This window comes from Arvicanthis niloticus, assembly GCF_011762505.2.
Source record: "Arvicanthis niloticus isolate mArvNil1 chromosome Y unlocalized genomic scaffold, mArvNil1.pat.X SUPER_Y_unloc_1, whole genome shotgun sequence".
NCBI classification, from domain to species: domain Eukaryota; kingdom Metazoa; phylum Chordata; class Mammalia; order Rodentia; family Muridae; genus Arvicanthis; species Arvicanthis niloticus.
In genome coordinates, this window is record NW_023044978.1 from 4,786,957 (window position 1) to 4,859,045 (window position 72,089).

The 72,089-nt window shown below is 39.3% G+C and overlaps 1 protein-coding gene across 1 annotated transcript; it reads right to left on the reverse strand.

The window, feature by feature from the left end:
• Nucleotides 1-17,688: 17,688 nt before the first annotated feature.
• LOC117695950 (uncharacterized) lies at nt 17,689-28,334 on the reverse strand. Its single transcript, XM_076706140.2, has 9 exons — nt 28,239-28,334; nt 27,092-27,241; nt 25,919-26,049; nt 24,292-24,365; nt 20,981-21,071; nt 20,092-20,272; nt 19,395-19,726; nt 18,237-18,389; nt 17,689-17,835 (listed from the first exon to the last, which is right to left on the reverse strand). Exons 2-9 carry the CDS (start codon nt 27,156-27,158, stop codon nt 17,689-17,691), a joined length of 1,176 nt encoding a protein of 391 aa, XP_076562255.2. The 5' UTR covers nt 27,159-27,241; nt 28,239-28,334.
• Nucleotides 28,335-72,089: the final 43,755 nt, after the last annotated feature.

Consider the following 72,089-nt stretch of genomic DNA (forward strand, 5'->3'; position numbering starts at 1 on the left):
ATATTAAGGAAAAATGAGTGTTGTTTCCTGTTATTTTTGTTATTGGCAATGGAGATATGTTTGTGTAGCTACCTTCTTTTACGGTTTTTGGAGGATTACTTTCCTGCTTTTTCCAGGTTGTAGTTTCCCTCCTTGTGATGGAGTTTTCCACCAATTATCCTTTGAAGTGCTGGGTTTGTGTTGAGATACTGTGTAAATTTGGATTTGTCATGGAATATTTTGGTTTCTCCATCAATAATGATTGAGAGTTTTGCTGGGTATAGTAGTCTGGGCTGACATTTATGTTCTTTTAGGGTCTGTATGATATCAGTCCAGGATCTTCTGGCTTTTATGGTCTCTGGTGAAAAGTCTGGTGTAATTCTTATAGGTCTGCCTTTATATGTTACTTTGCCTTTTTCCCTTACTGCTTTTAGTATTTTTTCTTTGTTTTGTACATTTGATGTTTTGACTATTATGTGGAGGGAAGTATTTCTTTTCTGGTCTAAACTATTTGGAGTTCTGTAGGCTTCTTGTATATTTATGGACATCTCTTTCTTTAGGTGAGGGAAGTTTTCCTCTATAATTTTGTTGAGAATATTTACTGGTCCTTTAAGTTGGGAGTCTTCCCCCTCATCTATTCCTATTATCCTTAGGTTTGGCCTTCTCATTGTGTCTTGGATTTCTTGTATATTTTGGGTTAGTAGCTTTTTGTATTTTGCATTTTCTTTGACAGTTGTGTCAATGTTTTCCATGGTATCTTCTGCACATGAGATTCTCTCTTCCATCTCTTGTATTCTGTTGGTAATACTTGTATCTATGACTCCTGATCGTTTTTTTAAGTTTTCTATCTCCAGGGTGTTCTCCCTTTGTGATTTCTTTATTGTTTCTACTTCCGTTTCTAGATCCTGCATGGTTTTGTTTAATTCCTTCTCCCGTTTGGTTGCATTTTCTTGTAATTCCTTAAGGGATTTTTGTGTTTCCTCTCTAAGGGTTTCTATCTGTTCTTTGAGAGTGTTATTTATGTCTTTCTTAAAGTCCTCTATCATCATCATGAGAAGTGATTTTAATTCTGATTCCTGCTTTTCTGGTGTGATGGGGTGTTCAGGGCTTGCTATGATGGGGGAACTTGGTTCTGATGATTCCATGTAACTTTGGTTTCTGTTGCTTACGTTCTTGCGCCTGCCTTTTGCCATCTGGTTAATTCTAGTGTTACCTGTACTTCTGTCTCTGATTGAAGCCTGTCTTTCCAGTTGTCTCGCTTTTGTTTGGTCTTCTAGGAGTCCAGATGCCTTTGTGATTTTTTTCCAGCTGCCCTGATTACAGTGGTATCTCTAGGATGCCTCAGGATATGGTGCCTCCAAGGTAGCAGTCCAGCTAGATGTCTGCTGTTCTGGGTGCAGTGTCTCCTCTTGGATATCTCAGGGTATGTTGTCTGACACTCTGAGTTCAGTTGTTCCTCTGTGGCTCTGGGTTGAGCGGACCTTCCAGTATGTTTCAGGTGGAATCCGGGGTCCACACAACTGCAGACCTGGTAGAGGTCTGGTCTGGGGCTCAGACCCTGCAGGCCTCAGGCCGGAGGGGGTGCGAGCAGCAGAAGGAGCGTGCTAGCACCGGCTATGGGTTCTATGGATCCCCCAGAATGTGTCTGGGGGGCTCCTGGGTGCACTTACCCGCAGGCCTCAGACTGCAGGAGGGGCGAGCGGCGGAAGGGACGTGCTAGCGCTGGCTATGGGTCTATGGATCCCCCAGAATGTGTCTGGGGGGCTCCTGGTTGCACTTACCCGCAGGCCTCAGACTGCAGGAGGGAAGTAACACAGTTTTAGAAATAGGGAATTAACCGATTTACTCTCAAGTGGGTTTGAGGTAATTTTTATATGATTTTATGATGTGTTCCTCATTTTTCCAAGACTTTTAACATGAAGGGTTGTTGAATTATGTCAAATTCTTTCTCAACATGTACTGAAATGACCACGTGGTTCATGTTTTTCCTCTGAGTTTGTTTATATAGTGGATTACATAGATGGCTTTCCAAATATTGAGCTACCCCTACATTCCTGGGATAAAGCCTACTTGATCCTGATAGATGATGGTTTTGTTGTGCTCTTGGGTACGATCTGTGAGAATTTTATTGAGTATTTTTGCATCGATATTCTTAAGAAAGATTGGTTTGAAGTTCTCTTCCTTTGTTGTGTCTTTGTGTGGTTTAGGTATGGGTGTGATTGTGGCAACATTGATCTAATTGGATAATGTTCCTTTTGTTTCTATTTTGTGGAATACTTTGAAGAGAATTGGTATTAGGTCTTCCTTTAAGGTCTGATAGAATTTTAAACTAAAACCATCTGGTCCTGGGCATTTTGGGCAGAAAGAATTTTAATGATTGCTGCTATTTCTTTAGGGGTTATAAGACTGTTTACATGGCTTATCTGCTCTTGATTTAACTTTCTAACCAGCCTTCAACTCCCCTCTGAAGAGATGGTAGCCTCTCACTTATGCCACAACCTGACCACCTTTCAGGAGCTCTGCTGTAACCAGGGACAAAGGAATCCTCCCCACCAAAGACAGCACTCTCTGCCTCATAAAAGGCCTGCTCCAACCCATGTCACAGAGCTCTACCTGGATACCAAGAGTGTCAGACTCCAGTCAGAGACACCCATGCACATTGACACCAGAGATAACCAGATGGTGAGAGGGAAGCACAAGAACACAAGCAACAGAAACCAATGTAATTTGATATCATCAGAACCCAGATCTCCCAACACAGCAAGCCTTGGAGACCCTAATACACCTGAAAAGCAAGATTCTGATCTACCATACCATTTCATGAAGATGTTAAAGGCCTTTAGGAAGGACGTAACAACTCACTGAAAGAAATACAGGAAAGGGTCTTTTATTTATTAAACAAAGCTCAAGTTTTTATATTCCTGGCAATGATGATGTTTCCTACTCTTTGTGATAAGAGAGAGCAGAGATGACTACTTTGTCTCACTTCATATGTGACAAAATATGGAAATTGATTTTCTCATCTATTAACAATAATAACCTACATTGTCTGCTTAGAAATACAGCAAAATCACAGTGGGAAGAGAAAATCTCTGTTATCACAACTAATTGCAGTTTTTTCTTTTTATTTATTTATTTTTATGTTTTATTTATATTTCAGATGTCATCCCCTTTCTTATTTCCCCTCCCTAGAAAACCCTATCCCATGCCCCCTTTTCTTTTTGCTTTTATACACTTTTAAAATGTTAATCAAAGGCTTTAAATGTTTGTTAATGCTCAGTCAGAAGCGTAACCCAATACCCAACCTAGATGTATCAACTCTCTGACTGGTGGAGACACGTGAACATCTGCCTCCATGTCCACACTCTCTTTCTCTCTCTTTCTCTCTCTCATCACCTAGCTTCACACTTCCTGTTAAAATAAAACTTTTCTCTCAAATGCAATTAGAGCATACTTATTCCTAATTGTACCAGTGAGGTAGAAGATAGTTCTAATTCCCAGTCCATCATTTGGTTAACTAACCAGAACCTCTGTCATCTCTCCTAACTAAAGCACTTAGTTCTGAACCTGGCATCTTTCCTTGATATTCATTCCTTTTAGAATGAATATCAGCTGAAAACCATCCACTCATACCTTTTCTCTCAAAGTAAATAGCCAGGATTGGCTATGAGACTATAGGTCCTCAACTCCATCAGAAATCCAGAATGACTGAGTTAACTGAAATTATGGGAAGCACAAAGCATTGCTTTTCAGACTTTGCCAATTTATAGATACCGCTGAACACCTAGACAGTCCCTGTATTACAAAATATTGGAGCATCTGATCTTCAGCCTTCTGCCCCAGGATCATATGACAGATTTTATTGGTGGAGAATTATTAAGGGCTGATTACTCTGTTTAGGCAGATATAATCAGTTGACTATTCTGCAAGTGTGTCTTTTTCTGGACAGTAATTTTTCTGTAGATCGAAAGAGGCAATTCTTGCCTAGTGGTTCACATTGCACAACTGGAGTAATTTCAAGGATGCTCAATTTTTCCTAAGAATCCACAACAGAAAGCTTTCAGGAGCAGATGGATCTTTATTCAAAATGAACCTAACTATAGAAATGTTTGTAACGTCAATTCTATGGACTTCTGATGTTTTGAAAACCAACTATCAATGTAAGGTAGCCTGGACTGTTGACTGTTATCTCCTCTCAGCTTTTTCTAAGTAAAATATTGAAAACACTGTAACAATAAACTCAAAGCCATGAATTTGCTATAGTCCGTTAACTCATAGGCTAACCGTCCCAAATCATTTATAAAAGTTAAAGAAGAACTGGGTCTAAGCCTTGTATTCCTCAGTGTGTTATACAGGCACAATGCCCATGAGAGTATCAATATTCATCTCACATTTATATCAATAAGAAGCTCATACCAATAAAAACCTTAAATTTGAAATCAAAGTAAATTTTGTACCATTTAAGAAATTATAACTTCATCTTGATATTAATTATACAGATTTCTACCAATAGGTTATGGCCATGCAATAAGTTCTAGGTAATTCTTCCTGTTCCAACAAAACTACTACTTTTCCCTAGAAAGACAGACCAATATTAACCACCTTAGTCCCCATGCCCAGGGAATAGGGGCACTGACTCTTCTTTAACTTCTTCCAGCTGATTATGAGCATTGAGATATTAGAAGAGGGGTGGTGGGAAGAGTAAATTGAGAAGCCTCTGATGCTGTGTCTTCAATGCATCCAGATGGAATTCCAGGACATCAGAAGTTTGGGAAGGTCTGCTCAGTATGCTCAGTATGTATCAGTAGATACACCAAGGTTGTGAATTCTGCAGTATACAATTCTCAGAAAAAGTTTTAGTATCAAGAAAAATTTTTTTCCTAGAGGTTTGACATTTTTTAAAGATGTTGGTTTTAGCAACTTTTCTTTATTTTTCCCTTGTTAAAAATAGTTGTGATATTTTTAGTTCAAATTTTATCCCCTTATCCCATTTCCACCACCACCCAGGAACCCTTTATCCCATCCTCCCTCCCCCCTTGTGCTTCTATGAAGGTATGATTTTCCAGTTTCTATGATGCTGTTTCCATTTACATAAATTGCCTCCTAAATTTCTAAGTCCTTCCCTTTATGTTATCAAATCTCCTATTTTTTCTTTCCTTTTTTTCCTCATTTTTCCCTTTTTAGTCTCTTTTTTTTTTAAATTGGGTATTATATTTACATTTCAGATTTTATGCCCTTACCCCACTTCCTCCCAAGACCCAAAAACCTCCTATTCTATCCCCCTTTTCCATGCTTCTATGAGGCAGTGCCCACACTTATCCCCCCACTACCGCCTTTCCACCCTCAGGTCCCCCCCAGTCTGAGTTTGTTTTTTATGGTACAAAGAATCTCCTCTCCCACTTATGCCTGACAAGGACATCCTCCCCTACGTATACTGCTGGAGTCATGGGTCATTCCCTATGTTCTCCCAGGCTGGTGGTTTAGAACCTGGGGGGCTCTGGTTATTTAGTATTTTTGCTTTCCTCCTGCTCCTGGGGTCACAAACCCTTTCTGCTCTTTCAGTCTTCTGTCTAAGTTCTCCATTGGAAGACCCTTGATCATATCAGTGGTTAGCTGTGAGCATCGTCCTCTGAATGTGTTAGTCTTTGGCAGACCTCTAACTATATCATATTATATCAGCTATATCATATTCTTGACAGCATGCACCTCCAGTCATCCACATAAGTGTCTAGCTAAGGTGACAGTACATAGGATGAATTCCCAGGTGGAATTATCTCCTGATAGCCCCTCCTTCAGTTTTGATGGGGATTGCATTGCATCTATAGATGGTTTCTGGCAAGATGGCCATTTTTACTAAATTAATCCTGTCAATCCAGGAGTATGGGAGATCTTTCCATCTTCTGAGATCTTCTTCTATTTCTTTTTTCAGAGACTTGAAGTTCTTGTCATACAGATCTTTCACTTGCTTGGTTATATTCACTCCAAGATATTTTATATCATTTGTAACTATTGTAAAGGATGTCATTTCCCTAATTTAATTATCAGCCTGTTTACCTTTTGAGTATAGAAAGGCTACTAATATATTTGAGTTGACCACACCCTTAACACTATTAATGATATTCTGCTATACTTGAAGACAGAAACCTAGCATAACTGTTATCACAGAGGCTTCACCCAGAAACTGATGCAAACACATGCAGTGACTCACAGTCAAACATGAGGTGGAGCCCAGGCAGTCCTGTGTAAGAAGGGAAAGAAGTATTGAGGAGCAAGAGTGATCAAGGACAGCAAAAGAAAACCTACAGAATCAACTAACCTGGGCCATAAGGTCTCATAGGGTCTGCACTGGAATTCAGAAAGAATGCATGGGAGGAATAAATTAGGGCCTCTGCACATATGTAATAGTTGTGCAGCTGGGTCTTCATGTGGGACTCCAAACAGCAGGAGCAGGTGTTGTCTCTGATTACATTGGCTGCCTTTGGATGCCTTTTCCTCAACTGGGCTGCCTTGTCTAGCTTCAAAAGAAAATATGCCTAGTCTCACTGCAACTTGATAGGCCATGGCTGGTTGATATTTACAAAAAGGCCCCCTATTTTCGGGTGAGAAAGGAGGAATATGGGGAAGGAAAGTAGAGAGAGGAAGCTGCCATTGGATGTGAAGGAAATATAACACACACATAAACATATATACACACATACTCATATATATACATACATATATACACACATACTCATATATATATATATGTGTATATATATAGATATATATATGTGTGTGTGTGTATATATATGTATATATATATATATATATATATATATATATATATATATATATATATACATATATATACACACACACCCTGGAAACATGTTTTGTAAGAGCTATTTAATTATTAAGAACAAATCCATATAGCCACCAAATTTTCCCATGTGATGTTGTTATTTTTTCAAGAACTACAATTCTCAGCATTCCAAAAGTTACCTGGTCCTTTGGTGAATGGAGCTTACAGGTTAACTTAGAGTTTTACCCAATATGTCTGGTAAGATCTTAAATGAATCTTGAAATTCAATGTATACAAAGCAAGAGGAATTTCTGGGAACAATCAGTGCATACATATATCATCACTATACAAAGAACAGTAACAAAATCGGTACATTTATGTTCTCTTTTCCAAAGCTAAATGAATACTAACTTAACTCAGTAATATGTAGTGTGCCTTATGACTAAGCTGACCGCCCTCAGCTCTCTGTCTTCTCAGAGGTACAAATTCTGTGTGTAAATATGGAAGACATTTATTGCCAGTCATGAGCACTAAAATCAAAGAGCATCCTATTACTTAAACAGTGGACTTAATTATTAGAATCTGAAGAGGAACTCATTAACCTGCTCACATCCTCCTCTTTAGGGACATTACGGAAAGTCAAGTCAGAAGACACACACTCCACAAATGCATAGCAAGTAACAGGAACACTGTTCTGCTTCTTGTAATTAGCATGAGTCAATTTAATATTTATATTCTACTTAGGAAAAGCCATGCAGAAACTTTAAGTTCTTGATCACAAAGGAAACCAACTGGGGGTTCAGGAATCCAGGCCAGCCTGGGCTGCAGAGAAAGAACACTGTCTTTACAAATGAAATCCCAGTGAGGCCTGGAGAGGTAGCTTCATGGCTAAGAGCTCTGATTGCTCTTGCACAAAAATCAGGATCTTTCTCAGTACCTATGACATGTTGTGCAATCATTGGGAACCCAAGTTCTAGAGGATTCAACACCCTCTTCTCCATGGATACCAGATGAATATGTGATACACATACATACATGCAGGCAGAACATGAATATATGCGAAATAAAATTAATCTGAAAGATTAAATAAGAATCTAAATCCTCACACTCTTTAATCTACTTTCTCTGCCATATGAAGGTTACTAAATCTAAAGTACAGAGCTCAGTGCAACACCGATTCTCACCTGTAAGAAGTCACATGGTGAGGATTGTTACCTTCACAGTTATTCCTGTAGGATAGTAAAGCATATGGACCCACAGGTACCATTAATTCTTTTTGACATAATTAAGGTGGCTACCTACTATTGATGGGATGGCTTGACTATATTGTAGCTAGAGGAATTTAATCTATCACATTATTTTATCTTCTTAAAAATAAATAATAAAATATCAATGGGGACTGGCAAGATGACTCAGTGAATAAAGATGTTCCTTTTTACTACTAAGCTTGAGGATCTGAGTTCCATCTTTTAAACATGTTTGGTGGAAGGAAAGAACTAACACCTGAAAATTTCCCTCTGACCTCTATGAGTATGTAGGCAGTCAAGTGAGCACACATAGGCAGAAACACTTAGGTAGTCAGACACACTTGTATGGACACACACACACACACACACACACACACACACACACAACCAAAAGAATAATAATAATAATAATACAAGCTTCTCCTAATTCAGTAATGAAAATTACTCCTGTGGTTCCTTCCTCAACTTGAACAAAAAATGGTATGATTTCTCAGCAATTAGAAATAGGAAGCTTCTCACTCAGCATTTTAAACTAAAAGGAAAAATACAGCTATTTTACAGAGTTATTCACTATAATATTTTTTCTATCCTATTATTTACTTTTGTTGAAATGTAAAGTAAAAGAATTAGTAATGGGGACAGATGAGCTGGCTTAGTATTTAAAGGTACTTTCTGTCCATCCTGATAATCTGAAACCAATGCCAAGAACCACAAAGTAGGAGGAGAAAAGTCTCAAAAGCTGTCTTCTAAACATCATACATATGAATGGTCTGCACATGTGTGCACAAATGTTCTCTCTCTCTCTCTCTCTTTCTCTCTCTCTCTCTCTCTCTGTTTCTCTCTCTCTCTCTCTGTCTCTCTCTCACACACACACACACACCACTTACAAAATAAATAAAAAATATAATAATACAGACTTCTCCTATTTAAATAATGAAAGATATTTGTATGAATCCTAGTGTTGAATTAATTCTAGAGAAAAGAGCAGGCAGCATGACTTTCAAGGTCTCTGCCATTTGTAATCTTAACCATAACCTGGTCATGCCAGATTTCAAAGCTATTTCATTCAACCTGAGAAAAATGTAAATATTTATTCAGGTCTTTCAATTTTGAAAAAATAAAAGGGCTCAATTTCTTGAAACCTTACTTTTAACCGAGTCTAAGTCCAGGACTCCTTGTTCTGCAAGCTGCAAATGTCCTCCACTATGAGCACTCCCTTTGTCAAACCTGGAAGCCTACACAATCCAATGCTGTTTTGTTTCTTTAGTTAAATTACAAAGTCCTTGCACATGGCTTTATACAACTACCAACTGCATTACTACTTATAAGCAGTGTGAATTTACAGGGTAAGTTTAGGAACAGAAAATCAAGATAACGAATATCAAACATCAATTGATTTCTCTAGCTACAAAAATAGTTTATACAAGTGATATGAAATGAACACTTTTGTTTCTTCAACGCAGACTAGAAAGCCATTTGTGACAAGCCATTACCTTCAGCAAAAGTCTCTCCAATCAGGTCCAGACCATGAGGTTCCTTTATGCATTGATAAGAAATTCAAAACAGCACATGCACCTCTCTGGGACCTATATACAGAAGGATTGAGAGTGCAAGGGAATCCTCAATTATATAGCAAGTTCAAAGCCAACTGGGACTACATGAGACTCAATCTTAAATCATAAAACAAAACAAAAAATACCTGAAATATATTAATGTATGAAATGAACTTCTATCAAAAGTCTCCAAGTTTCACATATTGCTAGATAATGATATGCATTTTGAACAAATCTACTCCCTGTTGTCTGTTTTATTTAGTTTTGTCTTTGGTGAGTGGTATAGGAAACGAAATGCAGGACTTTACTCATGCTCAACAAACACTTTCAACTAAACTACATACTCAATCAAGTCTGTTTATGAGAGATAAACTCATAGAGGAAATAGTGTCATATTAATTAACTTTGAAATTTTACACATCAACTGATGAACCTTGAAAGTATACACCTTTATATCTATATGCCTTTCATATAAATCTATCAAGTCTATAGTGGCCTCAATTGCTAACCCAGGAGTACAGACATAACTAAAAATTCTAGATGCTGTGTGTGCCCTATATAGCTTGGTGAAAAAAATCTTAGAAAAAGGGTCTTATTTTGTAAGACTAACAATGACCATCAGGCACAATATGCTCTGTATCTCTCTCTCTCTCTCTCTCTCTCTCTCTCTCTCTCTCTCTCTCTCTCTCTCTCTCTCTCTTTGTCTCTCTCTTTCTCTCTTGCTCTCACTCTCTCTCTCTTTCCTTTTCCCTTCCCCATCTCTGTTTCTCTAGGTCTCCCTCCCCCTCCACTTTTCTTCTCCCCATCTCTTTTTCATTCTCTCTCTTCCCCTCCCTCCTCTCTACCCCTCCCCTCTTCCTCTCTTCTTCTCTCTCTCTTACTCTCTCTCTCTCTGATGTGATTGTGTGTGTGTGTGTGTGTGTGTGTGAGTGTGTACATATTCCCATGGTTAGAACCAACTCAAAACAGCTCTCTTTCTCAAGATTTTACTTAGCATTATTTGAAAGAGGTAATTTTTTTATAATCACTAAAGATAATATGATTAAAAAATGGATTTGATAACTAAAAGTGTTTGGGTTCAAAAAACCAAAACAACCTGAATAGTCACAAGAGTCAGGCAAAGCAAGATCTTCATTTGGATTAGGTAGCAAAAATTGACCAGTCAGGGATAACAGCACAGAGTCAGGTGCTGGGCCTTTGACATTTAATCATAATAAGTATACAGATGGCAAATTTTTATTGTACTCAGGCCCCTACTGATCCATAAGGGACACAGAACAGATTCAGTAGCTGACCTGTGACTCTGAAGGGAAATTGTACATTATTTTTAAAGGATGAGATCACAAAGCCAGGGGGAGTGGGTGGGCTGTAGCATTGTCCAATCATATTTTGACACACAGAGTTGAGCAAGGATGTAAGCATTGGTGACTAACCCTTATCTGCATCACATGCTTTTCAGATCCTTGATTAATAGTATTAGTGGTCCTTCTAGTGGACTTTTGGTCTTCTGGTGAACATTTAGTCCAGTAACAAAGGAATGGAATGACTACCTGTAGTCAATTAAGTCATAAGAGGCAATACATTTACAACTTGGGGGGTGTTAGTTTAGATAGAAGGACACTTCACTCTTCACATTCTTTACTAGTTGACAGCCAAACATGAAACACCTAAAGAAGCAGGATAGGAGTGAGTGCAAGAGCTTGGAAGCATGAACTCAGTTTTGACCCTGTCAGCAAGATGGAAATTGTTCCTGAGATGACTTGACTCAGGCACTTTTTCAGGAACAACCAAAAACATAGAAAGTCTTTTGGGATTGGGCTTAGGATGTAGGTCAGTTGGCAGAATGATTACCTAGTATGCACAAAGAAAGGGGTTCTATTTTTGGGACCACATAAACCAAAAGAGGCATACATGCCTATAATAATCCAAACACCTGGGCAACATAGGCAACAGGAAAAAGCTCAAGATTATCCTCAGAGCTATGGAGACAAGAAGAAACCCTGTCTCAAAAATGTCCTAATGTCAACACAATGACTCTGTGGGTAAAGGTACTTATAGCCAACACTAATCAGTTCAATCCCTGAAACCCACAGAGTGGATAAAGAGAATCAACTGTCAAATTATCCTGTGATCTCCCAAAGCACACCTTGATATGCATGTATGTGTTCATGTGCACACACATAAATACACACACATTAATACATACAAATTTTAAATTTCTTATGGCCTCTATATAAGAATCTACTAAAAGTAAAAATGGAAGACAATCATAGAGTATATAACCAATGCCCAGAAACCTGCTGTAGGCCTTTCTGTGGGAAGATTGCATTTTGTATTTGACTGTGGGGATTGCAGCAGGAGATAATAGAGAAGACAAAATTTTCTACATGCTTCTCCTTATCACCAGAAATGTTAAATTAAATCTCCCTTGAAGATGGGGAGATCCAAGGGTCTGGTTCATAATCCCTCCCCCCATTTGTGATTTTCCAGAGAGAAATCTATGGATTTTTTCAAAGACCTTCAACTCTTCCATGCATCCTAAGGATGTCTGGGAACAACAGTACAGGCAGAGAAATTTCTTATCAACAAATCTCTCACCTTAAGTATAAAAATTCACTGAAAAGACATGAGACAGCTGCCCATCCTTTATAAGAGTTCCCTTTTCAGGTTTCTCTATTTGTGTTTTGTTCTTCTATGTCCAATAGTGGTGCATAATTTAACTGCATGCTTTAATGATTTGCCAAAGTTCAAAAGTGCAAAATTTTATGTATGAATATTTACTGACACAGGGAAGCAGTCGTTATTTCAGAATAAACAGCCAGGAACTAATTGTGCTTCCAATTACTTAATTGAAAGTGTAGCAAATTCTGAATTTGTTTTATATTCAAAACAGATTTCATCCTTTTAAATTAAAAAATAATTTGAAATTTAAAAAAGTAAATGTAAGATTTTATAAGCCATGGGGAATAATACCTAATTAGAATGTCAGTGAACCATTTGGAGCAGATGAGATGGAGCATTGGATTTTTGTTACAGCTGACAGATTGTATAAGATTGAAAAAAACAGTGAAAGAAGACATGGGAATTTTTTTATTGTGTTTCCAGAAAACACTTCAAGGCCAACTTTGAGTTTCTCCTTTCTCATATCAAATCTTCTATTACTTCCATGTAAGAAGGCTGTATAAATACAGAAGCCTACTTCTGATATACTGGATCTGAGTACTTCACACAGAAATATTGTGAAGATACTATTAAACAATGACACCACATTTCTAGATAATGTCACCTGTAAGATGGCAGTTCTATTTGTAAAAACATGCGGGAAAATGGAGGGTTTTAAATTTTTCTTCAATGCATGTTACAGCTAAAAAGCCAGTCAGGTATCTGTATTTTAGGGTAAAAATAAGTAGCCATAAGTCATAGAATTATATATTAGGTAAAGAGGAAAGGAGAGAGAGACAGAGAGAGACAGAGAGAGACAGAGAGAGAGACAGAGACAGAGATAGAGAGAGACAGAGACAGAGACAGACAGAGAGAGAGAGTGAGACAGTGAGTGAGACAGAGAGAGACAGAGATAGAGAGAGAAAGAGACAGAGAGATCACCTATGGTATAAAGAATTTAGATAAAACTAAGTTCCAAGAACTAATCCATTTAATATAGAGAGGAATAGTCAGCAAGCAAGAGTAACAAGGAGAAGGTCCTTAGCCAGAGGAGGCAAAAGGGAAGTGGTTAGCAAATGAAACAACATTGCCATGAGCCAAAGAACATGGGAGTAAATGGGGGATTTGACAACATGCTGATTTTTATTTTCTTTGGTAAGAGCTGGTTCCATAAAGTGGTAGGCACGGAGGCTGCAGATGTGTGTGATAAAGATTATTGTGAGCAGGGAGAGAGAGAGAAATGAATGATGACAAGGGCTCATAAATTGAGTAGAGAACTGTCTTGCTAGACGAGAACACATGGATATCATCCAATATTGGATACTTGTCCCTCAACTGGAGCACAGGCAAGGAGGGCAAAAGACTGACTGTGGTAAGAGAACATAATGTCTGAAAAGGCTGAGAACAGAACACATGGGAAATATTAACTTGAAAGATCACAAGAAAGGCCACAATTCCTATGCTGTACACGCAGGGGCAAAAGATGACCAGAAATGAGTCTGACCACTTCCTATCTTGCTTGGGACTCTTGTGTCCAGAGTATCTTTGGCTCTACTGTCCCCTCTAAACACATCTTGAACTTCATGGTGCCTGGAGATACTTACTAAGCTGGAACCATTGCTCATACCCATCCAATGGCTGATATGTGGTGTGGTGTGGTGTGGTGTGGTGTGGTGTGGTGTGGTGTGGTGTGGTGTGGAATGGTGTTCTGTACTGTGCTGTGCTATGATGTGCTGTGCAGTGGTATGCTGTGGTAGCCTGTGTTGTTGTGTTAGTATGATGGTATGGTGTGGTTGGCAAGAACAGAAGAATCTGTGAGCATCAAGAAACAATGGAAACCTTCTTTATCTGTGCTTGTCTTGAGTTCCTGGTCCATGTGTAGGGCTTTGACAAGACGCCACCTTTAAAATAAGCACAGAAAGCAAACACTGTGTGTTCTTGGACACCCGAAGCTATGGGAAGTTGATGTGAAGATGAATCTTAATTTATATTCTGGTCTTAAAAGGCCATTATACCTTTGGCTTGAGCCTGAGACCATCCTATGTAGTATCACAGGCTGAACCTAAACCACAGCAATCCTGGAACCCAATGTGCAGAGCCTTTCCAATGGGTTCTTGCTGATGAAGGGAGCCACTAGCTAGTAAATCTTCCCTAATGTCTTGTTGTCAGGCCTAAGATGAACATGGGCTAATGAGGCAATATCAAATCTACTCATTTTTGCCTTTATCTCTCATTCATTTACTCTTTATTTTTTCCTTCTGCATGACAGGAGAAGAGACAAACAGGCATGTCCTAGGTCAGTGATTCTCAACCTTCTTAATATTGTAGTGACCCGCAACCATAAAATTATTTGTGTAGTTTTGCTAATGTCTCAGTATTTACCCAACAACCTCACAATGTGAGGGCAACTGTGCTCAGATGTCCCAGGGCTTCTTGAGGAGGTTATCACCAAGAACAGCCACACTCTAAACAGTGAAGTAACCCAGTTCTCTCCACAGGTGGCCTCTAATCTCCTGGGATTCCCATGTCTCTCCCTGAGACTTGCTCTTTCTGATTGCTGCATTCTGCAGTCCTGTGTTTGGGAGTAAAGTGTTCTGTTCTCCCATGTCCTATTCTGCAACAGAAGACAAAAGTACTAAAGTCCCTTTCAAAATCTAGAGCTATACCTGTGATTGAAAGAACTATAAGTGATATGTGGGAAGACAAAGGCAACTCCAAAGTCACTCTGCTACCAGGATGGTTGAGGAGCTATCATAAGCCATTTCCATACTCCTATCCTCAGAACCACAATCACCTCTCCAAGTCCTCATCTCCAAATCCATCACACTGGAGATTAAGGATCCCAGTGAATTTAGGGAGCACAGAAACTTTCATTTTCTAACCCTCGGGCATAATCCGTGAGCCTAGAGGCATGCCAGATTATTCTTGGTTTTATTTCATTGGTTTGTTTACTTTAAAAGTAAAGCTTAGACAACACACACATAAAGACAAACCAAAAAGAAAGGCTGCATTCAGGAGGACAGTGTCTATACTCATAGCCACATGCAAGAGTAGCAGCCAGTGACATTTGTAATTGTGGCAAAAAAAATGCTAAAACACTAGGAAAAGGTATTGCATGAGATGTTTAGCTCTAAATGTGGGCTCTTCATCAGGACATAAGCACAGTCTACCAAGTCAGTAATATTCCTAGGATATCACAGTCAACAACACAGACATAAGACTTGTAGTCGAGCATAGCGTTTATTAAGTAAATATGTATACTATTTTGAACAGATATTACTTGCTCACAATTGGGTAACCATTTAACATAGAATATCACATAGCACCGGGCTACAGAAAAGAGATAGAAATAAAAAAAAAATAAACAAGGCCTCAGAATTTGGGAAAACTACATGATAGAACAGGTTTCCCCCCTGTCTTGCAATTCTATGGTATTTTAAATTTCATCAAGAAAAATATGTAGGACCCTGACACACTGCTCATGCCACAACAAAAGCACATCTGGATATAAATATACACAAAGTGGTGTTAAAAAAGCAGGGGCCAGGGATCACCTGTTATCACCCACCAAGTAGGATGTAACAGTCAACTTCTGCAGCAATATTTACAATAAACTGACTATGCTTAAGAATAACTACAAACTTAATTTGCAAGTAAAGCAGTATGACCCACCCACCCTCTCCCATCAAGGGACTCTCCCATTTTGTATGGCCCTTTGCCATGCAGACAGTGGAGGTCTGTCTTCAGCCTCATCTTCTGCTCATGGGTGAGGATTAGTGTCCTATTCAGCCTGAATGGAACCAGAGTGATCTTGTCCAGGGGGCAGAAAGCGTGGAATTTTCTCTCTTCGGTGGTCAAAAGAAACATGCTGAGAAAATAAAGGGGGGGTGAGAGTGGTAAAATTAAATGCTTGTCTAGAGCTCTTTCATTACATAATCTGTGCTGAGGAAGACAGAAAGTAGGATTGTACCTGAGAAACATCAATCTAACCCAGTAATATACAGATCCTAGTAGACACTGGTTTTACAAACCAATGAGTTCTATATGTGTAACTTCCTCAACTTGATAATACTTCAAGTCGGCATTTCAAGTAGAGACTATATTTCTAGTGTGTTTCCCTCATGAAGAAGAGGCCCAGAATCCTATGAAATGCAAAATAATAAAAGCTATAGAATATATCAACTTTTAATACTGATTCTCTCTTTGCCTGTAAACCCAAGAGTGGATCTTTACTAAATGATAATGTTCTGTAATGGGACCCATGATATTATTCTAAAGCTCCATAAAATTTTCTGAGGATTCCAGGCCATGTATTTTTAAATCAAGGTTTCCAGATGATTGAGAATCACCTACAGGTGACATTGCTGATTGGTGATATGATTCTGCCAATACTTGTTGTGACACCACTGATGCTTGACGTGATGGTGCAGATGCTTGATGTGACACTGCCAATGATTGACATCGAGGTGCAGATACTTGATGTGTCACTACAGATGTTTGACATAACAGTCCAGATGCCTGACGTGAAGCTGCCAATGCTTGGCATAACTGTGCAGATGGTTGACATGTTGATGCATACGCTTGGATTATTGGTGCATATGCTACACTTATTGGTGCAGAAACTTGACATATTGGTACAGATTATTTATGTATCGGTACAGGTACTATACATGATGGTGCAGATGCTGAACATGATGGTAAAGATGCTGGACATGACACTAATGATGCTTGACATGACAGTAATGATGCTTGAAATGAGGCTGCCAATGTTTGATGTGATCCAGTCATTTCTTGGAATGATCTTGATGAATGATGCAGAGGCGGAGGGGCACAATCAATAGGATCCTCCCAACATCTGTAAGAGAAGAAGTTTGGAGCAGTGACATAAGTCAAAGAATGATGGCTCATGAGAAATTCTCCATGCTACACATAACCTGACCCACATTTATATATTATTAGCTCTTCACAGCATGTAACAGAAATCTTACATCTACATCCCTGGTTTTCATAGCCAGTGCCTTCATTCCAAAATGTTAAAGAACAGACATGAAACTGGGGAATTACTCAGCTATTGTCAATAAAGTCTCTCTACAAACACCCTATGCAGAGACTCTGAACTTGAGCAATGAAGCCAACTAATTTCAAGGCTTAGATTTGAAGTCTCTCACTTTGAGGCTGTCTTATCTAGGCTTTCTGTGTGAAAGATCCTCCATTCTATTAATAGGTACTCAGATAGGCACTACTAGGCAGGAAAAAGGGAAAAGGTGATGGCCTCCACCCTTCTTCCCAATCTATCTCTCACCTATGTGTCTCATTTCGTGAATGCTGAGAATTGTCATTTCCAAAAAATTCCATGGTGGGTGACCCCATGTCATCTATAACAGTCACCACCTGTAGAAACCAATAGGCTTATTGTAAAAAAAATACAGGTATACCATACAACTCCATCTTACATTTCAGGCTCAGACTATCCCTGTACCTGTTCTCCTGGATGACATACACGAGGTCCTTGTCCTTGCCCAGTATGTTGCTGCCCAGGCCGTTCATATTTTAAGTTTCGAAGCATTCCAGTACACTGGGAGAATTCATATTCACATTGTTCTTGTTCCCTATGCTACAGGTTTTGATGCATAAAAAAATAAACATAAAAGTAATTCAATGTCGGAAAAAGACACCGCCTCCCAAGAAATGAACTTAACATTCAAATGAATTCAAAAACAATAAAAGTCTGGTCTCTGTACATATGAGGCTATAGGAACTACTGACTGCTTTGCTAGCACAGTATTCAGGGACATGCCCCTGGGTTACAGACTTCTAAAAATCCAGAACACCCACACAAACATGTGTATATCATCTAGCCTATATTCAGGTCTACCTTGCACAGATACTTTTCACTTTCTGGGACCACTGAATTGCAACGTATGGAGTAGGCTAAGCCAAGTAAAGGAAGCAACCCAACATTTTTTTGAAAATGAAATGTTGTTTCAGTTATAAAAGTAAACTAACTTTCTATACCTCCTCTTCAATATCTGGGTAAGAAGGTTGTTCACCATGGAAGGATCTACTTATATTCAAATCATAGACCTCTGTCATCTTCACTTGTGGGCCACAGAGTTGGGCAAACTTTTCCCCAAAAAGTGGACAATGGTATTGATATGTTCTCTTTGGCTGCATTTGTAAGTACACAAAGTAACAAGGATCTGTTGTTAGTCTATGCTTTTCTTTAATGTACGAAACACAGTGGACATGGGGAGGGATTGCTTACCCAAGCCCTTAAGAAACCCCAGACATATAGATGTTACACTGGGCCCTGCTAAGACCTGCCTGGGCCATCACCTCCTGTACATAACCAGATTGCAGACCCATTACTCATTATTATAAGAATTAAAAAAATTATATCTACACTGAGAATTTAATTGTGTACTAATTCAAAAAGAAAAAAACCCAAAACATTTTTGTTTCAAAAACTTTTTAAAAAAGGATTAATGTATTCACATGGTTTTTCTTCTAAATAGTTCAATGAAATTTCATGGTACTCCAACAAAAAAAAAAAAAAAATCCCTGCAAGGCAAAAAGGCCTTTTCAAAAACAAAGATGCTAAGACTCAGGAATTTGCCATTGTCACATTGCTGGGGCTAAACTGAAACAACCATCTTTTAGGTTTTAGTCTATGAAGATTGCCTGGGGAATTGGCGGTGGAGTATCTGCCTTTTGGATCTGTAAGAGATACAAACAATTCTGCATAACTGATAAAAACTCACTTCCTTGCTTGATCATCCTGCATATTTAAGAATCCTGCCTTTTAGAAAATCATTATTTAAATACATGGTTATATCCACAATCACAGATAGAAGAAATGAAGGCAAGCAGAAGAAAAGAAACTAGCTTATGCTGCTGTTTGCTGAGGAGAAGGTTGGGATAAGTCTTCAAAAGAGCTGCCCTCTCTTGAGATTTGCCCACACATGAGGAAAATCTGGACCAGTAGAAATCCAGTATTTTCATAGCAGCTCAACTTACTTCAACTATTCTCTGAAGCACAAAACATTCTTGTATATTTGAAAAGCTATTAGATTAGAAACTATAAAGTTAACCTGGGCAAAGTGAATTGAAGCTAGCTTCTGGGTGCACAGCTTGTAATGGTGTGGTTGGACAAGATGGGGCAGCCTCAGATACCTTCTGATGTCCTTGTTCTTGACCCACAACGACTTCTTGAAACTTAGGGTCTTTCTTGTGTTCAGTATCTTCTGTTATTATACAGAAATCATCATCTGAAGAAGCATCATGACATGCAGAATATTCATCAATTACATGTTCCTTAGGATTGGATAGCTTTGCCTCTACCAAGGGTTTCTTCACATCCTCTTCAGTGCATTCTCCTTGTTCTGGAGTGGCCTCTGTGTCTTGGCTGTCATTTAGGAGGAACTCTGGACCTACTTCAAATTCTCTGTCTTGGGGCTCTAGCATATATTTTGGATCTATCTCATACCCCTGTCTAGATGTAGGGGCTAAGGAAGAAAGCACAGAGAAGATTGTGACAAAACAGTAAAATGTGCCAAAAAAGGAAAAAGCAAGTGAATAATAAGAATTCTATTGAATTCTTCCTATTGGAAGAGGGAGAATCTGCACATTTCTAATTGGGATTTCTAGAAGGTACAAGACTAGGGATTGATTGAATCTGTGAAGAGATATTTACCTTTATTGCTCTGAAATCATCATCTCCAAAATTTTACAGAAAACAGGCAAAGTTAGACTTGACATTTGTGATTTCACACCATTATAAACTGAGCACGGTTTTTATTTTAAAGCTTGCTATGCCCTTGAAGGTCATCCCATTTCTTTAGACCACATCCAAATAGCTAATTGTACCTACTTGATACTGGTGTTGTTGATGAAATATTTGTAGATGAAGAACTTGTGCTTGTCCTCATGCCAGTGCTTATGCTTGTAGCTGCACTTAATTCTGGGTTTATGCTTGAGTGAGAGGGTGTCCGGACCTGAATTAAGTCAAATGGCATTCGCTGAGTGGCTGCTTGAACTTCTACAATCTCAACCTGAATTTCCAACAGAAGATAACACATTTCACTTACAAGATAGAATAAGATAGGCATACTAGGAAAAACAGGCAGACCTGTCCCAAACCTTAGACATACCTCACAATATACTTCAGTAATTGAAGAAAGACCCAAAATCTTCACACACACACACACACACACACACACACACCTACACATCCTTAAAAATATTGTTGGGGTACTAAGCCTCAAAGAGGAAGTGGCCACTGATGGGTTTTCTCAGAGTTCCTACACATGTAAGGTAGGCTTCAAACACAATAAATGCCAAGTATGACATAATGTTTCAGGCAGATTAAATGGAAAATATCAGTACGAGTATTTTGGCTGTAAGAAAAAAATGAATTGTAGGACACTAGAATTTCTAAGGTTAAGGTTATAGAGCAAGTTAGGAGAATAAAAGAATAAAAGGAACAAAAGATGTCAGTTTTCCTTAAGCATGCTTATGTTTTAGTCAAATGTTATTTTAAACCATTTGTAGATGATCAACTTAGGGTCAGGATAAGCACAAGGACTATTCTAAGCATGGCAGTTACTTACAGTAAGGAAAAAAATAACAGAAACTGTCATGCTCATAAGACATTTACTGAAATGAAAGTCTTTCTATATTGATAACACACATTAACTAAATAATGATATAACAAGAATAAAGGCCCCAATGGTTCTCTGGGTGACTGCCAATGTACATACTTCTGTGCCTGCTTCAGGACACTCCTCCACATTCACAGCTTCAGCCTGAGCATCTGTTTGCATTTTGTTCCTACGGTGGCGTTTTCGAAGCCTTAATAAAGCCATAAAGAAATCATTATTAATATGTCTTTTGTGTATTGGTCAGGAAGCTTCCTCATTGCTGGATAACTTTCATAGTACTGGAAGGGGATTGAGGAAAGAAATTCATCAACAGGCTTACTAGCTGTGAACACTGTGATCAAGGATAATGCCTAGCATGACAAGACATGCTCATGTTTACAATCATGGCATTACAATGTTATAGGTGCAACCAACCAATTTCTGACTGGATTGATGGCCACACCACAGGAGAAAATACATAGGAACTGATCTGTGAAGCGTTAGGAAGAGAAGTTGGAGATTATATGACCTAAATACATTGTGTGAAATTCTTAAAGAATGAATAAAATCATATTGAAAATAACATTGTATAATGATATGTATGCATGGAAATACCATAAGTAAACCCACTACTTAAAATTAGGGGTTTTTAAAGTTAAAGTATGTCTAACTTTAAAATGTGCTGTGTCATAGGATTAGAGGTTTGATTCTGTGGAAAAACACTTAGCCAACATAGTTTATGTTCTGGTTCTAAATCATATTCTAGTCTTGCAAAGACAAGAACACAAAAACAAGATATTATATTTATATTTGGGAGGTCAAGCAAGAAGAAATCCACCATCAGTACAAAATATGAGAAGTTGAGATATAGTAATATGTCTGACTGTAAAAAAATAAACAGCCAGGCAGTGGTGGTGCACGCCTTTAGTCCCAGCACTTGGGAGGCAGAGGCAGGCGGATTTCTGAGTTCAAGGCCAGCCTCGTCTACAGAATAAGTTTCAGGACAGCCAGGGCTATACAGAGAAACGCTGTCTCGAAAAAAAAAAAAAAAAAAAAAAAAAAAAAAAAAAAAAAGAAAGAAAGAAAGAAAGAAAGAAAGAAAATAAACCAAACAAGATAATCTAACAGTAAATGTGCTAAGTGATATTTATGAGATTCTGATGGCATTAAGAAGAGTTAAAACAGGAAAAGCCAGTTAATGAGTTATTGCAGCCATCTGCATATATTATCTGTGCATGAAATGTACAATTTTTACTCTTACTGGTTTGATTTTCAGTGTGAAATAATTTAAACACAAGCATATTATTTACAATAGTTAACACTTAGAGAAAATTCTAACACAACACACACACATGTGTATGGGTGTACATATATACAACACACATGTTGATTTCTTCTTGAAGGTAGGATCTCACATATCCCTGGCTAGGCTTAAACTCAGTATGTTGTCAAGGAAGACATTAGACTTTTTATTTTGGGGCTGGAGGAATGACTCAGCAGTTAAGAATACTGACTTCTCTTTCAGAGGCCCTAGTTTCAATTCCCAGCTCCCTCAATGGAAGCCTACACCTCTCTGTAACTCCAGTTACAGAGTATCTCACACCCCTCTACAACTGCTGTTTTTCACTGGAGATATGTGGCTCACAGACATACATGTAGGCAAAATACACAGATAATGATTGTCTTTAAATTGCTCTATGTGCCCCCACCTCTCAACTCAGATATCACAGGCATATGCTGCTAGGTTTATGCTAGGCAAGCCCTCTGTCAACTGACCTACATTCCCTGCCAGTGGAGAAACCTTTTTTTTTTTTTAAAAAAAAAAACAAACGTGACAAAACACACATTTCAAACACTTCAATTAAAGCTTTCAATTCAAGGATTTCTGGTCGATTCAGATCATAAGATGATTACAATGATTTTAGTTCCTCTCTGTCCCCATCCACTCTGCACACAATACCTGGCCAGAGGCAACCTCTAATCCACCTTCTGTTGAGTTCTGTGTTGTGAATTTACAGATGAGCAAAATTCAGTTTGTCTAGGCAGGCTTCACAGCAGGTAGGCTTGGTGGCCAGCAGGCTTTGAACAGAGCCTTCACAGGCTTCTGATTGTAAGCCCTGGGTCTTAACAGACAACCATACAATACTCAGATTCCCCCTTGTTTTCAATTGAAACCAGTCACTGAAGTTTAAACACTTCACATCATCCTGGACTTTTTGTAAGCCCTGAGCCTTGGCTGCAAAATATTGTTACTTTTTATCCATCTGTTCCCAATCCTCATTCTTTTAAGGTAGTAAGTAACCTGGGACCCGTAGCTCTCCCATGTACTTCAGACATTAATCTATCTTTCACCTTAAATTTACTTGGCTTTGCAGAACTGTCTTAAAGCCAAGCTTGCATTTCCTTTGAAAGCATAAGGCAATTTTTTGCCTTTGAATTGTCTTGCAGGCTGTGCATGGTGGCCCACTCATGAAACCCTGGAACATGGGAGGCAGAGGCATGAGGATCTCTGTGAGTTGGAGGCCAGCCTGCTTTACATAGTGAGTTCCTGGAAAGCCAGAAAATCTCTCTCTCTCTCTTCTCTCTCTCTCTCTCACTAACTCTTTCTCTCTAACTCTCTCTCTCACTATCTCTCTCTCTCTCTCTTTCTCTCTCTCTCTTTCTGTATCACTCTTTCTCACTTTCTCTTGCACTCAGGCTTTCTCTCTCCTCGAGCCTCTCTCCCCATTCTCCCTCTCCCTTTCCTTTTCCCTTTCCTTTTTTCTCCCTCTTGTCCCTCCCCTTTCCCCTCCTCTCTCCCACAAACAAACTGACAAATAATGTGACCTGCAGTAGACATCTTTACACCTGACAGCAAGTGAATGTTTTGCTCCATTGTCCTGTGTGGATGGAACAGGATATAAGCCACTGCTGCATCATTAGGGAACAACCTCAGATGTATATTATGTGCTCTTTTCTGTCACTTTTTTTCTAGGTCCATTATTGGATTAATCTACGAAATGATGTAACAGACAGTAGTTAAACGATTCCTTCCATACATTAAAATGTACAGATCTGGAAACTGGAAGAGGTATTGGTGGTGGGCTACTCAAATACACATACAGATGTATGTAGGTAGGTAGGTAGGTAGGTAGGTAGGTAGGTAGGTAGGTAGGTAGGCAGGAAGGTAAATGAGAGAAAAATAGACAGAAAGGCAAGGAAAATTCTGTAGTTTTAAACATAATTTGACTATGTTAAAAATTAAAAATAAAAAACCATTTATCAATGTTCATTCTGTTGGAAGACAATAAATTATATTAAATGATATGGTAGGTTCAGAACAGCTAATTGGTCATTTTAAAACTCTTAATCTTTCTTATTTTGGCTTTATTTAGCAAAAAAAAAAAAACTTGTTTCAGCTCTGCATTATTTACAACCATGATACCTCTTACCTATGGTGTTGTAAAGTACTGTCATCATCAGAATCATCATCTACAGCATTTGTTTGAATGTTAACTGGTTGTGCCTGCAAAAAATTAGCATCATCAGTTGTCACCATTTTAGCATCTCTGAGAATCAAATCTACAGCTTTGTACAGAGAAGAGTTACACCTTCTTCTAACCCCCTAATTGGCATTAAATGTACCTATGTACTAGAAAAACTTGACATTTCTAACATGCATTATATATTCAAGTTAATCCAAGTGTCACGTCGGTGTGAAAAAATTGCTAGGTTTACAGGTACAAAAACATCTTATGCACATACAGTGGCTTAGTCCAACACTAGTAGATCAAGGAATTTCACTTTGATTCAAGTTCACTGCTTGCTACTTTACACCCTCACACTATAAAGACTCCTCTGACTGCTATCTCTGTTCTCTTTAATTTGTTTTCCAAAATATCAACTGGTATAGAAACAATATCCTTTAGGCACAGAGAGAAAAACTGGAGGAAATCACAAATAGACTTTCTGGTGCCATGATGGAGACTAGTGAAATATGGGTGGGACAAAAAAAATTTGTTTTCTCTTTCTCAGAATAGGAAACAGATCTTGGGGCTGAGTCATCCTGTATATTAGAAGTCTACATTCTTGTGGCAGAAGATGAAACTCAGATCCCAGAGGGTTGGTATGAAGGAAGAGTGAATGAGGCAATCAAATCAGACAACATCCTTCAGTCTTCTCCTCTATACAACTTTCCACACTCTCTTCAATATGGAAAAGTGGTTTGTTCTGAAATTGAATCTAGGAGTGATCTACTATGGCATCACAATAGAAACCTGGTCTACAGCCAAACAGAGCTGTTTATATAGGCTGCTAACACTACCCAGTCTTCAATGTTCTAGTTAGCCCTGTATCCATTCATTCCAAATCCTGGAGTTTCCATCCCCATGACTAAAATCAACCCAAATTCCTGCCATTCACATCTGGTTATCTCCATTCTTGTTTCTTTATACTTCATGTTCCACATTCAAAGCAGCCTAGGGATTTCAGTCTAGATCATACTCTGCTTAGCAAAATTCTGTATGTATTACTACAGTAAGCAAAGTTCTGCACAATCTATCACTTTCCTGTCTCCACCATCCCCTTCACTCTTTCCCTTATTTGAGTCACATAAGCAATTTTATTCCTTCAAACTCTCCAAATTGAGGTCAGTGCACTCTCTGTATAGACTGCCTTTGTTAGACTTGGGGGTACCCTATTCAAAACAGAAATCACCAGCTCACTTTCCCATGACAGCTTTTATCAGTGCCTTGTCTGTTAGCTGCCTGTATGTGATTCCCTGGTACTTACTGCAGTATCTAGGACATGAAAAGTATTTCATGTCATTGAAAATACAAACTAAATGATTTTCAGTCTAACACATGAATTTTAATAACTAGCTTTTCCTTTGGCCTGTAAAAAGCCTTTACAATCAAGTACCTAAGGTTGTGAGAGAGGGAGGACATGAAAATTCACTTTATAAAACTAATATACAAGTTCTTTCTTTGCTGAATACTAAATGTATGTACACGGATGTCCAGTAGCTGGAAGAGAAAATGTTGTGCCCATCAATAAGAGAGAGATATAGAGCATACTCACTGTCTCATCCGGCGTACGTAGAACAGAAATGTTTCCCACAACATAGTACTTTTCCTCCCATAACAGCCTTGGAGCAGAAGACCAAATCTTTCTGCTATTAGGACCGAAGTTTCCAAAAAATACAAATGACTCTAAGGGTGACAGACATAATGGCAATTAAATCAGAAGCAATCCTGGCTAAGAGAGCAGGCAGACAACTTCCACATCACAATGCTGTTTGTCACCTCACTGGCAGTTTTCAAGATTCTGAGCCATGGGCTTCTCTTTATCTTCCTTCCCTTCCAGCTAAGATCCCCAGTTTCCCACATGGTCACCACTAATGTATGAGGCATGCATCCTGAAAAATCAAAGGTGTGATTTTTGTGCTGATGTCAATCTTTTTCTTTTGACCTATGGATTCTTGAGTTAGTCTCTAAAAGAAATAGTGTTTGTTTGTGTGTGTGTGTGTGTGTGTGTGTGTGTGTGTATTCATGCATCTGTCCAAGTGATTTTTAATGATATTTTACCTTTAACTTTCAAGAAAGAAATAGGAGAAATATTTTAACATGCATTTGTGTACCTGAAGCAAAAAGTATTATACCTTACCTCTGATTAACTCAGATATTTTAAGGGTCAATTTTAATTTTATATCTTGATTTCTAGGCTTGTACTTCCTTAACCCTCAAAAACTAGGTTTCATACTACACCTGACATAAATGTTATCTGTTGAAAAATTTAGGTGAAATGATTTCTTTTCCCAGGTCAGTGTATAGAGATTTAGAGTTTATATTCTATATATTGGCCCTTGATATAATGTTAGAATTCTAGACTCCAGTGAATCTAATTTGTGGTATGGTTTACAAACTACAAAATCCATCTGTAACTTATTCAAGTTATTCATGGAGCTCCCTTTAAGCTATTCAGTGCATTAAACATTTTTTGGATTAGGTTTTTAAAATTATTTTGTTTTGTCAGAGGAGACATCCACATCTTCAACCTATATAGTCATCCATGTTTCTTTATGACCTCACCTTATAAATTTCAGTATTTTTAAATATCTAATATAGTCAGAAATTGTGAGTGTAGCAGTATCAGGTATTTCACAGTGACAGTAATACAAGAATTAGTATGCTAGCAATCAGGGAATACAGCACTCATGGACATCATGTAAGTATCATCATCTGGGTTACTTACCATCATAAGAATCCTGTAGGTACAAGATGAATTTCACGTACTCATATATATATCTCCCTTGGTACATGGTCCTGTAACAATATGTGTCCTGGCCACTCTGACCTACATTTCCTTTTCTTATATAACAGCAAAATTCGATTAGGCTTCCCACTAAAGAGAGCAAGATACAAGTAAAGTTACGTAGTCTGATGGATTATTTCAGACAATAATAGTCTTCCTTAGTCAAGACAATATTGTAAAGAACACAACTTTCTTTCCATAAATGCTGGTCCTCAGAAGAGATATCATTCTTATATCCATAAAATAGGCACTAGCTGGAACACAATACACTAGTATTTGTATAGCACTGCTAAAATTTGAGAAAGGCTGCTGTAATTATGTTTTATTGTAAAGACTAAGACAGGGTGGGATGATTTCTCAATTAATTAATTTTATTGACTCTTTTAGAATTTCATATATGCATGTGATATATTTTGATCATGTTCCCATTCCCTCCAACTTAGCTCAGATCCAGTTCCACATCTCCACTCAGTCCTTCCTAACTTTGTGTCCCCCAAAATACACAATTCCACTGTGTACTACCCATATCCTTCCACTAGAGCAACAGTTCTCAGCCCTTTGGGGGTAGAACAACTCTTTCATAGGAGTCACCTAAGACCATGTACATATCAGATATTTACATTACCATTCAAAACAGTAGCCAAAGTACAGTTATGAGGTAGCAATGAAAATAAATTTATGGTGGGGGGTTACCACAGCATGAGAGACTGTATTAAAAGGTCTCAGCATTAGGAAGGTTGAGAACCACTGCTAGGGGCTACATCCTTAGAGGTACCCCACTCTTCCTCCCACAGCATCCATCAGCTCTCTTGAACTCTTCCACTGGGTGTGAGGGCTCATCATCTGAGAGTAATGTCCTATTGAGCTCCTCCATAAGTCTCTAGAGGAAATAATTTTTAGTGTGAGAAATGTAGTATTTGAAATTATAGGCTATTAACTTAAATAGATATATTATCAGCAACTACACTGATTTTTTTTCAAAAACTACTAAGGTGTAAGAGAGCAAGGAATTGTTCAGCTAAGTATTACTTTTCACACACAATTCAAAAATTAAATTAAAAGAGAAAACAAAACCATGTATGCATACCTATATTTGCCAATGGAAGATTTAGAATGATCTTCTCAGATATGTCATCCTTTTGTTCATCATGAACAAGATTTAATAGGCTCGTCCCAATTATATCTTCCTAGGGTGCAGGAGAAAGAACAGATTTTGCTTTCAATACTAATACCATTAGTCTGCCCTGTGTCCTTGCCATAGGTGTTTAGTGCTGCCCATGCCATTTATACCTATAGGTGCAGTGCTTCAGGCAGTTTGCATTACCCTCTAGCAATTACTCCACATTACAATCCATTCTGTCTACAGTTTTCCTGTGCATTATCTCCCTCAAGTAGTTGGATTCTTCCCTACCCATCTCATAGACCTCAGATGCTGTAATCCTCACCCTGTCTTGTTTCCCTCTTTGCTATGAGCCTGGAAAAAATTCTCAGCTCCTCACCCATAACTTTGTCTCCAGTCTTGAACCAAGCAAGTGAATCTGGATGGAAAACCCCACACAACTGTGCCACACAACCGTGCCACAAAACTGTGCCACACAACCATGCCACAGAACCATGCCACACAACCGTGCCACACAACCAGTGACTATACAACTCTGCCAGAAAGCCTTTCCCCTGACTCTGCACTTTCTCACTCTTCAATGTGAATCCTTTCTTGTTTGCACCTTCCTCATACTTTCAAGTCCCATGCCCTCTCTACATTTTAATTTATCCTTGTTTATTTTGATGGAAAAAGTTCAACCCTTCCCCCTGTACCATAAAGGGACACTTATCTTTTCAATAAAAATATTTTCATTGGTCCATATATAAAATGGAATGCCCTGAGTCCAAGAACAACCTGAGGCTACATAAGGAGTTTTGGGGCGGGCTGAACTATAGAATGCTACCTTATCTTGCCAAGAAAGAAAGGAAAAAAGAATGAAAAAAAGAAAGAAAGCCATAGTGAAACCCAATTATTTTGTGTGTTAATTTTTTTAAAGGAGTTTGAGAAAAGATAAAAATTAAAAATTCAACAAATTTGATGTGAAATATAAAGAACCAAGGGGTGTTACCTATTCTTCCATTGGTGGAAGAGAGGTGGCATCATTACAAATAGAATCATTTGGCTGGAGACTAGCTCAGTAGGTGTATGCTCACCTGATATCGACAAGACCTTTCCTTATATCAGGAATGAAAGCACAAGCACTCAGTCATTACAAAAGAAGTCAGGCATTAACCCTGCTCAGTGCCATTTTCTGAGACTCTTAACAAGAAGCATGTTTTATTTTTCTGACAGACATTTCATCTTATATTTGAGCCTTCCTATATGCTTGTCTAGTAGATCTTCAGGTTCGTTCTTACATGGTGAAGACACTCAAGTCCCTTGAGTTTATATAGCCTGTCTCAGGTAGTCATTTTGATTGGTGTTTTGTCTTTATTGTTGGTCAGATACCAAAGGCTCAAGTGACCCTTGTCTAGAAGGATTTTTAGATGCTATAGAAGTCACAGAAGCTTTCTCACACATTTGAGATAATGACCCACACTCTAGACATTTTTTTATTTGTACAATATCTCTTAGACCTTTGGAAATATAGAAAATGTTGTGTACTTCTGAATTCTATTTTGCAGTGTTAGAAATCACTTTGAACATGGAAAACATATTCTGGAACTTTTGGTAGAGATGAAGAAATTCACTGAAGCCCTGGAGCAGATGGTGAAAATACTAAAGCATTTTTGGTAGACAGAGAAAGCCAGAGACTTTTGGGAAAATATGGATTGTCCAGCATGCCCCTGGGTAGATTGGCCACTTACCAAACTTCATTGGTCATTTGTGGAACATTCCAAGGATTTTGAGACAGATATAAATGATGTGGGACAGACCCAAGGAGTAGATGTAGCTTCTGATGATTCTTTGGCAGCAGTAGACTATGCAAGCCCCCATTTTGCAGAATGCAGGAGGTTCAAACTATCTTCATCAGACAGGAAAATTTAAGCCACCTTTCTCAGAAGAATCAATGATAAAGCAAGTGAGAATGCTTACTTCCAGATACTCTCTTTGAATGTTTATGCGATTAATCAAATTCAGTACCACAGCCAGGCAGTGGTGACACATGCCTTTAATCCCAGCACTAGGTAGGCAGAGGCAGGAGGATGATGGTAATGGAATAATGATCAATAATTATGATAATCTATTCAATAAAATCAATGGCTAATAATCTATAGTAATCAATATCCAATAATGATCAATAATTAGTGGTGCATGCCTTTAATCTCAGCATTTGGAAGGCAGAGGCAGAGGAATTTCTGAGGTTAAGGCCAGCCTGGTCTACAGAATGAGTACCAGGATAGCCAGGGCTACACAGAGAAACCTGGTCTCAAAAAACAAAATAAAACAAAACAAAACAAAAAAACAAAATCCAGTACCATGAAAATTATGGCACTAACAATTTCTCAAAATAAATCAGGATATGGTTTCTCCTGTGAGTCACATGTAACTTATCCCCTAAAATAAATCCTAAATGTGTTAACACCACTATGTGAAGTTGCACAGAAGTTTTGATAAAATTTATGCAAAATCATTTGTGTGTGGCAGCACATACCTTTAGATCCAATACAGAGATAGCAGAGGCAGGTGGCTGTCTAGGAGTCTAACACAAGCCTGCTCTACATAGCAGGCTATAGTTCTATGTAGCAAGAGTTTCTCTCAACAAAACCAGAAGGGAGGATGAAAGAAGTAAGCAATGTTTACTATCCCTGTCACCATCATCATCATCACCAATTATTGGTCATCATTGTTTATTGATCACTATTGGTTACAGATTAGTATTGATTGTTGATGAGCATTGATTATTAATTGTCCCTTGGTGACAAGGCCATGGGATCAGCTTTTGGGATAATATACAACCATGTATTGGGGTGCCCAAGTCTGATTACAAATTTTTGTTCATATTCTATGGATATATATGTGTGTGTGTGTGTGTGTGTGTGTGTGTGTGTGTGTGTGTGTAATTATGCTGTTGTATGAGATGTGCTTAATTAGACCAAAGAGCAGAGTTAAGCCTGTGTCTGTCATGAAATATCCCCATCAGAATACTTGAACTGAGGGATCTGTCTCAGCAACACCTGCCTGAAGATTCCTGCAAGATACTTCCTAAAATTACATAGACCTACTAACATTATCTATTAATTTGAAATAAAACTTTCATTTGAATATCCTAAGGCTGATGTATCATGTAATTATAGCCTCTTGTACTCAGCAAACACACTTATGTTTTTGCATGTCTTAGCTCCCAGATATCTATAGGCCAAGTTCATATAAGCAAGTACTTCTGACAAAAAAAATGCAAAAAGTTTACACAGAGTCTAAGCTGTATAGATTCATATAACCAATTCCAAGGTTAAGTGAAGTTAATAAATTTCCTTGTGCTAAACAGAAAAGCAACCATAGGGAAGGTACCACAGGAAAGAAATGTGGAGTCCTTGTGGATAATACAGCCTCTGAGCTTTGGCATTTCTGATTGGGTTGTGCATGCTCATATATGTATGCTCTCACAAAAGGAAACATTTCTAATTAAAATTATTGAGCTTATTACAATTTTTACTCGTGCAATATCATGAGTAAAAATTGGAGTAATTGGGAGCTATGTTACAGTAAGAGGATTCTGAGAAAAATGGATAGACAAATAAAACCACACAGAATCTTCCACTTTGTAAACTTGTGTTTATCCTGAAACAACGTCAAGGTCTCATAATATAAATTTTTAAAGATGGGCAGGAATTAAATAAATGTTATTCAAAATATTATGCTTTTCAGCAGGTCTAGACACTCAATGTTTGTTCTCACACAATGGCTGGGTAATAATTCAGCACTCAGGGAAGGGGCCATTTCTCTATTTTCAAGAAATCATTAAAGTTCATTGTATATGTGTGTGTGTGTGTGTGTGTGTATATGTATATATACAATATATATATATTGAAATTTATATATATATAACTTTATATATATATATATATATATATATATATATATATATATATACATATATATATGTGCGTGTGTGTGTGCACATCATGTGTGTGTGTGTGTGCACATGTGTGTGTGTGTGTATACACACATATACATTTGAGAAACACTCTAAATTACATTGAAGCCCACTGTGATTGGATATCTTCTATTATCAATGCAATATTGGAGACTCCTTACAATAGCAGAATTTCTTCTTCACTGAGCTTGTTTGGGGAAAACATCCACTTTTCTCTCTACCAGATGAGCATCACATACTCTCAATTCAATTATGGTATCGATTTTATTTTTTCTTATAGACACTTTTCACTCAGCAACTGAGATTCCTGAAATGCTTCCCCATGCTAATGAGGCATTCCAGGTACCCTAATCCAATAGCTGATGACCATTAGCCATCTTGCCTGTTCCTACTCTACTTTTCCCAAAGTTTCATGATATCACCCTAGTAAAAAAGTAAATTTTGAATCTATGTACCTTGGTCTCTATAGCCAAAAGCAGGAAAATGTTCACACATAGTTCAAGCTAAGTAGATTCATATTACCAATCCCATAGTCATATGAATATAATGGCTCATTATGAACATAAATTGTGTGAAAACAATCCTGGACCTTAAACGTAAACCAGGAAGAATCAGTCAGGGAGGCCAGAAAAGTAAAGACATTTAATTTTTTAGTTGAATGGCAAATCACTTTGTAGACTTCAACTACAATGGTTCACTGTTGTTTTCACATCATGTGCAGTACTAAAGAAATTGCTTGTCAATTCATGTTGCTGTCACATCAGAAAGCTTTTACATAACCAATTGTTCTCATCATTTTCCTTTTCTTTATGGTATTAATGCTTCATAGAAACAGAATGGTGTCTTCTATACTGATTTATCTTTATTTAATGATAATAAATTTAATAATAACTTCCACCCATATCCTTATTGTCCTCCCTGTCTACAGTTCCTTACAACTTAGGATGTTCATATTATTAGTAGAAACTTTGAGAATCCAGGCAGCAATTGCATTATTTGTGCACAGGTTGGATAGCTATGCCAAACAAGACTAACACTTCCGTTTTGGGTTCAGCTACTCAGATCTGTGTGTAAATGAAACCATGCCATTATGGGTAATTGGAATCAAGGCTATACTTGATTTTATGGACCAGCTTGTATTTCATGGACTTCTAACCATAGAGGACAGCCTTGGTGAAATGTGGACTCTTCCAAGGGCATTTCAAGTCAGGAAGAATGTAAGAACCCATCCTGTTGGGTTAGAAAAGGGAGAAATGAAACCTTTTTGAGGAGAAGTAGAAAGTCTCTTGTGCCAAGCACTAGAGGGGTAGTGTCAGACAGAGAAGGCCAAACAGCCAGGAGCAAACCTTCTTGAACAAAATAAAATCATTTCAGATTAATTTGTTAAGTGGAGACATATTAAGTAATTCCTTGTGACCAGGAACATCCCCAATACCACTCGGCTTCTATTCATTCTCAAAGTCTAGAAGAGACATATGTTTGGAAGTTACATTACAGTCTGGCAGCAATATTAAAGTACATATACTAGTCTCATAGGCATTCTTTCTGTAATCTTAAATCTATCATCAGCTAAGTAGGGGTTGTTATGAAGGGTAGATTTTCCACTATGACTGATTATCAGCATACAGACACATAACATGAGTTGTGGGCTCTGGAAACAAGAATCAGTGTGGTATGAGGTTCCTTCTATCATAAGGGTATTTTTCTAGCCATCTGGGTTAAAAGTGGAAGTCTCTCTCACTTAGAGTAGCTTAGGTCTGATTTGTCTCAATGTATAAGGAATTGAGTTTACCATGCATGAAATAATGCTGAAAGGTATGAGGTAATATTATTCAAAAGAGTATATAAAATTTCACGTTTGGTAGAAAAGAAATGTATGTTCCTTTTGGTCAAAGACATTGGTCACATTAAACCTTGTACATGTGTGTAACCTCTAAGGCTACATTGATTTTTTTTTAATTTTCTGTCATGTAATGCATGCCATCAGCAGCCTTACCAATCACTTTTCTTAGTCATTCCTTCACCTTCCTTCTTCCTCTCATCCACTGCTCCTTTGTTTCCTTTCCAAAAGAGAAGGATTCCTTGGGATATCAACTTAACATGCCAAAAAAAAAAAATAGAGCAAGAGTAAACATAAACTATCATATCAAGGCTGGATGAGGCAATCCATTAAAAACAAAACTGTCCCATAAACAGACAAAACAGTCAGAGTCATCCCCACTCCCACTGTGAGGAGTCCAAGAATAACAAGTTAAACAACCACGGAATGTATGCAGAGGGCCTACTAAAGACCCACAGGAGATATGTGGTTCTATCTTGAACCCTTATGAACCTTGCTTAGATAATTCTGTGGGCTGTCCTCTTCTGGTGTCCTTGACCCTCTGGTTCCTACAACCCTTCCTCCTCATCTTCTACTCAATTTCCTGATCTCTACTAAATGCTTGGCTGTGAATCTCTGTATATGCTACCATCAGCTGCTATAAAAATGTTGCTGATGTTTAGGTAAGACAGTGATCTTGATATTTGGTATACCCAAATATCAAGAATTATTTCAATGACTTTTGTTGCCAAAGTCCCCTTTGGTTCTAACTTAGCATTTTTTGCCAATAAAATTTTAGATCCTGACCATCTAGGCAGTGTTGGACAGAGGGTCCTTCTCGTGTCTTCTTGGGCTTAATGTAGACTAATCATGGGTTGTCCACTGCCACGAGCTCTAAGCTACAATTGGATGCTCAGTACCAACTGTAAATTATAAAGTGCCTGCCCAGTGAATCCAATAGAAGGTGCTGTTTTAGATCATGAAAAACTGCTACACTATTTGCCAGAGTTACTTTGTAACTGTTCTGTAAATTAGCATCCAGTTTTTTGAATCTCTGATCTTTGTAGGGCTTTGGACATCTGAACTTGTGACAAGTCTGTCTAATGAGACCATGAGGTGCAAAGTCCCTCATGTCTTTGCTAGTCAAATGCTTCCCCCATTGCGGGACACTGAAGGGGCCCTCCAGGACATGTAGTCTGAGAAGTCAGTAACTGCTTACCCCCTTAGGGTAGAATGTGAATATTTGGATGGCAGATAATGTAAGGAGTCTCAGGCCATGGAGGCTGAGAAACAGGAGGTCTATGGTCAGAGGTTAAAGTCCGTGTTGATGCTCGCTGGCCTTTTTTTCACATGTCTGCTCATTTTCAGTCATTAACAAAATTGACAGCAGAAATGGGAAATAAGCTTTCATTGTTTGAAGAGACAGTAAATGTACTTGCCAATGGTAAATTACAGAAAAAAACAGTTAAGCAGGACCATTTGAGAGAAGATTTCTCTCCCAACAACTGTGGACATGTCTGGGAGGCAAAGGGCAGAGAACTAGAATGACCATTGTTCTATAGAATCAAGTAAAGCTCCAGAGTGTCTGCCTTGAACTTGCATGGGCCTGTCTTGAGGTGTCTCACCTTGCAGCTGTGCTTGCAGTAGCAGGGCAATCATCCAAGCATTCTGAATGTGGAGGGACACTGAGGACCCTTTACCTTAGAATCCAGAGTGCTACCTGGTCTGGTGCCACTGTCAGAGGCCATGACAAAGAATTGTTAAAGAAGCATCTTAATTGGAAAGGGCACAGGATGCTGAAAAGACTGTGCACTCAAGTCCCTCTTGCTCCAGTATATTACCCTCTAACTGGAGGCCATCAGTGTTGCAGAGATGTCTATTGGAGCCTGGTAACTGAATGGAAAATGCTGATCCAGAACCCTGCTCCTCAGAGACTGTGTGGAGTAGACAAGCACTTTGGTATTGTGCTATGGAAAGAAGAAGTGATAGAATTTGAATAGAATGTAAAATGTATGGAATGATATTACAGATATTATTTTGTATTGTAAAGATGACATGTCCTAGAAAAAATTATCACAACTCTTAGTCTTTCTGGATGCTGAAAGACATTACTAAATGACTAAATAATATATATTGCAATATTATTATTGTGCAAATTATATACGATTATAGGTATTGTTTGGAAAATAAAGACAAAATATTAGTTTACTTAGAGTATAGATGCAAGTTGATACTTTTATCTGTGCTTGACTAAGTGTATAGATTCAGAACACAGATGCAGTTGGACTCTTGAATGTAGCACCTTAAGTAATTGCTTTGCCTGTCACAGTGTACAGTGAGTACTTATAACATTTATGTATTTGGATTGTGTTTGAAAGAGCACATAATTCTCCTGAAGGCACAATAGGCTACTGGCTCATCTTGGTGGCTCTAGTTGGGCCATTTGCTTTCATTCCAATAACACAGCTGGAGCATAGTTGCACAAAATAATTTTTGAAACCCTTAGTCAAGGTGATTCTTTGAAAGGTCATGTTTGGGCACGCCCCTCTTCTGGTCTGAGGCCTGGGTTGGACCTCTGCCAGGCCGGCTTGTGGGGTCCACAGGATTCCACCAGACACATTCTGGGGGATCCATAGAACCCATAGCCAGTGCTAGCACTCCCCTGCCGCTGGGCGCCCCTCTTCCGGTCTGAGGCCTGGGTCTGACCTCTGCCAGGCCTGCTTGTGGGGTACCCAGGATTCTGCCAGACACATTCTGGGGGATCCATAGAACCCATAGCCAGAGCTAGCACTCCCCTGCCGGCGCGCGCCCCCCTTCCGGTGTGAGGCCTGTTGGTGAGTGCACCCTATTACTGCTGCCAGACACATTCTGGGGGCTCCACAGATCCCACAACCAGCTTTAGGTAGGAAAACCCACATACTACCCTGAACTCATAGCTGGGTGCCCTGAGGGCTCAGAATCCAGCAGATACCCCCCCCCTGCCCCTGCCAGCTAGCACCCCCCTTCTGCCCATCTCCCGGGTCTGAGGCCTAGACCAGACCTCTGCAAGGTCTGCAGTTGTGTAGACCCCGGATTCTGCCTGAGACATACTGGAAGGTCCACTCAACCCAGAGCCACAGAGGAACAACTGAACTCAGATTGTCAAACAACATATCCTGAGATATCCAAGAGGAGACACTGCACCCAGAACAGCAGACAAATAGCTGGACTGCTACCTTGGAGGCACCATATCTTGAGGCATCCTAGAGATACCACCATAATCAGTGCAGCTGGAAAAAATCATAGAGACATCTGGACCCCTAGAAGACCAAACACAAGCGAGACAACTGGAAAGACAGGCTACAATCAGAGACAGAAGCACAGGTAGCACTAGATTTAACCAGATGGCAAAAGGCAGGCGCAAGAACGTAAGCAACAGAAACCAAAGTTACATGGCATCATCAGAACCCAGTTCCCCCATCATAGCAAGCCCTGAACACCCCATCACAACAGAAAAGCAGGATTCAGAATTAAAATCACTTCTCATGATGATGATAGAGGACTTTAAGAAAGACATAAATAACACTCTCAAAGAACAGATAGAAACCCTTAGAGAGGAAACACAAAAATCCCTTAAGGAATTGCGAGAAAATGCAACCAAACGGGAGAAGGAATTAAACAAAACCATGCAGGATCTAAAAATGGAAGTAGAAACAATAAAGAAATCACAAAGGGAAAATAACCTGGAGATAGAAAACTTAAAAAAAACGATCAGGAGTCATAGACACAAGTATTACCAACAGAATACAGGAGATGGAAGAGAGAATCTCATGTGCAGAAAATACCATGGAAAACATTGACACAACTGTCAAAGAAAATGCAAAATACAAAAAGCTACTAACCCAAAATATACAAGAAATCCAAGACACAATGAGAAGTCCAAACCTAAGGATAATAGGAGTAGATGAGGGGGAAGACTCCCAACGTAAAGGACCAGTAAATATCCTCAACAAAATTATAGAGGAAAACTTCCCTAACCTAAAGAAAGAGATGTCCATAAATATACAAGAAGCCTCCAGAACTCCAAATAGTTTAGACCAGAAAAGAAATACTTTTCGCCACATAATAGTCAAAACATCAAATGTAGAAAACAAAGAAAAAATACTAAAAGCAGTAAGGGAAAAAGGCAAAGTAACATATAAAGGCAGACCTATAAGAATTACACCAGACTTCTCACCAGAGACCATAAAAGCCAGAAGATCCTGGACTGATATCATACAGACCCTAAAAGAACATAAATGTCAGCCCAGACTACTATACCCAGCAAAACTGTCAATCATTATTGATGGAGATATTCCATGACAAATCCAAATTTACACAGTATCTCAACACAAACCCAGCACTTCAAAGGATAATTGGTGGAAAACTCCATCACAAGGAGGGAAACTACAACCTAGAAAAAACAGGAAAGTAATCTTCCAACAACCCTAAAAGAAGGTAGCTACAAAAACATATCTCCACTGCCAATAACAAAAATAACAGGAAACAACACTCGTTTTTCCTTAATATCTCTTAATATCAATGGACTCAATTCTCCAGTAAAAAGACATAGACTATCAGACTGGATACGTAAACAGGACCCATCATTTTGCTGCATTCAGGAAACGCACCTCTTTGAAAAGGACAGACACTACCTCAGAGTAAAACATTGGAAAACAAACTTCCAAGCAAATGGTCCCAAGAAACAAGCTGAAGTAGCGATTCTAATATCAAATAAAATCAGATTTCAACCAACAGTAATCAAAAAAGATAAAGAAGGACACTTCATATTCATCAAAGGAAAAATGTACCAAGAGGAACTCACAATTCTCAACATCTATGCCCCAAATGTAAGGGCACCCACATATATAAAAGACACTTTACTAAAGCTTAAAGCATACATTGCACCCTACACAATAATAGTGGGAGATTTCAACACCCCACTCTCAGCTATGAACAGATCATGGAAACAGAAACTAAATCGAGACACAATGAAACTAACAGAAGTTATGAACCAACTGGACCTAACTGACATCTATAGAGCATTTCATCCTAAAAAAAAAGAATATACCTTCTTCTCAGCACCTCATGGTACCTTCTCCAAAATAGACCATATATTTGGTCACAAAACAGGCCTCAACAGGTACAGAAAGATTGAAATAATCCCTAGTACCTTATCAGAACACCATGGGTTAAGACTTTTCTTTGACATAGACAGAAACAACAGAAAGCCCACATACACTTGGCAACTGAACAATGCTCTACTCAATGATGACTTGGTCAAGGAAGAAATTAAGAAAGAAATTAAAGACTTTTTAGATTTAAATGAAAATGAGGACACATCATATCAAAACATGTGGGACTCATTGAAAGCAGTACTAAGAGGAAAAATCATAGCTCTAAGTGCTCACAAAAAGAAAGTGGAAGGAGCATACATTAACAACTTGACAGCAAACCTGAAAGCATTAGAACAAAAAGAAGCTAGTATACCCAAGAGGAGTAGACGGCAGGAAATAATCAAACTCAGGGCTGAAATCAACCAAGTGGAAACAAAAAGAACTATACAAAATATCAACAAAACCAGGAGCTGGTTCTTTGAGAAAATCAACAAGATAGACAAACCCTTAGCCAGACTAACCAAAGGGCGCAGAGACAGCATTCAAAGTAATAAAATCAGAACTGAAAAGGGAGACATAACAACAGAAACAGAGGAAATTAAAAAAATTATCAGATCTTACTACAAAGGCCTATACTCAACAAAATTGGAAAATCTGGAGGAAATGGACAATTTTCTAGATAGATACCAGTTACCAAAGTTAAAGGAGGAGCAGATAAACCACCTAAACAGTCCCATAACGCCTAAAGAAATAGACACAGTCATTAAAAATCTTCCCACCAAAAAGTGTCCGGGGCCAGATGGTTTCAGTGCAGAATTCTTTCAGACCTTCAAGGAAGACCTAATACCAATCCTCTTCAAGTTATTCCATCGAATAGAAACAGACGGAACACTACCCAATTCATTCTATGAAGCTACTATTACACTCATATCTAAGCCACAGAAAGACCCAACAAAGAAAGAGAACTACAGACTAATCTCTCTTATGAATATTGATGCAAAAATACTCAATAAAATTCTCGCAAACCAAATCCAACAACACATCAAAGCAATTATCCATCAAGATCAAGTAGGCTTTATCCCAGGATTTCAGGGATGGTTCAATATTCGGAAATCCATCAATGTAATCCACTACATAAATAAACACAAAGAAAAACACCACATGGTCATCTCACTAGATGCTGAGAAAGCATTTGACAAAATTCAACATCCCTTCATGTTAAAAGTCTTGGAAAGATCAGGAATACAAGGCCCGTACCTAAACATAGTAAAAGTAATATACAGCAAGCCAGTAGCCAACATCAAACTAAATGGAGAGAAACTTGAAGCAATCCCACTAAGATCAGGGACTAGGCAAGGCTGCCCACTCTCACCTTACCTATTCAATATAGTACTGGAAATCTTAGCCAGAGCAATTAGACAACAAAAGGAAGTCAAAGGGATACAGATAGGAAAGAAAGAAGTCAAAATTTCACTATTTGCAGATGATATGATAGTATACTTAAGTGAACCTAAAACTTCCACAAGAGAACTCCTAACCTGATAAACAACTTTAGCAATGTGGCTGGATATAAAATCAACTCAAACAAATCAGTAGCCTTCCTCTATTCAAAGGATAAACAGGTAGAGAAAGAAATTAGGGAAATGACACCCTTCACAATAGCCACAAATAAAATAAATTATCTTGGAGTGAATCTAACAAAGCAAGTGAAAGATCTGTATGACAAAAACTTCAAGTCTCTGAAGAAAGAAATTGAAGATCTCAGAAGATGGAAAGATCTCCCATGCTCCTGGATTGGCAGGATTAACTTAGTAAAAATGGCTATCCTGCCAAAAGCAATCTACAGATTCAATGCAATACCCATCAAAATTCCAAATCAATTCTTCATAGTGATAGAAAGAGCAATTTACAAATTCATTTGGAATAACAAAAAACCTAGGATAGCAAGAACTATTCTCAACAATAAAAGAACCTCTGGGGGAATCACCATTCCTGACCTCAAACTGTACTCCAGAGCAGTAGTGATAAAATCTGCATGGTATTGGTAACAAGACAGACAGGATGATCAATGGAATAGAATTGAAGACCCAGAAATGAACCCGCATACCTATGGTCACTTGATCTTTGACAAGGGAGCTAAATCCATCCAGTGGAAAAAGGACAGCATTTTCAACAAGTGGTGCTGGCTCAACTGGAGGTCAACATGTAGAAGAATGCAAATTAATCCATTCTTATCCCTCTGCACAAAGCTCAACTCCAAGTGGATAAAGGACCTTCACATAAAGCCAGATACACTGAAACTAATAGAAGAGAAGTTGGGAAGACCCTCGAATACCTAGGCACAGGGGAAAAGTTCCTGAGCCGAAAACCAATGGCTTATGCTCTAAGATCAAGAATCGACAAATGGGACCTCATCAAATTGCAAAGCTTCTGTAAGACAAAGGACACTGTCAACAAGACAAACCAGCAACCAACAGATTGGGAAAAGATCATTACCAATCCTACATCCGATAGGGGGCTAATATCGGATATTTACAAAGAACTCAAGAAATTAGACACCAAACAACAAAATAACCCCATTAAAAAATGGGGTACAGAGCTAAACAAAGAATTCTCAACTGAGGAAACTCGAATGGCCCAGAAACACCTTAAGAAATGTTCAACATCCTTAGTCATCAGGGAAATGCAAATCAAAACAACACTGAGATACCACCTCACACCAGTCAGAATGGCTAAGATCAAAAACTCAGGTGATAGTAGATGCTGGCGAGGATGTGAAGAAAGAGGAACACTCCTGCATTGTTGGTGGGGTTGCAAGCTGGTACAACCACTTTGGAAGTCAATCTGGTGGTTCCTCAGAAAATTGGACATAACACTACCTGAGGACCCATCTATACCACTCCTGGGCATATACTCAGAAAATGCCCCAACAAATAACAAAGACATATGCTCCACCATGTTCATAGCAGCCTTATTTATAATAGCCAGAAGCTGGAAAGAACCCAGATGTCCTTCAACAGAGGAATGGATACAAAAAATGTGGTATACTTACACAATGCAATATTACTCAGCCATTAAAAATAATGAATTTGGGAAATTCTTAGGTAAATGGATGGAACTAGAAAATATCATCCTGAGTCAGGTAACCCAATCACAAAAGAACACACATGGTATTTACTCACTGATAAGTGGAGATTAGCCCAAAAATCTGAAACAACAAAGATTCAACTACCAGATGACATGAAGCTCATGAAGAAGAAAGAACAAGTAAGGATGCCTAGGTCTTTCTTAGAAGGAGTAACTAAATACCCAAGGGAGCAAATATGGAGACAAAGTGTGAGACAGAATCTGAAGGGGGGGTTGTAGGGAGACCATTCCATCTGGGTATTCATTCCATGGGCAGTCACCAAAAATAGATGCTGATAGGGATGTCAGGATGGGAAAGCTGACAGCAGCCAGATAAGGCTATCTCCTTAGAGGTCCCCCAGAGTCAGACATACCCAGAGACAGATACGTACAGCTATCCATTAATCTGATCAAAGGTTCCCAATGGAGGAGTTAGAGAGTAAATAGAAGGAACCTTAAGGGCTGGTGGCCCCGTGAGGAGAGCAACAATACCAACCAGCTAGAGCTCCCCAGGGTCTAAACCACCAGCCTAGGAACACATATGGAAAGACACATGATTCCAGCTGTATATGTAGGGGAGGATGGCCTTGTAGGGCATAGGTGGGAGACAAGATAATTCGTACCCTGAAGGCTGAGCACGGGGGGGGGGGAATCTGAGGCTGGGAAGGGGGGCTGGGAGTAGGTGGGTAAACACCTTCATAGATGCAGGAGTAGGAGGGATGAGATAAGGGGTTCCTGGGTGGTGGGGGAAATATGGTAAGGGGATAAACTTTGAAATGTAAATATTATATCCAATAAAAGAGCAGAAAAAATAGAAAAGCGGTTAGAACCAACATTCTTAATAAAATGTTAGTCCTCTTTAAAAAAAATATCTTGATACTAAAAGTTGTTTTGAGAATTGTATATTGCAGAATGATCAGCCTTGGTGTATCTACTCAACAAGCAAGCTGGGCAGACCTGCTCAAACCTCTGAGGTCCGGGAATTCCTTCTGGAGGGACGAAGACACAGCATCAGAGGATTGTCCACTTGCTCTCCCCCCCACTCCTCTTCTAATATCTCAACACCCATAATCAGCTTGAAGAAGCTAATGATGAGTCAGTGCCCTTATTCCCTGGGCATGGGGACTAAGGTGGTAAATGTTGGGCTGTCTCTCTAGGGAAAACTAGTGGTTTTGTCAGAATAGAGAGGATTAACTAGGGTTTATTGCATAGCCATAACCTATTAGTAGAAATCTGTATAATTAATATCAAGATGAAGATATAAATTCTTAAATGGCACCAATTTACTGTGTTTACAAATTTTAAGATTTTCATTGGCATGGGCTTCTTAGTGATATAAGAGTGAGATGAATATTATTACTCCCATAGGCATTGTACAAGTATAATTCATTTAGGAATACAAAGCTTAGAACCAGTCCTTCTTTAACTTTTTTAACTGATTTGAGATGGTCAGCCTGTGAGTTAAGGGACTATAGCAAACTCATGGCTTGGAGTTTATTATAAGGGTGTTCTCTATGTTTTATTTAGAAATAGCTGAGTGGAGTTAACAGGCAACAGTCCAGATTACCTTACATGGATAGCTGGTTTTCAAAACATCAGAAATCCTTAGAATTGACATGACAAACATTTCAGTATTAATGTTCATTTTCATTAGAGACCTGTCTGCTCCGGACAGCTTCCTATATTGAATTCTAAGAAGAAGTTGAGCATCCTTGGAGTTACTCCAGTTGTGGTGAGACAGCCACTAGGCAAGAATTGCCACTTTCCTTCTACAGACAAATTACTGTCCAGAAAAGGACACACTTGCAGAATAGTCGACTGATTTTATCTGCCTAGACAGAGTAATCAGCCCTTAATAATTCTGCAGCACTAAGGTCTGTCAGATGATCCTGGGCCAGAAGGCAGAAGAACAGATGCTCCAACTATTTGAAGTAGATTGGGTGTCCAGGTGTTCAGAGGTCTCTATAAATTGGCTAAGTTTTAGAAACTATGATTTGTGCTTCCCACAAATATAGTTAACTCAGTCATTCTGGATTTCTGATGGGGTTGAAAATATATAGCTATTGACCTTAAAAGAGAAGACTTGAGTGGATGGTAGTCAGCTGACATTCATCCTAAAGCCAGGTTCAGATCTACATGTTTTAGTTAGAATAGATGACAGAGGAGCTGGTTAGTCAACAAAAGGATGGACTGGGTATTAGGACTATCCTGTACCTCACTGGTACAAATTGGCATAATTATGTTCTAATTGTATTTTGAGAGAAAAGTTTCATTTTAACAGGAAGGGTGATGTATAGGAGGAGCTAAGGTAGGAGGAGTACTGAGAGGAAGAAAAGGAGTAAGAAGAGGAGAAGAAGAAAGAGAGGAGAAGCTAGATGAAGAAAGAGAGAAAGAGGGGGGAGACAGGGAGGCAGAGGTTCAAGTATTTCCACCAGTCAAAGATAGTTGTTATACCTAGGTTGGTCAGTGGGTTATACCTCTGATTGAACAACTCCAAACTCATAAAGCCTATGATTAACATTATTTTTAAAAAATGTATAAATGCAAAAAGAAAAAGGGGGCATGGGATAGGGGTTTCCTAAGGGGGGTGAAGGGGAAAGGGGATGCCATCTGAAGTGTAAATAAAGTAACTAATAAAAAAAAGAAAAAAAAGAAAGGTCATGTTTGTACAGCAGTTGGTAAAGAGAGCATGTGTAAAATTGAAGATATGTATGAAGATACCGTTTTACTGACAGAGAAACTTGATTTGGTATTCACACACCTTGTCAGTATATTTAAGCAGAATTTTGATCTTGTTGGTTGAAAGGGCTTTGTTTGTTTCTCTGCTTTATTTGATTTATTTTGTGAATAATTTCTGTTTCGCTCTGGCTACACAGCCAATAAGCCTTGTGTAGTTTAGAAGCACATAAGCACTTTTCTATTATCTAATTAAAATACTGTGTAATTCCTTTAGTGCTGTGCAACATTCTTTCTCCTTGTATTTTCCAAATGTTAATCATTCACTTTCTTTTTTTAATACCAATATATGCAAATAATTTTCATTTAAAGGCATCTATCTGCTTCCAGGAAATCCACTATTTTTCTTCAAACTAAGGTAAATTCTGTTCTTGACTATTTATGTATTCACAGTCCTTATCCCCATGCTATTAAGTATCAGAATTTTGGTTGGCTTATCTGAATTTCCAGTTGGTCTTTTACAGTCTTTGAAGAGACTGATTTTACAAACCAGAATAATCCTGCTAGGCATGAAGAACTTGCTGCAGGGTTAATGGACAGAAAATTATTAGTATCAATTCAGATAATATATACCTTTTTAGAATTAACTTGGCAATTCTAATGTCAACACTAAATGGGTTTATCAATTACAGTTATAGTGACTATGTTTACTTCACATAATCTATCAGTGTAAACTGAGTAAGAGTTATATGTACATGTATGACATTACTTGATTTACGATTGGCTAAGATTTCTGTGAATTATTTTCAACACTTGTGAATATTTCTTAAATAATGTCATTAATACCAACATTATAAAGTTGTTCAGATTAAATAACTTTTTTCATAGTAAATTTAAAAATTTAAACAACTAAATAGTATATATTGTAGCATTTACTTCAGTGATTAATATTATTTTCTCAAGCTTTTCAAAGTTATTCATTTTCTTTATCAGACTACAATGAAATCAGATTCACTACAGCACATTCATGCATATGCTTTTATTCATATACATATTCACATACATATGCTTTTTTATTATATTGCATGTTTTTAAAAGAATTTTTCACTGTTGTCTTGTTGATTACCAAGTTCATTCCTTTGCATGAATAAACAACTGGATGCACTGGAAAGACAGAGAAGACCAAGCCTTGTCAACAACCACATTAGTCACTTTATTAATTTAGGATGTGAGAAGCCTGAGACTGGATGTCAGTTAAACAAAGTCTGGTTCAGATATTCAGTAAGCCTCTGGATTTCTTTTCTTTCCAATACGGGACCTGTTTAGATGATCACCCAGGTGACTTCCTGGCATTTTTCTTGTCAGAGAGTTCTGAAAACAAGAATACACCATCTCTGGGAGCCTTTAAATAGCAACAGGAAGTTTATTTAAGCGAGATAGAAGTTATGACTTATACTAGTATGGGGATAACCACTGTGAATACAGAATTAGTCAAGAACAGAATTTACCAAACATTATAGGAAAAGAAAGGATTTCCTGGGAGCAGATGCCTCTAAAATTAGAATTATTGGAATATATTTGGGTCCAAAAAAGAAAGTGGGTAATTAAGAATTTTGAAATTCCAAGAAGGATCAATGCAGCAATGCACTAAGGAAAAAAAAGCACAGGGAAATAATTAGATGATAGTAAAGTGCCCCTGTGTGTCTGAATGATGCCAGGCTTATTGGCTGTGTAGCCAAATGGAAACAGAAATCATTCCCAAAATAAAATGAAGTACACAAACAAACAAACAAGCAAGCAAATGTCATTCAACCAGCAAGATCAAAAAACTGCACAAAACACTGTCAGGATGTTTAACAACCAAATCAAGTTTCGGTTAGTAAAATGGTATCTTCATATATATCCACAATTTTACACATTCTCAGTGTATTAACAGCTCCACAGCCTGACATTTGAAAGAATCAACTTGACTAAGTGTTTCAAAAATCATTCTGTGCAACTATGTTCCAGCTGTGCCATTGGAATGAAAGTGAATGGCCCATGCGGAGCCACTGATATGAGCCATTAGCCTATTGTGCCTTCAGGAGAATTATATGATCTTTCAAAAGCAACCCGAATATATGAATGATATAGAGACTCAACATGTAAACTGTGAGAGGAAAAGAAATTTTTTAAGTCCATATGTGGTATACTCACAAGTACAACAGCATCTGTGTTCTCAACTGATGCACTTAGTCACACACAGATGAGAGTATTTGGAAAGCAACTGGCAACTGTACCATATGGAGAATATTGTTTTTTTCTTATTCTCCAAACAATACTTAAAATATTAATTGTACAATAATTATATTGTTGTGGGCATTTTTAGTCATTTAAAGATGCCTTTCAGCATCCAGGATGACTCACAGTTGTCATATATTTATCTACGATAAGTCATGTTTAAAATACAGAATAATATCTGTAATATCATTCCATGTACTCCATACACTGTATTCAAATTTTATCACTTGTTCTTCTATAGCACAATGCCCAAGTGATTGTTTAGCCCCCAAAGTTTCTGAGGTGCAAGGTTCTAAATCAGCCTTTCTTATTCAGTTAACAAGGCTCCAACAAACATTCCTAAAACACAGAAGGCCTCCCATTAGAGGGTGCTATCCTGGTGCAAGCAGGATGGGAGAGCACAATCTTCTCAGCACAGCTTTCACTTTCCAATTATGATGCTCCTTTAACAATTCTCAAATAGATTAAGTTGGACCACTGGTCCCAAGAGAGTTTAACACATTTGACAGCTGCCAAACCATGGCAGATAGATAAGTCTTCTCTCAAAGACAACCAAAGGTATTTCCAACAGCCACAATGTTCCCTATGTAATCTGCTTTCAGTACAGTGAGCTTGATACCTGCGCTTGCTGACCAAGGTGATTTCAGACCTTGCCCATCAGATCAGGAAGAATATCAAAGTCCTTCATCATTAAAAAATGGGCTTAGATCATCTCTTACAGTCCAAAGAGGATTAAATGCAATTGTAGTTCCAGAAGGGAGCCTCACAATACTGACACATCCCCAAGAAAGAACAAAATTTTCTACAAGTACATCAGGAGCTCAAGGACGCTTTCCATTTCCAGATGAGGTTCTTGAGTGTTCCGCACATACACAAGATGTGGGAGAAACCCCTGAATCTACCCAAATTATTATTGTGCCTTCTGCACACACACAAACTAATCTAGTACATTCACCATTTTTACCAGGGGTTCTGGGCCATTCCCAATCTGTCAGGGGTCACTAGGATTGACCCCCTCTAGAGAAGATGGTCAAAGACAAATCTGCTCTCCCACAGAAAAAAATTTATGTTTTTCCTTCTATGAAAAGGGACCCTGAAAATTTCCATTCTAGCAAAACAACACTGAAAGATCCTCCTTCTAAACAACCAGTCTTCAAAATATTCATATCTGACAGAGAATTATTCAAATGTCCCCTACCATCCAAAAGGGCCCTCCTGATTGTCATCAGTACCAAAAGAGCCAAGGTTGTGCCAAAACCATGCCAGTGAGTCATGCAAGCTCCATACTTGTACAGTGTGCTCAGAAGATACAACATTCCCTGCCTACCCAGGAGACTCTAAAGCATTCAGCTTTGATAGGCGAGGCTCCTAAATTTACAACAAATACATCAGAGAAGTTAAGATTTCCCAAACCTTTACCAAGTTCTTCAAGTACTACCCTAACTCAGAAAGGGTCTGTTAGACAGAATACATATACAAAAAATGTTCTAGACACTATCCCATTTTTGAAATGGCTCTTGGATGTTGCACATCTACAACAGATGTTCTAAGACATATTTCATCTGTAGAAAAGGCTATGAATCCATTTCCATGTGAATAAGGGCCTATGGAACATGATATTCATACACAAGATTCTGTAGCCTCTTGTAGATCTAAAGAAGGAGATACATTAAACTCTGCCTGTGCACAAGTATCCATAGGATCTCCCCAAACTTTTGAGAAGAGGCAGGGAATTTCCTTATTTTTTCAAGAGTATCAGCTACCTTCTCCATCTACACAAGATAGTATAGACTCTTTCCAATCTACATAGAGGACAGTTGGTTCTTCTTCATGCACACAAGTGTGTCCAGAACATATTCCTAATACTCCCAAGGCTATGGATTTTGCCTTATCTTGCAAAGGATCCATGGAATCTGTTTTGCCCATCAAGTTGGCTATGAAACATGACATTCTACACAAAAGATTTTATGCCCTTTTCCAGCTAACAAAAGTTCCCTTCCAACTTCCACAAGTACACAAGAAGGAGGTCTAGAAACTTCCATGTCTGCCCATGAGGCACTTAGACCTCTCTCTTGTGTCCATAATGCTCCAAGAGAGACCGCATCTACACAGGTAGCTCTATTATTTTCCCCTCAGTCTGTAGTTACAGTCAATTCTTGCACAGGTACACAAAACACATTAAGGATTACTTCATCTCAACAAAATACCTTAGGATCTACCATATCTGACCATGGTGCTTTATAATTATCTGCATCTATCCAAAAGTTTTACTTTTACATACCTTCTCTGGGAAGAATTGTAGGCATTCTCTATCTACCAAAGTGGTCCCCAGGCAACCAGCTTCCAGAGGAAAAAAACAAGTTAACATTGATTCTTCTGAGAAAGGAGGCTTAAATTTTCCTGTCTGATGAAGATAGTTTCAACCTCCTGCATTCTGCAAAATGGGGGCTTGCATAGTCTATTGCTGCCAAAGAATCATCAGAAGCTACATCTACTCTTCAGGTCTGTCCCACATCATTTATATCTGTCTTAAAATCCTTGGAATGTTCCACAAATACCCAAGGAAGTGTGGTAAGTGGCCAATCTACCCAGGGGCATGCTGGACAATCCATATTTTCCCAAAAGTCTCTGGCTTTCTCTGTCTACCAAAAATGCTTTAGTATTTTCACCATCTGCTCCAGGGCTTCAGTGAATTTCTTCATCTCTACCAAAAGCTCCAGAATATGTTTTCCATGTTCAAAGTTATTTTTAACACTGCACAATAGAATTCAGAAGTACACAACATTTTCTATATTTCCAAGGGTCTAAGAGATATTGTACAAATAAAAAAATACCTAGAGTGTGTGTCATTATCTCAAATGTGTGAGAAAGCTTCTGTGACTTCTATAGCATCTAAAAATCCTTCTACACAAGGGTCACTTGAGCCTTTTGTATCTGACCAACAATAAAGACAAAACACCAATCAAAATTGACTACTTGGGACAGGCTATATATACTCAAGGTACTTGAGGGTATTCACCATGTAAAAACGAAGCTTAAGATCTACAAGACAAGCCGATAGGAAGGCTCAAATATTGCCAACTAATCAAGGGGCTGAAAAAACATTTTCTGTCTTCTAGAGGGGCTATGGGATGGCCCAAATCTGAAACTTGGACTCTAGAAATTTTGCCATCTAAACAAGGATCTTCTTGTTCTACTAAGGGAACTAAAAACAATTGTTATCTTCCCAAGGGAGTGTGGAAACTTCATCATATGAACCATGTGCTTAGAAACCTCCCCAAACAACACCAGGGACTCTAACAAATGTGAGAAGTAAGCAAGTGCCTCTAGAAAATTTTATGTCTGTCCCAGGGACTGTGGTTTCTTTGACATCTACCTCAGAGTTTCCAGAGAATTCAACATCTTTCCAAAAGAAGCTAGGGCACCATGGTAGAATCTCAGAATTCCTCACCATCTCTTCAAGTGACTACAGGCACTTTGCCATCTCCCTCAGAGCCTACAGAACATTTGCTAAATGATCAAAAATCTGGGAAATTTTCTTTACAAGTGTCAAGTAAACTAGCACATTGGCTGTCTCCCAAGCTTTGCATATTTGCTCAGGCAACCCTGGGCCTGTCACCATATACTCAAGTATCTCTCCAGCAGTCATCATCTTCCCAAAGGATTATTGGAACATCCGAGTCTGCCCACTGTACTCATAATGATTTCTCTTTTGTCTCAGGTTCTTTGGGAATGTCTCCATGTGTTCCAAGGACTACAGAAACTTTGTCACATACCCCAAAGCCTTTGGTCCATTCCTCACAAACACAAGCAAGTCCAACCCCTTCAGCATCTTTGACAAGAGCTGAGTCCAATTCCCTATATTCACAAGCAGCTCTTGAGCTATACACCTCTGCACAAATTACATCCTTACCTTCAACATTTACTCAGGAGACTGCAAAAGCTTCCCTTTATGGAGAAAAACCTTTGGAAAACCACATAGCTGCCCGGGGACCTGAAGGAGCTTTGCTTCCTAGCTCAGGGACTCTAGGATATAATTAAAGTGTCAAGCAGCAACATGCAACTTTTCCATCTGCCCAAGTGCATCTGAGAATTCTTTATCTGATGAAAAAAAACTGTAAGATTTTTGTCATCTGCACAAATAGTTCAGGGAACTACTTTATCTGCCCAAGGGTCTCTGAAAGTGTCCACATCCAAACAAGAACTATAAACACTGTATCATCTATCCTAATGTCTTTGAAACCTGCAACTTTTCTCAGAGTTCTCTTACATATTCCCCATCTACTCAACATATTGTACAATACTCACCATGTTCCCCACAGACTCCTGGACTTTCTCCAGGAGATCTACGAGCTATGCTATCTTCTCAAAAGCCCAAGAAAATTTCCAGGACAACAGAGGGATCTTTGCCTGAAGAAACACAGAATACCTCGGGCCATTTTCCTTTTGTAAGGGAGAATGTGGCATATTTTCAACCTGCACCAGAGACTCTAGAAACATTGTCCCATAACCTCTAGAACCTGGTAGACATTCATCTTCTACATTCATATTCATCATCAGGAGGTGCAGAAACATCTGGAATCAGTGAAGGGTATTGAGCACCCTTGCAATCATCCTACCAGCTTTGGAAACTTTCCATCTCAGCCCAGGCAATAATGATTAGATCACAATGTTCTGAAGTTTCTTATAGTCCTTTGGGTCTTTCTTTCACAGTACAGGGAACTCAATCATCTTCAGGTTCTGCTCATCAAGCTGTGGGTCCATGTTTATCTTCACAGAGGACAGTATGTCAGTCCACATGTACACAAAACTCTGCCCAATATTCTACATCTCCATAAAGGCTTTCAAGTCCTTTTTCACATATACAACATATAGGAACACAGTCCACTTCTACACAGTTCACTGTATCAGACTCACCATCTACTCAAGTATGTCAGGGACATATCGACCCTGATCAAAAGATGGCAAGAACATTGAAATATGATCAAAGATCTCTGATGATTTCTCCAACTGCACAAGGGTGTATACAGCCTTTGCCATCTCCCCAGGGGCCTCTAGTATATTCACCATCTGCACCAGGTGTGCAAAAAATTCAACAGCTACCCCAGGACGTGTAATATCTGGTGGCTCACTTCTAGAACTTATAATATCTGCTCAGCTTATTCCCTTTCTTACTACCCTAAGTCTTTCAGATTCTTCCCTTTCTGTAGAAGGAAATTTTGTTCTCTCTAAATGTATATAGGGTACTCTAGAACCTTAAACTTCATGCTGCAGACCAAAAGAGTCTTTGAATTTCATTCAGTGAGTCCAAGAAATAGATCAATCTGCTTCAGAATCTTCAGGATCTATCCATTCTTCCAAATGTCCTATGATAATTTTTTTATCTGGACAAGAAACACTAGGATCTGTATCACCTTCACTAGGGCTTTTGACAATGTCTCTATGTGTTCAAGTAAATCCTGAACATATGATATCTGTTGTAGAACCTGGAGGCCCTTGCCTGTCTTTACAGGAGAATCTGGAATGTTATACCTGTATACATAAAAACCAGGAATAACCAATGCTTCACAAGGATATTAAAAATTATCACCATCTTCCATAGTGAGCCTAGGATCTTCTCCATCTGTCCAATTCGATTTGAGAGTGTCACACCCTGACTTATTGGCATTGAAACCTTTCCTGTATGCCCATTTTGTTCTAGGGACATTGACATCTGACCAAGGGCCTCCAGAATCGTTTGTGTTATCTCAAGAGCCCCCAGGGCCCTGAGTGGAAAAAGAGGCTTTAAGAAAGTCAACATCTGATCCAGAAGATCTTAAAGTTTCTGAATCTGCCTGGGAACACTAGAAACATTGACATGTATGCAAAACACTGCAGAAATACTACCTATCACCTGAAAGATTATAGAACCTTTGTCACTTGCACAAGATCCCTTCAGATTTTCACCTTCTTCATCAGTTAGTCCAGAGTCAGAAGGACCTCTGCCATCTACCCAATCCACTTTTATGACTTCAGATTTTGTTACAGGTTCTGTAGAATTTTAGCCATCTGTGCCACATTCTCTGTGGCTTTTGAAACCTAATGAAGGTGCTCTGGGAACATTAATATCTGAACAAGTAATCCTGGGAACACCAACATCTCTGCAAGAATGTCTAGTAGTTTCTCAACCAGCCCAGGGGCTTCTAGAACCTATGACATCTACCCAAGTCACTGTGGAAACTTCCTGTTCAACAGACTTTCTGGGATTGTCACTATGTGCACATGATGGATTTTTTGCTATCCCTTCTCAAGAATGCTAGAGACAATTCTCTTTTCTCAAGAAAGACTCTATTCTTTTCAGTGTTACCCAAATGATATTGAAATCTGTCCGATTTCATGAAGAGGCTATCAGTGCTTCTCTTTCAGAACTTGATGTCTGAAAACATATTTCTTGTTCATTGCCAGAGGGCTGACTGTGCCCAACTCTCCAGGTTCGAATCCTTCTTTCCTGTGTGACTCTGCCTGAGTCTCATGGGAAAAGAACATATATTTTCTGCTGAATGATTCCTCACATCTTTCAAGTATGCCAAAATACACTCAAGTTCTAGTTACCTTAATAAAGAAATTCTCAATCATACTTCCTCTTTGGGAGGTTGGTCTAGACATTCTAAATTGAGGGAAACAAGAACAAGACATGCCTCTTAAGATCAAAGAGTTTTAAAATCTGTGCCACCAGAAGATGGGAGCTTGAAACTTCCATTCTTCCATAACAGTTGTAAGAGCTTACAAATCTGACAAAAGTGGTTAAAAGCTTAAAACTGAGACCAATAAAAAACTCACAACTTCTGATTCTGCCAAAGGAGCCTGGGAGTCTTTGTCATCTCCTGAGAAGTACCACATCTCCCCAAGGCATTCACAGAGAGTCCAAGTATACAAAAAGCACATCAAAAGAGTCTTCTTTTGGCCAAAGCAACACTCAAGATTTAAATTCGGAACATAAGACCTGCAAACCATACTCTTTGTCACAAAAGGAGCTCAGACATTCTTCATCTTCCAAAAGAGATAGGAAACTGAAAAATATTCCTTAAGACAGCATAGCATCTTCCATCTCTACAAAAGAGTGCACACAAAGCACTCCCTCTCATAAAGAGAGCCTCAGGTATTCCACCTCTCCTTGTGAGATTCCCAGACACACTACTTTTACCAGGAGAAGACAGAGGAATGCCTCTGATACCCAGAGAGCCCTAAAAATTTCTGTTGAAGACCAAAAAGACACTGAGTCATCTCTAGACAGAGACAGTCCCCAAGGGAGTGTCAACCTCTCCTCATCACCCCAAGAGGATATCAGTCATCCTGTTTCTACTAAGGAGAGCTCATAACATGTTCCTATTGTCCAAGAGGAAGGAAAACATTCCATTAGTTCCAGACTGGAGCCCACAGCTTTGGTTCATATGTTATGGTGATTCATCCCTACAACAGTTCCAAAAGGGAGTGCAACTATATTCCCTGTTAGTCAAGGAAATTTCAGACATGACATATGTCAAACAGAGAACCTGGTACCTTACCATTCCTGCCAAGAGTGAGACCCAGCATTCCAATATGAGCCTTGGTACCCATATTGGGACCCTTTTGCCCTAGCAGACCAAAGATATATACATTTTGTTTGAAACAATCTCAAATGGATTCCTTGGCAAAGGGGGTGATGCAGTTCTATCATCTCCCCTAAAAGAACAATCAGTCCTACTCAGTCTGACCAATGTCTATTGATTCAGTCTTTCCAGTTCTCAGCAAAGGGATATTGGATATGTTCCCCCTGTTTCAAGCCGCCTCAGAATGTTTCAGGGTGAAAGAGATGGCCAGTCACAGGCTCCATCTAAGACACTGCGCCTCAGAGTTGCTTTTTGTTACAAAGAAAATTCAGAAATGTGTCTTCTAATCAACAATGGATGAAACATTCAGGTTCTGCCCTAGGAAACTTCCTAATTACCTCTTCTTCCCAATGTGGCATCAGAGCATCCCAGTCTGCCAAATGGAAGCTTTAAGAAAGCCCATCTCAAGAGGATTGCCTGGTCCCTACTTTTCTTTACCATGGCATCTTCTATTATTTATTTTTAATCTAAAAGCCACCCTGATGTTTTTTCCCTCTGTGCCCCATAAAAACAACAGGAGTTTTAATTTTTTTCTTCTAGTCAACCATTTGTCAAACTTACAACTACCACTCTTAGCTGCCTCACATACACAGTAAAGCATCAGGTAGGTTTCTCTGACTAAAGCATTGTAAGGATTCCTTTTCTGATTAAGAATAGCTCACAATTTGTAGTCAAAACAGCATGCTATACAATGTGCTCCTCATGGAGAATAGCATGTGCTTCTTCTGACCAATGTGGATCTAAGCCTATTTGATCTGACCTAATTGCTGAAAAATCAACTATCACTATCTTAATTTAACTGAGTGCATCTTACTTTTATCCCCTGAACTTACAACCTCTATCCAAAGAGTAGGACTCTGGTGACTGAAGATCTAATGTCTTAGAGTAGTTTACAAAGTTATAAACCGAGCATATATATTTTAAATTTGGTCAGCAAAAACACGAAATCTATGCCATATTCAAAAATAGGCAGCTGATTTATCAGGAGACCTAGCTGGGAACTGCCTCTTAGTGTGATGGAGATTGATTTCACTGCTGCCTGGCCTGAATGACATGGATGTTCTAGGTTCCCATGAAGATTTGATAAGGAAATGTTTCAGCCTTCTCTACCCTCCAACTTGATACTTGATCTTTCCCTGATAAAAGAGTCTTTGAAATTTTGCTTTCCCTGACATTTGCCTCTAAAGATTGGTATTCTTAATAGTTTCTGGATAGGCCAACGTTCTCATTCTGTTCATTGGTAATTGAAATTGTGTTTATGACACAGAACCAGAAAGACTCACACTTCCCCAGTCACTGAAGTGGGACTCAAATCATTTTCAAGGGCTCATGGGGTCCTCGGGCATATTCTGTCTTTACCTTTTAGGCAAATGCACTCTAGTCTTTCTCACGTAGGCTTCAGACCTACAGTGTAAGAACTACTTATCTTCCAAATTTCTGTATGAACAAAGAGAACTGCTGATCTATCTGCTCTGAACCAGGGATTCTCAGATCTTCCCATATAGCCTAAGTGACCTTAATCTTAATTATCTAGAACCAATGTGCCTGACAACTTTCACCAATAACACAAGGTGGTTTCAGATGTACTTCCTCAACATCAAATGTGACAGTGACTTTCCAATGTTCAGGGGAGCATTAACATACAATATGTTTGAGACCCTGAAACCTCAGACATTCAATAATTGCTCAAATTGATCTCAGAGTTACCACCTAAGAAATAAGGTGTCATATAGGTCCTCAATGACAAAAAAAGGTCCTGAGACCTATGACATAATAAGCAGAGGATTTAAGTCCTTGACAACATTTTAAGAAAGCTACAGATATAACCCCTACTATCAGCATGCAATAGAATTGATGAAGTCACAATGGGGCAAAAGATGTACCCTTCTAAAGGACAATTTATGCCTCCAGCTATTAAATCCTTCAAGTCATGCAACCTCAAATGTAAACTAACTCATGTCATTAAGGGGACTGATTCCATTTTGAAATATCTTCTAAAGAGGACCTTATTTTATTATCTATAATCACAGCAGCACCTGACATTAAGGGTATGCCAAAGAGGTCAGCTGACCTTGAGAATAAAACATTTATTCTTCCTCTGTCTTCTCTGGAGTGGTCTTAGACATTCCACTTTGATGAAGAAAGCTATAGAACTGTCTTTGTGAATGAAGAGTGTGTCTCAAACATTTAGGCTTGCCTGTAATGTGCTTCAGACTGAATCCTTTACACCAAGAATGCACAGAAGCTTCTCTCTTTCTTCACGGCAGACTCAGGTCTACCATGCAACTAACAGAAACCAGAGATTCTCCCTCAGACTTTATTGTTCAGGAAATACACCTTTGACCACCCAAAAAATCCTCAGAGAACTCTGAATTCAAGTCCAATGGCCACTGAATGACAAACTCAAACTAGATCCAAGCACATCTATCTTTAATCTGATCACCAGAAAGGTAACATTCCTCCACACCCATACCTGTGCAGCTTATTTTAATTTTAAATAGGGAACAGATCCATGGATTTAGACCCAACTAGTCAGAAGAAACCTCAGAACACTGTCAAGTCTGATTTTGTCAAAAATAAAAATTTTCTAGAGTTCTCTGAAGATGTGGAGCCTGGAGTGCCTGGACCAACCTCCTCTACAGAAGGTAAACAGGGATACTTCCCTACTCTCCAACAGGATTCAGGGCCTTTCTCTTTTCCAAAATTTTGGTATTTTTTTCTTCTCATGATTGAGGCTTTAAAAGTTACCCATTTGACTCAGTAGACTCCCACAAGAATTCTTTTTCCTCAGCAGCCTCTGTGATATTTTACCTCTGACCAAGGAGAATTTCTGTTTTTATTCAATGTTCACAGAATTCAAGAGAGGAAGCAAATTGTGGAACCTTATACAACTTCTTGAGTAAAGTCACATGACATTTTGCAAAATCATCAGTCTATCATAGTTCTGGTTGTTTAAACATAAGTCTCAGGAGGTAATCATGCTGAGGGCACATAACTATGAAAATCATAAATGATGGTAACTGTGTTTGGTCTCCTGCTCATTCAGCTAAAGATATGAATACTGTAGAATGTGAAAAAAGGTTAGAAGTTGAGGCAATGCTAAGATTTCATGAGCTAACGTAAGCAAAGTTATTTTTGCTTAAAATATAATGGGAATTTTTATTCTCGGATCATCTCTACTGTCACAAAAATATCAGGGTCTCCTTTCTTTCCTAGGGTACTCACTTTTTCTACCTTTGATTAAGGAGACCTCATATTTTCTCACTGAAGCAAAGGAAGCCTCAGATCATTGCAGTGTGACTGAAGGCTTGAACATTTATTTAGTTTGAGGAATCACATACAATTTACATTCTGAACATATCTGTGAGTTTTCAAATCAGTGACTTCTCTGTAGGCTCCATAATCAGAAGAATTTGTGTTAAGTCTCTTTCAAATTTAAGGGTCTCTAGATTTCCCTTATTCAAAGAAGAAATAATGTATGTTTTTTACTTGAAAGAGTGTGTATGTCAAAGATACTTCACTGCATTATTATTAAACCTACAGTTTTCCTTGAACTGATGGAGAAATCTGTGAAACAGTAGGAAAAATATTTGAGGTTCAGTCCATAATATCAGAAATTTGTGGACTATTGATTCTCAAATTTCTCCCTCAGCTCAAGGAAAACTGTAGGTTCAGTAATGATGATACAAAGAATCTTTGACATGCATACTCTGTCAATGAAGGAGCACATGTTCTAACTTCTTGGAATAAGGGAAATCTTGACACCCTTAAATTTGAAAGGGACTTAATACCAATTATTCTGATTACATGGCTGACAAAGAAGCCACTGACATAAAAACTCACAGAGATGTTCATGAAAGTGTATGGGAGTCCTCAACCTAAATGAATGTTTAAGTCTCATTTGGACATAATGGAATGATCTGAGCCTCTCTTTGCTTCAGTGAGAAAATAAAATATGATGTTTACTTAATCAAAGGTAGAAGGAGTGAATACCCCAGAAAAGAAGGGAGGTCCTGATTTCCTTGTGACAGGAGAGATGATCTGAGTATAAAAATTTCCATAATATTTTGAGCAAACATATGCTGACAATGGTTTCTTCAGAGAATAAACTTCCAGTCATAGAATCCTCAGTTCTCTTTCTCTAGGAGGTCTTAATATTTACCTTCTGATGTTAGTGACAAGTCATTCCCAAGTAAATGAAGGAATGGCATACCACTCGGAATGGTTATCCTGGGACAAAAAATCATGTTTTTAGATGTAACAGTAACAATCTGAGCCCTCATCTAACTTTTATCTTTCAGATTGCCACTTGAAAAGGAGGTGATCCTTCTTTGTTGTCCATGCCTGTGCTGCTGATAAACTGCTTGTGGAGAACATAGAGTGAAAGATTACAAACTAATTTGTAAGAAAAAAAATTCTGATTGCTGGGAAGCACATCTCTGAGTCTCAGAGCACATGGGTATTCTGTACAGTGAGGACATTTGCATTTGAAATGGTATTTTCTGTACCTTCTTTCAATTCTCAATGTAATCTTTTCACTGAAAAATTATGTGACCTTTTTGGTCTTCCTTATCCTCCCAACATATTATCTCTCTCAAAAATGGGACCAATGACCTTCCCACCTATAGTCAAAGTAGTTTTTGTATCTAAATAATAAGGCATAGATTCATAATTGACTCATTTTTTTAAAACAAGACCCTAGTCCACACTGGTTTGAGGCCCATAGTCCAAGTTTAGAATAAGAGCATAGAACCTGTGCCATCTGATGTCAGGTAAGTCCATAGAAATGTAATAATGTCGACATTTCTGCCTGAATCTAGGTAGCTCAACAAACTATAAATAACCTAGCCAGCAACAGTCATCCAAAACATTGGGGAAAAGAAATAAGTTGGTGCCTGCTTTCTCTCAGAATGAACACAAACTAAAATGATACGAAACTCTGAATAAGAACTGAAAACTTAGGATCACTGATAGAAAGTGTCTCCACTGTATAAAAAAAAAACCCAGGATCTTTACCTTTGACAGAATTGTATATGGCACCTTCACACTGCTTGAAGGAGATTCTGTCAATAGGGCATCAGAGTTTTCCTTTTTTACATGGGGTTCACTTTTCTGAGTGTTAACTTACTACTTCTTACTACATTGAACAGACTGGAAGAAGTCTTGCAGGACTAGTGCTTCCCTCAACCTCATTTGCCAAGTGAGGCCTTGAGCACTTACTATGCCTTACATGTTCTTTATATATTCCTAGTCCTTCCAAGTTGCTTTGAGTCTTTTCTCCTTAAAGGGATGTCAGATCAAGGGAGCCTTATACCACTCATTCAGCATAAAAGAGCATCTAACATTCCCTGTCTTCCCAATAGGATTGTGGTTCTATTGTCTACCTCCACCCACAAAATGGATTTTAGACCTTCAATTTCTGTGAAAGAGGAACTTGGAAATCAAAGTCTATAGAAAAGGCTCTCTAAACTAGCCCTTGTGTCAAAGGGGTGTTTTAAACATCCATCCTCTACAATAGGGGACTTCAGGTCCCCTAGCAAATGAAGATCCACCAGATGATCTCTTTTGCCCATGCCTCACAAACACCTCTATTAACTAAATTTTCTTTAAATCCTTCACAAGATTAGAATTGCCACTGCCCTTCTATACGTAAGAAGGAAGGAGATGTCGGAAGCAGCCCTGCTTATACACTGAAAACCTAAAATCAACCATACACCTAAAATCAGCAATAGGCTTGACATACATGGTCTTGGGACTCTGTGGAAAAGCACAGAAAGAGATTGTCATTAGCACTTGAAAAAAAGCAGCTTTGGTAGAAAATTACCAACTCCTTGTCATAGACCTTGTAAATAGGTAGCCATTTTGGATAGTACCAACTTAGATAAAAAGAACAAGAGTGGTAGAGTCAGAGAGCTAAGGAGACAAGGGAAGTTGAACAGAGGCCACAGGGGGAGTTGGGGAACCAACCTTCTCCATTGGCATTAGTCTCAACACTGGCATCCCACATAGCAGCAGGAGGCACTGCACTACAAACATGGCACTCCATGGGCTGCTCTGTGAATCCATGAGGTCTTCAGTTTCCCTGGATTGAGCCCAGAGTGTTGTGGGAGATAAAAAGAAGGTCCCCTACAAAAACCATGGTCTACTTACCCAATCACATAGGTTGGTTTCTCAGGTATCCATCATTATGAGTTCTGGTAGATGCTGCCTCAAAAATTCCTACAATAATCTGTTGTCCACAAAGGCCAAGAGGGTCTTGCTGCCCACTTTGAAAATCATACCTGCATTCCAACTAGCACAATGAGCTGAGGATAAGGACATATCTAAACAAGAACTGAATATTTCATCTCGATATGCCCACTTCAAAACCAAGCTCTGGCCTCAGGCCCACAATTTTAAGCACCTACAAAATAAGCATCTCCAGGCAACTGACCACGATACCTGGGAACCATTATGAGCTAATTCAAGCTCCCTCAGAATCACTTTCCTCTCTCAAACCCTCCACCCAACCTCCATCACACCCCAGCCATTCAACAACTGCCATGGAGCATTCTGTGGACACTTTGATGTTCTCCCTGCCTCTAAAGTCCCCAAGTCACTCTCACCGTGGATCCTTCTTTCTGTATCCTAGCACACACTCAACTATCTACCTGATCAAAAGTTAGGCACCCATGCAACTCACAGCTCTCTGAAGGGATTCAAGTAGACCCAAGGTGACAGGCACCTAGACACAAAGCACAATGAGCACTTATCTCATGTCCCACCAGGAACCCTGCAGAATATCCCCTCCGCTTACCAATTCCTCCTAGACCAATTCACACCACGGTCCCTTAGGGTGCCGATAAAAATTCTCAAGGTGCCATCAAACTTTCTCTGCAAGTTGCTCACTCCCACAACATGATAACAACTAGCTGGATATATATGTGTCTGTCTGTCTTTCTGTCTGTCTCTCTGTCTGTCTGTCTGTCTGTCTATTTACCTGTATATCTGTCATTTATCTTTTTATCTACCTCTTTATTTCTTTTTTATACCTACTTATCTATATATCTACCTCTCTTCCTACCTACCTATCTATTTACCTCCATACCTATGTACTTACACACCTCTGAATATCTCCTTTTGTGTCACCAATACATACATTCCCAGTTACATTTTCTAGAGGAGATTCACCTTTCTGTTTACCAGATGATAAGATTCATTGTCATTTGTTAAATGATATTCAGTATCAAACAGCAAGCCTTCTTTTTTGAGCACTGAGAGTCTCCAGAGGTCAATGGCACTGTAGAAAGCTTAAGTCATAGCTGCATGTTGCTCAGGCCTGGGAGGCTGTGCTTTCCTTGTCAGTATATCCAAACCTGATGTTGCAAGCCCTCCTCTCTGGTCAGCTGAAACCTGCTCACACACAGGTCTCCTCTGGACCTAGAAGTCGACAGGAGGCCTTGGTCCAGCCTGTACAGCCAGAATAGACTGGCTACAAGCACATCTGCCACTATGATCACTGGCACATATATGTGATCTTGCAGGAGTGAATGCTCCTGCACTTTTGCGTATGCATGCTTTCTTCTTCCTATAAGGTTTGGAAACATGGAATTTGGTCCATAAGTGTCAGGGGAAGAGGAGGTTGTGCATGGTGGAGATGGAAGAGTCACCCATCACAGGCACTTCTCAACTGCAGGACATCTACCAGCCACCGAAGGGTGCAGCAAGAGAGAGTCAAGCAATAAGAGGTGTCAGCTTGTACTTGCAAAGGATCCTGTGAGAGCTCTACCTAAACCTCATTCTAATTTAGACCCTTGGGGCAGAGCATCAGAATAAAAGGACTGTACTTGAGGACCAGGAGCTTGGCCCGCCCACTCAGTGCCTGGCCAGAACACTGGGACTGGGCCAGGCCCAGAGATTAATCCAGCCTCAGGCTGACTGACGTTTCTCACACAAAGGTCCCCTAAGCTCAAGCCAGGTCTCTTTTTTTAAGAGGCAGACTCCTGTGTCCATGGTTACACACACATAAGATGCAAGGTACAGGCACTCAGACAGAAATCTCTCCCAGGATGATCCTCAGCTCATAGGGCAGCCAGGTGGTAGAATCAGGGTTCAGGGAACAGGGTAATGTGAACAGAGGCCACAGGGGTTTGGGTTGGGAAACTAATCTTCTCAATTAGCATTAGTTCCTACATTGGCTATCCCCTTAGCTGCAGGAAGCACTGCACTGGAGCCAGAGAAATGAGTAGCTGCTCTATGTGGTCCTGAGGCCTTCATTTTCCAACCGAAAAGAAGCCCCCCCCCCACCTCCTGAAAAATTTTGTTTACACACAAGGGCACACAGGTTGGTAACTCAAATAGCCCTCAATTTGAGTTGGAATAGACGCTGCTCCACAAAGTCATCCAGTCATCTCTCCAACTAAGATCCCAATAGGGCTGGCCGCCCACATTCACAATCTGACTTGCAGGCTATCTAACATGGTGATCTGAGGACAAGGACATATCAAAATAAGAAATGAATATTAGATTCCACCCTGCCCACTTGGAAACCAAGCTCTTGCCTCAGGCCCCCAGATCTAAGCATCGACTTAGTAAACATCTCCAGGCAACTGACCAGGAAACCAGGCAACCATTATGAGCTAATTCGAGCTCCCTAACAATATCTCTCTTCTCCTTAATCCTCCACACCACTGCCACCACACTCCAGGCATTCACCAAACACCATGTAGCACTCAGGGGAAAATGCGTTCTCCTTCCTTTCTGTCAAGAGCTTAAGTGATAGCTGGTAGAAAAAGACCCCACTAACAACCACCAGAAGAGAAGCCTTACATGGATTTCTGCTTCTCCATTCCTACTAAGCTTCCTCCAGGTATCTGCTCTGAATCATTCATACAAGACACCTACCTACCTGACTCAATCCACATGGGTATTTCCTAAAGCTGACAGCCAGTTCTCTTCTTGTGTTTGCAGACTCTATGGTTTCTGGCCACAGTCTCTCACGTCCGAGGACAAGTCAGAAATCCAAGAAGGCCCTCATAAGATGATCTTCATCTGGTAAGGCACATATGTGGTGGAGTCAGAGAGTTCAGGAGACAGGGCAAGTTGAACAGAGACCACAGGGAGAGTTGGGGAACAAACCTTCTCCATTGTCATTACTCTCAACACTGGCATTACACATAGCAGCAGCAGGCACTGCACTGGACACATGGCACTGTTTGAGCTGTTCTGTGGATCCATGTGGCCATCAGTTTCCCGCAAGTGAGCCCAGAGTGTGATGGGAGATGAAAAGAAGGGCCCCACAAAAACCTTGGTCTACTCACCCAGTCACACAGATTGGTATCTCAGGTATCCATCAATGAGTTCTTATAGATGCTGCCTCACAAAGTCATAAAATCTTCTGTTGACCACAAAGGCCCAGATGGTCTTGCTGCCCACATCAAAATCTCACCTGCATTCCAGCTAGCACGTTGAGCTGAGGACAAGGACATATCTAAACAAGAAGTCATTATTTTGTCTCAACCTGCCTCCTTGAAAACCAAGCTCTGGCCTCAGGCCCACAATTTAAGCACCTACAAAATAAGCATCTCCAGGCAACTGACCACGATACCTGGGAACCATTATGAGCTAATTCAAGCTCCCTCAGAATCACTTTCCTCTCTCAAACCCTCCACCCAACCTCCATCACACCCCAGCCATTCAACAACTGCCATGGAGCATTCTGTGGACACTTTGATGTTCTCCCTGCCTCTAAAGTCCCCAAGTCACTCTCACCGTGGATCCTTCTTTCTGTATCCTAGCACACACTCAACTGACTACCTGATCAAAAGTTAGGCACCCATGCAACTCAGAGCTCTCTGAAGGGATTCAAGTGGACCCAAGGTGACAGGCACCTAGACACAAAGCACAATGGGTATTTATTGCATGTCCCCCAGGATCCCTGCAGCATATGCCCACTGCTCACCAATTCCTTGCACACCAAGGTCCCTTAGGGTGCTGATAAAAATTCTCAAGGTGCCATCAAACTTTCTCTGCAAGTCGCTGACTCCCATAGCATGATAATAACTAGCTGGCTATATATGTAATTGTCTGTCTGTCTGTCTGTCTGTCTGTCTGTCTGTCGTACAGTCTGTCTGTCTGTCTATTTATCTATATATCTGTCATTTATCTATTTATCTATCTCTTTTCTATTTTTTATACCTATATATCTATATATCTACCTGCCTTTGTACCTACCTATCTACTTACCTACCTATGTATGTAATTACAAACCTCCAAATATCTCCTTTTGTGTCACCAATACATAAGCTTCCAATTACATTTTCTAAGGCAGATTCACCTTTCTGTTTACCAGATGATAAGATTCATTGTCGTTTGTGAAATGATTTTCAGTAACAACCAGCAAGACTTTTTTTTTGAGCACTGAGAGTCTCCAGAGGTCCATTGCACTGTAGAGACCTTAAGTCACATCTGCATGGTGCTCAGGACTGTGAGGCTATGCTTCCCTAATCAGGATTCCCAAACCTGAGGTTGCAGGCCCTCCTCTCTGGTCAGCTGAAAACTTTCTCACACACAGGTCTCCTCTGGACCTAAAAGTTGACAGGAGGTCCTAGTCCAGCCTGTACAGCCAGAATAGACTGGCTACAAGCAATCTGCCACTAAGTTGACTGGCATATATATTTGATCTTGCAAGAGAGAATGCTCCTGCACTTTTCTGTGTGCACGCTTTCTCCTGCCTATAAGATTTGGAAATATGAATTTTATTCCACAAGTGTCAGGGGAAGAGGAGGTTGTACATGGTGGAGATGGAAGAGTCACCCATCACAGGTGCTTCTCAACTGTAGGACAGTTGCCAACCACTGAAGGGTGCAGTATGAGAGAATCAAGCAATAAGAGATGTCAACTTGTACTTACAAAGGATCCTGTGAGAGCCCTACATAAACCTCATTCTAACCAGGACCCTAGGGGCAGAGCATGAGAATCAAAGCCTGGACTTGAGGTCCAGGAGATGGTTCTGCCCACTCAGTGCCCAGCCAGAACACTGGGACTGGGCCAGGTGGAGAGATGGATCCAGACTGAAGCTGCCTGGGTTTTCCCACACAAAGGCTCACTGAGCTCAAGCCAGTTCTCTTTTTTGAAGAGGCAGACTCCTCTGTCCATGGTTACACTCTCACAAGATGCCAGGTAAAGGCCCTCAGACAGAAATCTCTCCCAGGATGATCCTCAGCTCATAGGGCAGCCAGATGTTAGAATCAGGGCTCAGGGAACAGGGTAATGTGAACAGCGGCCACAGGGGTTTGAGGTGGGAAACTAACCTTCTTAATTGGCATTAGTCCCAATATTGGCTATCCATTTTGCTGCAGGAGGCACTGCACTGGAGCCAGAGAAATGGGTAGCTGCTCTATGTGTTCCTGAGGACTTCATTTTCTAACCGAAAAGAGGCCCTCCCCACCCCCTGAAAAATTTTGTCTACACACCTGGGCACACAGGTTGGTATCTCAACTACCTCTCAATTTGAGTTCGGGTAGATGCTGCTCCTCAAAGTCATCCAGTCATCTGTCCACCTCAGAGCCCCATAGTGGCTGTCCACCCACATTCACAATCTGATCTACAGGCTATCTAACATGGTTATCTGAGGACAAGGACATATCAAAAGAAGAAATGAATATTAGATTCCAACTTACCCACTTGGAAACCAAGCTCTTGCCTCAGGCCCCCAGTTCTATGCACCTACTAAATAAGCATCTCCAGGCAACTGACCAGGAAACCAGGCAACCATTAAGAGCTAATTTTAGCTCCCTCACAATCTCTCTCCTCTCTTTACCCTCCACACCACTGCCACCACACCCCAGCCATTCACCAAACACCATGTAGGACTCAGGGGAAAATGTGTTCTCCTTCTTTTCTGTCGAGAGATTAAGTGATAGCTTGTAGAAAAAGACCCCACTAACAACCACCAGGAGAGAAGCCTGACATGGATTTTTGCTTCTACATTCCTATTAAGCTTCCTTCAGGTATCTGCTCTGAATCATAGAAGACATCTTCCTGCCTGACACCATCCACATGAGTATCTCCTAAAGATGACAGCCAGTTCTCTTCTTGTGGACGCAGACTCTATGGTTTCTGGCCACACTCTCTCACTTCCCAGGTCAAGGCACAAAGCAAAGAAGGCCCTCGTAGAATGATCCTCATCTGGTAAGTCACCTCTGTCATGAAGTCAGAGAGCTCAGGAGACAGGCGAAGTTGAACAGAGACCACAGGGGGAGTTGAAATATATGTGTGTGTGTGTGTGTGTGTGTGTGTGTGTGTGTATGTGTGTGTGTGTATTAAGAATTATATATTTGTATATATACACGTATACATATGTGTGTATATATATACATATATATGTGTGTGTTTATGTGTATATATATATATATATATTTCTTAATTTATGATTGTGTGTGTATGTGTGTGTGACTGGAGGTTTATGTTAATGCCATGTATGTGTAAGGTGTTTTCATGTAGGTAGTTGCACATATGTATGGCTGTATCTGCATGTGTGTGCGTGTGCCTGAAGTTTCTACATATTAATGTTATGTGTCTTTGATGAATCTACACTTTGTTTACTGAAATAGAGTTTGGCTTTTCTAATCAGCTCATAATGGTTGCCTGTTTTCTTGGTAGCGTGGAGATTCTTTCTTAGTAGAAGTTTAAAATCAGGGGCCTGATGCCAGGGCCTGTTTGTCAAGGGGCCAGGTTGGGATTGCGTATTCATTCCTTCTTTTTATATGTCCTTGTCCTCAGCTCAGGGTGCTATGTGTCCTGCAGGCGAGATTGTGAAAATAGATGGCCAGCTCCTCTGGGCCTCTAGGTGGACAGATGAATAGACGACTTTGTAGAGCAGCATCTAGCAGAACACAGATTCTGGGGTACCCGAGATACCAACAATCGTGCCCAGATGCATTGACTAAGGTTTCTTAGGAAGGTATCAAGGGCTTCATTTTCATCTCCGACCTCACTTTGGGCCAGGGAAACTGAAGGACTCAGGGCCAAACAGAGCAGCCCACACATTGCCCTGGGTTTATTGCAGTGCCTTCTGCTGATAGGTGGGAAGCCTGTTCTTGGCCTTTAGATGTAATTTTGTAGATTCATTTGTCATTTAAATCACAGATATATTCCTGTCTTTGATCTGTATGTGTTGTTTTTTAAGTTCCTTGCTATCACTTGCCTGGTTAATGTCATTTGCTCTACTCATGTGCACTCATCATGAGAAGGTGTCAGTTCCTGTTCTACTGAACCACAGAGCTGTAAACCACTGTTTGGGTCCAGTGAATTGATGTTAGTTCATCAGGAAGAGCAGCCAGTACTCTTTCATGGTTACCTATGTGTACAGCTTCTTGGGGTGTTCTTATTTGGGATAAGAAATATCAGCTACTTTAAAAAGATAGTTTGCAATAAGGTGTAAACAAGTCTAGACTCAAAAATCTATAATTCACTAAACTGTTGACTATAATTCTGGCACCCAAAGTAGTTATATCTTCATTGAAAATCACATGTCTGTCACACATGTTACAGGAACTAAGCTAAATGCTTACAGTGAAGTAGCACTGTGAAATTAGCCATGAACCTTGTGGAATAGTTTATGACACTTAAGAAGAAGCCATAAGTGTAAATGCCTCCTCCAGAAGACTCAAAAAAGTCCTTCTACCTTTTAATTATAGAGATGATAGCCCTGGGGAAAACAGGGCATGTAAGGATCACTAGTAATGGGCATAGAAACCACGTTTTCATCAGAAACTTCAGCTCAAAAATCATCTAAGGCTGTGTCACATGACATCAGTAAACTTGTGCAGCATGTTTTTTTTTATATGTGGATGAGAAGAATGCTTCAAACTGTTTTATAGCACCTTGACAGATGTCCTCTAATGATGCCCCAAAGGTGATTGTTTTTGTTTACTCTGAACATCGTGCTATAGTGTTGCTTGTGTTAATGTCCTTGTTTTTCTTTTGATGTTTTTAAAATTCTGATGCCTGAAGGAATTAAATTTTGTGTTCCCTGTGATAAAAATGTTACTAGTTTCTAGAGTATTGCCCTGATAGTCTTAATTTTTCAATACAATAGTATTCCCATTAGACAGTGTGTAACTTTAATTTTTCAAAGCCTACTTTTCATAACTTTTCATATCTTGCCTTCTAGGCCACCACCCACCAGATGTATTGGAAAAGAAAGGATATGGAGGAAGTAGACCTGGTTCAAAACAGTTCTTTGGAGCAATTCCCATCTGATTTTGTCATTAATGAGCAGCTTTATTCACAGGTTGGCAGCAGCAGCTGGATTCACTATGAAACTCTTCATGGCTAAAACAGCAGTCCAGTTCAGTAATGTCAAGATAACAGCAGTGGCACAAAGTAGCTAGAACAATCAGGACACAGCTGAAGGCACTAGTCAGCAGGAGGCATTAGACTAGCATGTATATTAGGAGAAATTCTTGGCTCTGCTTCTCTTAAGGTAGTGAAGGTAGGTGAACACTGGAAACCAAGAAGCATTAAGGTATGTAATCAAGCCAAGGCCCTCTCCCAGACATCTAAGTCCTACTTATACTGCCTAAAACCCCATGTTTCAGAGACACTAAGCTGAACCTAAGTAAAAGAAGAAGAATCAGTTCAAACCCTACAGTCTAACTTGAACCAATGGCTTTCAAATATTTTTAAAACTTTGGAACTTCTGAGGATATTTATCCTTCACATATTTAGTGAGTAGAATGTGTATCATCTTGCCAGGCAATAATACACAGACTTAATCCCAAAATTCTGGAAGCAGAGGCAGCTGGATCCCTGTGTTTAAGGCTAGCCTGGTGTATAGAAAGGTTGAGATTTTAAGAGAGGGAGAAAGAGAAAAAGAGAGAGAAAGAGACAGAGAGAGAGAGAGAGAGAGAGAGAGAGAGAGAGAGAGAGAGAGAGAGACAGAACCCAGCTGGCCAGGTTTTCCAAAGATTAATCAAGTCATAAAAAAAAAGAAAGGCAAGGAGGGAGAGAAATTGTGTATCACTGTACCATCTTTCTTTCATAACTTCTACTTGGCTACCTTCCTGTATTTTCGCAATCACTGCTAAATCTATTGACATTGTGTCATTTAGGTTCTAGTATTAGCAAATCACAAAGGCCCTTTCTTAGGACTGGACTGGAAGAGAACAATTTCAATGCTATTAAGAAGGCAGAGAGTGCCAGAAAATGGCAACAGCTAACAATTAATTTTACAAAATCTCCCAGATGGTAAAGTCCTTACATGGCACAAAACGGGTTGCAATTATTTTTAAAGCATTTCATGCTGATTTTATTTACAATCTCCAGTTTCAGAAGGAGAAATAACACATACCAGTAGATCTCTGAAGCCATGACATAGGACCTAACATGAAGGCATCAAATGAGGGAGTACATGCTGGTTTCAGCAGAATTGATCCTACCAGTAAAGTTATCCACTGAAAGCTAAGACCATGTTTGATGGTGAACTTTTCCCTTTCTGAATTTGATATGAACATAACATTTTAATAATATGAACATCTGAGAAATAGACCCAGATAAAAACCAGTTTTGACTGAAAAGTAAAATTGCAATCAGCATTCATTATGATATCTCTTTATTTTCTCATATCTGCAAACTTTCTGGCACCCTTTTCTTGTTTATTCACTGATTCTAACTATACACTGCCATGACATGGAAGAAGCTTTGTGTTTGGAAGACTTACTTGTAATGCCATCATATTATGTAATGACAGATTAAAATAATCAATGACTTACAGAAATCTTATGTTATCCAAAATACTCAGGATGCTTCTACAAGCATTGTAGTTCTGAAAATGTGATTATTATGAGGCTCCCAAATGTGGAGCTCAAAGCAGGTAAGCATTCTCTCTCCTTTTCTAAAAGACACCTATTCAAGTATGGATAAGACTTCTTCAAGAGTCCTGCTGTCTTCTTCATAGAGAAATGTTGAGTTAAGACAATGGGAAGGTAAACATCATGGGGCAGTCACAGTCCAAGAACAGAGGCTTGTTCTTGGCAGTATTAAATCATATGCTAGAGAGTAGAAGTACTAAACCCTCAAAGAAGAGTTTGGTAGCATTTTACAATTTTGTACTGAGTGTCAGTCCATGGTTCTCAGAGGAAGAAAGCCTGTCTTTAGAAAATTGGAAAAAGGGCCATAAAAGAAGCCAGGCCAAAAGGAGACTTGGACTTTTGCTTCCCAGTAACTATTTTTGAAGGGGATACACCCTATTGGGAACCTCTTGCTTTAAAAACTCTTAAAGAACTACAGTGTTGTGTCAAGAACATTGGGCCAAGTGCTCCATACACTATAGATTGTGCAAGTGTTGCAAAGCATACAAGCACCTCTGATGATTTGCATCAGACTGCAAAGTCCACTTTTAGCCCTGGACAGTTTATAGTGTGGAGGACTGAATATGAGTCTAGAACAAGGAAAGTGGCTCAGAATTTAGCCTTCAAAAAGAAGGCAGATAACCTATGATGTCAATGCTCTTGGGTAGAGAACAAGTTGGTTTAAAATGGGAAGTACTAGAAGAAGTTTCCTAGCTGCTTGGAGAAGGTTCCCTCGTGTTGATGGAAAGACAACTCTATTAGCAGGAATCAAACAAAAACAAGATGAGTCACATAAGAACTTTATTGCTAGATTGGAAGAAACATTAGACAGTATGCTTCCTCCTTCTAAGGGCTCTGAAACATTATTAAAACAAATTGCATGGGAAAATGTCAATACTCTCTGCCATGAACTAGTTAGACCAATCAGAAAAACAGGGACTGTACAAGATTACATTAATGCATGTATAAATGCCTCACCAGCAGTGGTCCACAATATGGACTATGCCACAGCAAAGCAAGGGCAACATTTTCAAGCCTATGTTTAGAACTTAAATGAAGAAGAAACCAAAAGGCTTTGTGCTTTTCTTATAAACAACAGGGACATATGAGCTGTGAATGTAAAAAAGAAGAGCAGACATCAAAGAATAAAAATAAGAAAAACAACCATGAAGTGCTGGCACATGCCTTTAATTCCAGCACTTGGGAGGCAGTTTAGTTTGAGACCACCCTGGTCTACAGAGTGAGTTCCAGGACAGCCAGGGATATACAGAGAAACCTTGTCTCCCAGAATAACAAATAAAAACCAACATCAGTGGTTATGTCCTCAGTGTAGAAAGGGAAAGCATTAGTGGAATAATAA

Excerpts from the sequence above, each read along its gene's own strand:
- LOC117695950 (XM_076706140.2), bottom strand. The coding sequence starts at position 27,158 with ATGTACCAAGGGAGATATATATATGAGTACGTGAAATTCATCTTGTAC. Across the intron at positions 24,366-25,918 it reads TACGTACGCCGGATGAGACA|GCACAACCAGTTAACATTCA; the intron begins GTGAGTATGCTC and ends AATTTTTTGCAG. Across the intron at positions 21,072-24,291 it reads AGTACTTTACAACACCATAG|GCTTCGAAAACGCCACCGTA; the intron begins GTAAGAGGTATC and ends GGCTTTATTAAG.